This window comes from Monodelphis domestica, chromosome 2 (genome assembly GCF_027887165.1).
Source record: "Monodelphis domestica isolate mMonDom1 chromosome 2, mMonDom1.pri, whole genome shotgun sequence".
In the NCBI taxonomy this organism is placed as follows: domain Eukaryota; kingdom Metazoa; phylum Chordata; class Mammalia; order Didelphimorphia; family Didelphidae; genus Monodelphis; species Monodelphis domestica.
In genome coordinates, this window is record NC_077228.1 from 477,447,073 (window position 1) to 477,519,161 (window position 72,089).

At 36.7% G+C, this 72,089-nt stretch overlaps 1 protein-coding gene across 2 annotated transcripts; it reads right to left on the reverse strand.

Annotated features, from left to right (window-relative positions):
- Positions 1-6,741: 6,741 nt before the first annotated feature.
- LOC100033022 (mitochondrial adenyl nucleotide antiporter SLC25A24-like) lies at positions 6,742-55,537 on the reverse strand. 2 transcript variants are annotated; one of them, XR_008916756.1, is made up of 11 exons: positions 55,185-55,537; positions 48,563-48,689; positions 44,672-44,759; positions 37,891-38,002; positions 36,330-36,488; positions 30,064-30,216; positions 29,148-29,255; positions 17,211-17,378; positions 14,432-14,582; positions 8,062-11,664; positions 6,744-7,540 (listed from the first exon to the last, which is right to left on the reverse strand). XR_008916756.1 is itself a non-coding variant. In XM_007485055.2 (10 exons), exons 1-10 carry the CDS (start codon positions 55,395-55,397, stop codon positions 11,489-11,491), a joined length of 1,455 nt encoding a protein of 484 aa, XP_007485117.2. In that variant the 5' UTR covers positions 55,398-55,537; the 3' UTR covers positions 6,742-11,488. The 2 variants fall into 2 exon arrangements, 1 of the variants encoding a protein (XP_007485117.2); XM_007485055.2 differs by having other exon boundaries at positions 6,742-11,664.
- Positions 55,538-72,089: the final 16,552 nt, after the last annotated feature.

Sequence of the window (72,089 nt, forward strand, 5' to 3'; positions counted from 1 at the left end):
TATCACATTAGTCCTGTCCCTCATTATTCTTGCCCATAGTTTATGCATTTTAACTAATTGATCATAGCCAATTTAACCAAATAAAAAGTTTTCTTCAGTGCATTAAGTAGCTTCCCAATGGAAGATTTATGGAAGAACATGGAATAGAATCACAGAATGAAAAGGCAAAATGATGTTACTAAGTATGCCAGTGAAACAATACCTAACACCAAGGAAGTCTTGAATACATCAAAGTATCAAAGATGGAGACTCAGTTTATATTCTCATAGCACATGGGATTTGATGCTCAAAATTAAGTCCGTTCTTAGCAAGGACACTGCTTTCCTGATTTTTTTTCTTTTGCTGAAAATAAAGGCATTGCATGATATTTTGAGTTTTCTTCCTGAATAGTCTGAATGCTTTTAAAAAAGAAACTTTTTTTAAAAAATCTCAGTCTGCCAGCCAAAAAGGTCATGTTAAGAAGTGTCCCAAAGTAACAGAGCTGAGAGTATAAAAATCCACCTGAAGACAAAGAACAGGAGCTTGAGTTTCCTGAGCAAGCCAAGGAAATGACAATTCCCAGAGTTTTCTGCAGGCACTTACAGGGTAAGTCAAGAGATCTGCTGGTGGTCAGGAGAAGCCTACATATGAAGACAGTTAATGCTTGCTTGGAGATTCTGGGCAAATTATATATTGTGGGTGGCAGAAATAGATTTATTCTGTGAGAATTATAGATTCCGTTTCACAGGTGCACTTTTAAAAGACTGATTTTTAAAACTTGATTTAAGTCAATAATCAAGTTATTTGGGTAGAAACAGAAAGTGAACTAGATAGCCAATTATGGCTGTACCTCATACCTGCTGATCAGTGAGGAAACCAAATGAAGGAAATTAGTCAGAATCTTTTTATGCCATCATATGCCACCATAAACATGGTACACGCGTATACAGGTAGAAATCCCAAAAAGGTAAAAGTTTTATGAATTAACACTGGAGGATGTGAATCCTTAAATTGTTCAGCACTCTTCCCCTCATCTCCAAGTGGGATCATACCTTAGATACTGGGCTCCCCTCCTGCTACAGAGCCTAGCATCCCCGGAGCCATAGCAACAAGCACTCAACTTTGATTCTGTCTAACTAAATAGAGAGGAGAGGAAGCAGCTGCCTTCTACCTTCTACCTAGGTTAGGGAAAGGCTCTGAGCCTGAGCTTCCAACTCCAGCCCTATAAAAAGCAGCAGGAGCTGAGTCATCCCAATCAGAGAAGAACAAGGGCCAGCATGAGTAGCCACAGGCTACTGAAGAAAAGCAGATTGAAATCCAATTGGATCCAGTCCTGTAACTCCAGAAGCAACTTCAGAAAGGAGCTGAGACTAATGAAATGGAGGGAGGCCAAGGCAGCTTTGCAGTTCAGGCACTGGGGCAAATCCACCCTCTAAGAGGAGAGAAGTCAAAAAGGGAATAGCAGGATAAACAAAAAAGATAGAAATACCAAAAATGTCAAGAGAAATAAAAGTGAATTTTAAAAAACAAGAATTCAAATAGGAAAATGAAGAGAGGATACTAAATTAGAAAGAAAAAGTAGTTGAGGATTAAATCCTGAGAATACAAAATTTTCTTATATTACATTAGGATCTCACTTCATGGGAACTCAACACATGTGAATTCGGGTATATAATACAACTGGCAATAGAAAAAATAAAGGCAGAAAATATGTAAAATAAAAATGTTTAATTAGGCACTAAATCTACACCATTCTCCCAAGCAGTAAAAAAAAATCTCACAGCTGTCTACCCAATCACATGCTCTCTCTGGTAAACATTAGTTTTAGTCATTACAGTGTTTTGCACCAAACATTAGCTCTTGCATTAGTCTTTGTCTGGTGTTCTTGCTTGTAACAAGTCACAACAGTGCTTCTCTTTGATTCGTTAACACTATGTAGTTATTAATAAAGGCTCCAAAACACAAGAGTACTGATGCTGGTAGTACTGATAAACCTAAGAAGTCATAAAATGCCTAGGTATTTTTGTATTAGAAATACTTATTTAATAATGGGGTTTGCTAATATGCATGATTTTTAGCATGAAATGGGTCTTGGAACATATTGGTCATATAAAACGAGGTCCTACTGTAATTAGTACAAGACAAAAGAAATGAAGCTCAAATAATCCCAAAGGAGCATGGAACAACAGCAATAGTACAGGAGAAATTAAAACCATATGGAAGTAAAAGAGGACAAAGGGCAGAAGAACGTAGAACCTTCAACACAGAAATAATTAACAGATTAGAAAAACTGGAATCCAGGCTGTTGAGTTTCTCCAAAGAAGCAAAAGAGAGAAAATCAACTTCAAATGCAAAAATACTTAAACATTCTGGAAGAAGTGGAGCAAGAAGCACTAACTTTAAAAGAACCTTGATCTCTATATGAACAAAAACTATTGACTTTGAAGACAGGGTGTAGAGATGCACATTAGGCTCACAAGTCTTCCAGAATAACATGAAAAATTTTAAAAACACGAACCAAATAATTTTTGATCGAAAAAAAACAAAGCACTCATTGAAAAATATCAATAGTTTGTGCATCAGGAACAACAACAAAAAAAAATACTCTTCGAATTCCAAGATACATAGAAAACCAATGACAAACAACTTCAAATATAAAAGAAAGAAAAAATAAATAGCATTAGGTTTCTACATCCCCTGGAAACTACAGGAGGGAATAGAACAGTGATGGCAAACCTTTTAGTACCTTTTTGACACCATGTGCCAAGCCCTGCCCCCACCACTGGATGCCATGTCCCTCCTTCCCCAGAGACTTGAGTGTACTCCCACCTCACCTCGATGCCTTACCCCAGACAGGGGTGGGAGGAAGGGAGGAAGTGGTCGAGAGACACTCTGCTGGGGAGGGGGGGGGGAAGAGGTGTAGTGGAGAGGAGGAAGAGAGTAGCTCTACCTGAGTCCCTCTGCCTTTCTAGCAACTAACTCTGGCAGACAACAATGCACGTGCCCACAGAGAGGTCTCTGGGTGCCACCTTCAGCATGGATGTCATAGGTTTACCATCACAGGAATAAAATAATTTTTTTCTAAAAAGTAAAGAAACTCAAGATGCAACCTCCACTAAATGAAATATTCTGCAAATCAGAACCTAATCAACAATAACATTGGCAGACATCCAATAAAAGTAAGGTGTATGATACATTATCACTAAGTTACCAAAGACAATGAGCCAATGTCATTTTTAAACATATATATTCCAAATGGCATAACATTTAAATGAATGAAAGAAAAATAACTGAACTACAAAAAAGACCCAGTCATACAACATTCATGGGTTTTAATATTCCTCCATAGATTTGGGCAAATCTAACAGAAAAAGGGAAAATTAAGAATTGAATAAATGTTGGGAAAGTTATTGTTAAAAGAGTTATTATGTTGCCTTCTGAATGGAACAACTGAGGAATGGTTTGGCATTTATATAAAGATAAAACACGTATTAGGCATAGAAAAATAACACTAAAGAAAGAAAAGAAGAAAGAGAAAAAACACTGTATGCATCCTTTGTAGATTAGTATTCAATAAAAATAGTAATGAATTAAGGCAGCACAAAAGACACAGAACTAAAATGGAAACAATAATCAAATCCTAAATAAAAAGTGAGTCAAGTAACAAATTATAGAATCACATTGTAATTATGTAAAAGACAATGCTCATGACAGGACAAAACAGCAAAATTTCTGAGACATCACTAAAATTGTTCTCAGAAGAAAAGTTTTATCCTTAAAAATATACATTAAGATAAAAAAAAGATATATTCATTTTAAAACATCATTAAATAAACAAGCCACAAATGAGAAGAGGGAATCTGGACAATCAGAAGAGAAAAGGATACGTGGAAATCAAAAGGGCTTTAGAAGTGACCAACAAAAGTCATTGATACTCCTTGGAGAAAACTAACAAAATTGGTAAACATTTAGCCAATCTGATTAAAAATGTAAAAAATCAAATCCTCAAATGAACAAGATAAAACAACAACAAAGCCTGAACTAATAAAAATAATTCTAATTTCCTATTATAAAAATGTATGTGCCTGAAAACATGAGAATAGAGAAGAAATAGAATACCTTCAAAAATATAAAATATGCAAAGATAACAGTAAACAAATAAGGGTGGGCAGCTAGGTAACTCAGTAGATAAAGAGCCAAGCCTAGAGACTGGAGGCCCTGAGTTTAAATATGACCTCAGCCCCTTCCTAGATGTGTGACCACTTAACTCCAAATGTCTAGCCCTTACCACTCTTCTGCCTGAACTGGTACTTAGTATCAATTCTAATGCAAAAAGTATGGGTTAAAAAAATAAGGAAAAAGGCAACAAATTAGAAGTTTAAATAATTTGGTTTCAGAAAAGGAAATGGAACTATATATAAAGACTGACAAACATAACATCTCCTGGGTCAAGTCAGATCTCTAGGAGAATTATATCAAACTTTTAAAAGAACAATTAATACCTATAATACATAAAATAGTCTCAAAAAAGTCATAAGGCACTCTACAAAAATCATTTTAAAAATATATATTCCTAATACTTAAACTAGGGAAGTATAAATCAAGGGAATATTAATAGCTAGCATTTATAGAGCACTTTAAGGTTTAAAAATTATTTCACAAATCTTATCTGTTTGATCCTTACAACAATCCTCTGAGGCAAAATTATCCATTTTGCAGATGAAGAAATGAGGCACAGCATGGTAAAGTCAGTTGCCTCTAGTTCCATAGTTCAGAAATGTCTGAAGAAGGATTTGAACTTGTCTTCCCAGTTCCAAGTTCCATGATAACAAAACTCAGTAATCTCATATTCAATGAATGCCAAAACAAAAATTACATAGGAAAGCATTCTCTATTTGAACTGATGAGAACATTGGAAAGCAGTTTGGAAAAAAATAACATATTCTACCATACTCCATAATAATTCAAAAAGAATATATGACCTAAATAATAATAATCATGTCCTAAAAAATTAGAAGCAAAACAGATCATATTCCTTTAATAAGTTTAGGTAAGTGATGAATTCTCAACCACACAAGAGATGAAAAAAATTACAAAAGGATAAAATAGATCATGTTTATTACATCTGAAAAACAATGACACAAGCAAAATTAATACCTCAAGGATAATAAAAAATTGGGGGAAATCTTTGTATGAAACCTCTTGGATGAGAGTTTGATATTCAAAATATATAAACAACTAGCAAAAATATTTAAGATACATGCAACTGTGGAAAATATTCTTTGTTTTAAAATATTTTTATAAAGAAAATATAGAGTAAATGACATCAGCAAGACAATCTATGATAAACCCAAAGATCCCATCTTTTGGGTCAAAAATCCACTATTTGACAAAAACTGCTGGAAAAACTGGAAAACAGTATGGGAGAAATTAGGTTTAGATCAAAATATCATACCCTATACCAAGATAAACTCAGAATGGGTGAATGACTTGAATATAAAGAAGGAAACGATAAGTAAATTAGGTGAACACAGAATAGTATATTTGTCAGATCTTTGGAAAAGGAAAGATTTTAAGACCAAGCAAGAGTTAGAAAAAATTACAAAATGTAAAGTAAATAATTTTGATTACATTAAATTAAAAAAGGTTTTGTACAAACAAAACCAATGCAACCAAAATTAGAAGAGAAGCAACAAAATGGGGGAAAAAACTTTATAACAAAAACCACTGGCAAAGGTCTAATTACTCAAATTTATAAGGAGCTAAATCAATTGTACAAAAAAATCAAGCCATTCCCCAATTGATAAGTGGGCAAGGGAAATGAATAGACAATTTTCAGATAAAGAAATCAAAATTATTAATAAGCATATGACAAAGTATTCTAATCTCTTCTAATCAGAGAAAATGCAAATCAAAACAACTCTGAGGTACCACCTCATACCTAGCAGATTGGCTAACATGACAACAAAGGAAAGTAATACATGTTGGAGGGGATGTGGCAAAATTGGGACATTAATACATTGCTGGTGGAGTTTTGAATTGATCCAACCATTCTAGAAGGCAATTTGGAATTATTTCCAAAGAGCACTAAAAGGCTGCCAGGCCTTTGATCCAGCCATAGCACTACTGGGTTTGTACCCCGAAAAGATAATAGGGGAAAAGACTTGTACCAAAATATTCATATCTACACTCTTTGTGGTGGCAAAGAATTGGAAAATGAGGGGATGCCCTCCAATTGGGGAATGGCTAAACAATTGTGGTATATGCTGGTGATGGAATACTATTGTGATGAAAGGAATAATGAACTGGAGGAGAACATTATAAATAGAGACTGATACACTGTGGTACAATCAAATGGTAATGGACTTTTCTACTAGCAGCAATGCAATAATCTAGAACAATTCTGAGGGACTTATGAGAAAGAACACTATCCACATTCAGAGGAAGAACTGTGGGAGTAGAAACACAGAAGAAAAACAACTGCTTGATCACATGGGTTGAGGGGGATATGATTGGGGATATAGACTCTAAAAGATCACCCTAGTGCAAATATCAATAATATGAAAATAGGTCTTGATCAATGACACATGTAAAACCCAGTGGAATTGCATGTAGGCTACAGGAGGGGGTTGGAGGAAGGAGAGGGAAAGAACATCAATCATGTAATCATGTTAAAATATTCTAAATCAATTAATTAAATAAAAATTTTCAAAGAAAATATACTTGTTTAAGAAGAATTGTAAACAATTAACAATCATGAAAGAATATCCTAAATTACTAAGAATGTGAGAAATACAAATCAAAACATCACCAAGATTGTTGCAAATTGGCAAAAAAAAATTTAAAGGTGGCGATTCTTAATATTTGAAGGACTATGGGAAGATTGGCACACTAGTGTATTATTGGTGAAGCTATAAATTGATTAAAAAACATTTTGGAAAACAATTTAGTATTATGAAAATAAAGCTAATAAAACATTCATACACTTTGGCCAAGAGATTACACTTAATAAGCTTATACTTCATAAAGGTCATTGGTAAGAAAGTGACCATATACACCAATATATTTGTAGCAGACTTTTGCAGTAACAAATTAGAAACAAAGCTTCTAATAGATTCGTGAATAGCTAAATAAATTGTGGTACATGAATGTAATTGAATATAATTGGTATGTAAGAAATAACAAATATGGTAAAAACAGAGAAGCATGGAGAAATCCATATGATATAGTATAGAGTGAAGCAGAGCCAAGAAAGCAATATATATGATAACTACAATATGGTAAATAGAAAGAACAACCACAAAGCAATCAAAAGTAAATTTTGCAAAATTTCAAAAATAAGCATAGTTCCAAAGAAGAGAAATAAGAACACACCCCACCACATTACTTTGCAAAAGTGGGAGATTTACTTGTATGGTAAATTGTACACTGAAGCAGCTAGGTGATGCAGTAGGTAGAGTGCTGGTCTTGGATTCAGGAAGATCCGAGTTCAGATTCAGTCTCAGATACTTCCCAGATGTGGATAAAACACTTTAACCTCTGTTTGCCTCAGTTCCTTCATCTGTAAAATGGGGATAAGACTAGTAAATATCTCTATTGGTTGTGGGGGAAAAGGAAATACTATGTATAAAGCATTGTGCATGCAAGTCTTAAATACATATATAAAAACTTATTATCTTTGGACTTTTTTCAGTATACTGATTATTTTGACATTTTTTCCTCTTTTTTTCCTTTAAAAATACTATTTTTCATATGGGATGGCCTTCTGAGTAGAGGAAATAGAGGGATAAAGGGGAAAATTTTGGTGATATAAAAAACAAAATCAATAAAAATTTATAATAATAAACATGTTTCATGAGAGCCATGTTTTCTTCCCCAGGAGCTTTCTCCCAACTGGTACTTATAAAAGTATACCTATGCCCTCTCTTCCTATGCTCTTCTTATCCATGACTTCCTCTAAAAGCTCAAAATGTACCCAACACACTAGAAGTGTTTCTAGGTCTTTAAATATGTCATGGACACTCCTGCTTTATTCAGGTTACAAATCTGTTATCTCTTACCCTCACTAAGTAACCAACCCACCTCCTTTTTCAGACACATGTCTTTGATGATGTTTTTGATGCCACTTTTGCTCAGAATTCATCATTGATCAAATCTCACAGCATGCTCAGACAGTATGCATTTTTCCAATGCCTTTTGAGTCACCTACAAATTTGTTTGTTGTGAGGAATGTGGTGTTCCATGATTCACAGCAATGCAGCAACCCTGAATATTAAAAAAAGATGGGTTCGTGACAGCAAGCAGCTCAGAATCACTGAAAGTCCTGGGCTTTCTCCCAGCCCATCTTCTTCCTTTTAAGTTCTTGGCTTTCTTTACTAGCCATCTCTGCCTCAGTTTCTTCATCTATAAAATTGGGATCATAGTAACAACTATGAGATAATATGCAGGACCTCATTTTACATGGTCAATACATTTCAAGACCCTTTACATAAGCTGAAAATTATGCATAATAGCAAACCCCATTATTTAATAAGTTGTTTTATATGAACATGCCCAGGCCCATTATGACTTTTTCCAAGCTTATCAAAGCTGCCAACACCACTACTCTTGTACTTTGGAGCCATTATTAATAACTAAATAGTGTCAATGAAACAAAGAAAAGCACTGCTCTGACTTGGAAATGAATCCTTATAAGAGAACTCACAAAGACTGATGCAAAAGCTAATGTCTGGTGTTTCTTAGAGTAAGAATGACTGTGATTGAGCTAACTGCTGTAAGCCTTTATACTGCTTGGGAAAATGGCATAGATTTAACACATAATTACTTTTTTAGTTTATGTATTTTTCTTCCTTTATTTTTTTATTGCCAATTGAGCATATCCCTGAATTCACATATGTTGTGTTTGGGTAAAATGAGGTCCTATTGTATCTGTAAAGTGCTTTGCAAACTCTAAAGTGCTATGTATAAATTTTTACTATATAAATTTATTGATAAAAATTACAAATAAGAGATATCTGAAAAAAAAAGACTTAAAGCTTTCACTGTGTTATACCTAGGAAAATATTTTGTTTAAATATTTTCATAATCAAAAAATAATATACTTTACGAACATATATCCTCTACATCCCTCCATCAGTGATGTGACTATGAAGATTCAGTCAGCTACAGCAAATCACCTACAAAAAATTGCCTGTGCCCTTCTCACATTTTCTTATCAGCTACTCTTGAGGCATTAAGATTCAACTTCTCATAAAGATATCAAGCTGAGAAAGTAGGCGCATAGTAGTACATTGCTGGCCTCTTCTCAGTTATGCATCTATGATTTTTCCAGTCTTTTAGAATCTTCCACCTTTGAGACATCTTGAAAATCAATCTCTGAATGTCTTTAGAATTGCATCACATCTGGCAACATTTCTTCTAGGTTTTCTTGGATCTTCTTGGATGTCATTTAGTGATTTTTCATCATTTAATGCATTGGATTTTGAGGTAGTAGAGTCCATATGGTAAAATATTAACAAAAATTGCAAACACACAATTTAATTGCCAGAAGGAGGCTAATCTGAAATCCAGATATATCAGTTACATAGAAATCACTTTCATTCCTCACAAACTAAATTAAATATCTTTGAGGCATGGTGACAAATGAAGGTATAAATATTTTCATATTTCTGCAGACAAAAATTCGAACAGATAACTGAATTTTCTATTCCCATACATCTTTTAGTAAACAACCAAAACCTGAATTTTATGCAGCGTTATTTAGAAATTTTATTCCAAAGTACAGAGAAAGAATGGAAAATTGAAACTAGGTACCCTAAAAGTCCTCTGTTGAAAGTATTTATCAGGGACAACATCATGCAAACAAAAATGACATTTTAAAAAATGTTTCTTTGATTCAGAAAATTCAGGAAGTAGTTTAAATCAGTAAATATGATAACTGGACTTTGATATGTGTTCTAATACTTTACAAAAAACTTTCTCGGGGGTTATCAAGCTTATTGGCATGAGTTTTAGGACATGAATTATAAACCGATGAGACTTCTTCACCCAGTCAATTAATCCTATTCAAAAAATTCAGAGGCATCTCTCTAGAAAATTGGTCATGTAAACTGAAACTATGATTTTATCTGTCTGGAGGATTGTCCCTGGAAATCTCCACTAATGCAGACCAGTAAATCTACTGTAGGCAATTAGGTGGTGCCATAATCCATTGAGTACTGAGCCCGGAGTCAGGAAAGACTCATCTTCTGGAGTTCCAATATGGCTTCACATACTTATTAGCTGTGTGTCCCTGGGCAAATCAATTCACTCTGGTTGCCTCTGTTTTCTCATCTGTAAAATGAATTGGAGAAGGAAATCACAAAGCACTTCAGGAACTCAGTGAAGAAAGCCACCCCAAATGGGGGTCCACCAGTACATTTATCTTGGGCAGACACTGAAATGAATTCAGAATTAAGGGCTGAATTGCATTCAGAAAATTACACAAGAGTTTTAATGCCTCTAGAAACAAAAGGCTATCTTTAGAATAATAATATTCTTCTGATGGTGATGTTTCGCTATGAGTCATAGAATGCCAAAGTCTCTGCAGAACAAAAGTTTCAAATGGCCACAGAGTTGAACATATCAAGTGCAAATAGGCTGTGGCTCCCCAGCATTGGAGATTTATGGAGAAGCATAACAGAAATACAGAATTAGCAAAGGAAGCAGGTCAGTCAGGTAGTAAGTGAGAAGTATAACAATGGACAACCCACAATGGTAACCATGAAAAACCAAGACATCTAAAGGAAAGTCCCTACCCAGTGGAAGGAACTCCTATGGAGAAATTCTAGTGACTAGAGTCACATAGGGAAGGAAGCATAGATAGGAACACCCAAATGTGGCGATGCATTGAAAAAACAAGGCTTTTAAAGACATTTTAAAAGTATGAAGTATTTCAACAGCCTTTTAAGAATTAAGAGATATGGGCAGCTAGATAGTTTGGTAGGTAGAGAACCAAGCTTGTAGTCAGGAGGACCTGGGTTCAAATCTGATCTCATATACTTCCTAGGTGGGTGACCCTGGGAAAGTTAACCCCAACTCCCAGCCCTTACCACTGTGCTACCTTGGAGCCCATATTTAGTGTCAATTCCAAAACAGAGAATACATTTAATATAAACTGGTATGGCAGGCCAAAACCGTTATAATTTACTCACCCCTATAAATTTCATCCTAAAATATGTTTCACTTCAAATATGCAAGATTCATGTTAGGATTCTGGGGATTACAATAGGGAAGGCAAATAGAATTCTAAGCATATTGAGGATTTAATTTATAAACAACATCAAAACTATGATTTAATTTTAAAATTCCAGCGTATGCAGAATTAAAGCAAGATGTTCTTCCTTCCTCTTGGATAAAGACACCACATCTCTTCACATGAACCTGTTGCAGTTTTAAAGAAAAAATCAATCCAAAACTGTCATGTTTTTAAGCCATTCTGCTCAGTGCCAATAGTTCATATATTTCATTTCTAAACTCCCAAGATTTGTTTTGTTTTTTCAAAAACCACACAACTGATTAAAACTGCTGGAAACACCTTCAAAAAATTTGGGGTGACACCCCTGAAGAAGCCTGCTGGCCCATCTTTGGTAATTATTTCATTAATGAAATCTGATACGCGCTGCTGTGGAATTCCTTTTATAAATGCTAAAAAACAATGAAAAGAAAAAATAGACTATATTAATACTAATTTTCAAGTTCGTTTTTAATATTATTTTAACATACTACATTAATATAATATAGAAACTATACTATAAAATACTATGGTTTAGCTTTATTGTTGCTTTTCAGCCATGTACAACTCTATAATCCCATTTGTGGCTTTCTAGGCAAAAATGCTGGAATGGCTTACCATTTGCTTCTCTAACTCATTTTACAGATGAGGAAACTGAGGTAAGCAGGGTCAAGTGACCTGCTCAGGGTCACATAGCTAGTAAGAGTCTGAGGCCAAATCTGACTCAGATCTTCCTGACTCCGGGTCTGGTGTTCTATCTATTTAGTAAAATACCAAAATTTTAAAAGCTTGAAATGCAAACATCAGCTGAAAATGAGCAACTCCCCTCAAGAGCATTATGAAAAGCAATAATTTTAGCTAATATTAGATGGGTATTTTAATGACACTCAGATTCCTGGTTTCTGTGTTATTTTGCTTTTTTTTTTCTTTGTTATGCCAGGGAGGTAGACTTGGACCTTAGTACCTCTACAGAAAAGTTCTTAAGACATTTTTGAATAAACCCATTCATTGTAGTAAATGTCAGGGACATTTTCTAATTCTCTTTAAAACCTATTCCATTCACAAGATCTTCACAATGGCAAATTCCATTAGGCACTCCTGATATTTTCTTATAATAGATGTTTGTTATGGCATTCCAAGAGTCAAGGCAGGTAGATGGCCAGCCCCAAAGATTGAAGTCTCACTTCTGACACACACTGAGGGAAATCACAGATAAAAACCATTAATTTTTTTCTAGTTATATACAATGGTATTGTATATAATGGGAATTACATGTAAAATTCTGACCTAGCCAACCTAATCCTATCACCACCCTCAATAAAGTTAAATAGAGGGATTTACAGCAGTGCCCCTGCAACACATTTGAAACTAGCACTTCCTCTGCTAAAATTATGAAGGAAATAAAGTCATTACTATCATTTAAAGTTCCTATACTGGATATCAACAACAAGCAAGCAATAAGCAGATATTCTAGATGATGGGAAAAACTAGCTAGTCCGTAAAGCCCAGACCTCAGGATCACACTATATCCAAGAGTATTTGTCAGAGACTCTGGCAGCAGTTGTGATGGTAAAGTATTGCTTCTTTTCTCTTGACTATGGAAAATTCCCATTATAATTCATTTTTTCTCCTCATTTTCCTACTCCTCAGAATCTAGCCTACTACACAGGATTAAGTTTTGTCAGAAATAGGGATATAAAGGATTTTTCTCAAACAAGATGGAGTAATTAGCATCAACAGTACTTAGTCTACATCATCTGCTCTAACAAGTACAACAAGCTAGTTAGCAGAGCCAAAATGTCCCTAAAGTCTGGATGGAGTCCCAAATGCTTTTCCTACACTGTGAAGTAGGCTGCCTTTATCAGACACACCAGAGAGCTAACCCAGCTTCCTTACAGCAGTCATTGGTCCTTCATATCTCACCCTAACAAATATCAGTTCATTCTAACAAGAGCTTTAGGGGTAGAATTCTCCCCAGATATTTTGTTTGTTTTTTTCATTTTAAAACCCTTACCTTCCATCTTAGAATCAATACTAAGAACTGGCTCCAAGGAAGAATAGTAATTAAGGGCTAGTAAACTAGGGTTAAATGACATCCTGGGTCATACAGCTAGGAAATATCAAAGATCAAATTTGAACCCAGGACCTCCTATCCAAAGGCTGCCCAGCTATTCTTTTTTAAACTTCAAATCAGCTCCCTCATTACCTTCCCATTCTCCTCTATCCACAAGTTGCTAGCTTCCTTATATCTTCCTCTAGATTGCCTATTTTTTTTATTTCTTTATGGATCACCCTAGAACCTTATGGTACAATCAAGTACTTAGTAAATGCTTTTTCATTCATTCATCCATTGCCAACTTCTTTTAGTTCAGCTGCCATTGTATGAGTTCCTTAGATTCTGATTTCAATTCTTACACCACACTAAGAAAACAATCCAGCAAACTAGCACCTCCTTATACATACAACTCCTGGCGCTCCTCTGCCTATAACCATATGGGCAACTAGGTTGCACAGTAGACAGAGCCCTGGGTCTGGCATCAAGAAGACTTGAGTTTAATTCCTATCTCAGACACAGCCTTGTCACCCTGAGCAAATCATGTAACCTCTGCCTCAGTTTCCTCAACTGTAAAAATGAGGTTGATAATAGTTTCTACCTCCTAGGATTGTTGTGAGGATAACATAAAATAATTCTTCTAAAGCATTTAGCACAGTGTCTGGCACATGATATAAAAACAGCTAACAGGGCACATATACTACATTATTCCCTTCCTCCCTACCCAAAACACCCCAAACAGTTAGATCCATAACTTAACTTCTAGTTTTCATCCTTGAATTCTGAATTTATTGCTTTTTTGTGCCCCCAATATGGTCATAAGAAAAATATATTTAATTGGTAACCCAAAAACTGGACTTTAAATCCTGGCACTGCTACTTAACTATTCGTGTGATCTTGGACAAAAACTCACCTTGGTGGGGCAGCTGGATGGTTCAGTGGATTGAGAGCCAAGCCTAGAGACGAGAGGTCTTAGGTTCAAATTTGGCCTCAGACACCTACTAGCTGTGTCACCCTGGGGAAGTCACTTGACCCCCATTGCCTAGCCCTTACCACTCTTCTGCCTTGGAACCAATACACAGTATTGATTCTAAGGTGAAAGGTTAGGGTTTAAAAAATAAACTCACCTTGGGCTTGCATTTGAGTTCTCACTAAGTTCATAGGGTAGCTGACTAATTGACCACAAAAGTTAGATAAGGCACTACATCCCATCAGCAACAATAACCCAGGATTTACAGAGTCTTCGGCATAATTATCAAGCCAATGATTCTTCAAAATCTGTTAAAGAACAAAGAAGCAACTACATGCAAATTTAACCAGAATAGCAATGAAAAACCAACTACTAAAACTTTTTCTCTCTTATGAAATCCTTGTCATCTGCAGTGATGACTCAGAGAAAGAGACAGACAGACAGACAGATAGACAGGCAGAGATGGAAGTAGGTAGATTTTTCCTCATGTTGCAGCTAGCGTGGGATGTAGTAATTCAATGAGAAAGTGTGAGAAACTCTAAGTGTACTCACAGTGCAATATTATGATTTTTCACTAGCTCCCTCCTGCTTTTAAAGTAAAATTTAAGGTGAATAAAGCCAATGATCAATTTCCTTACTCTCTATGTACCATTCTAGCAATTATAGTTGGCCATGTTTTAGAGTAAAGCTAGTTTGAAGCACTGGAACATTTTCAAAAGCATTTCTGGTAAACACTTTCTGCAGGACAAGCCAGTCTAGGAAGCTGATTTTGTCATTCCAGGGTAGATAATCTCTTCTATCTAAAATGCTCTGTGACTTGTAGTCATCCTGGGTTATAGACAGAATTTACAATTATAATGTCTAAAACATGCTTTGACCATTAAAAGTTATTTTAGATTTTCTGTTTTTCATGAAGCATTTTAAACTTGATAATTGTGTCCTGAGGTCATTATTGAAAATAGCATAACTTTATAAAATTGAGAGAATAAATCATTAAATTCAAATGTGTCTTTAATCAGTGTGAGTTGTTTTAAATATAGTCATCAGAGTGGGTCAACTCTATCTGGAGCGGAAGTAGTTATTCTTTCACACTACAGTCCAAAGCAGTCCAAAGAAGGCAAAAAGAAAAAAATGCATTCAGAAACTTTAGGCTAGGAACTGGGCTTGTCATTTTGTTGGGATAAGGAATTTCCAATGAGAATATAATGCAGGTCAGCACCTTCTCTGCAGTTTAGTCCTAGAGTTGTCCAGAGCACCGAAAGATTCAATGATTTGCCTGAGGTCCCAGCTAATATGTCTCAGAAGTGGAACTCAAATCCAGGTGTTCCTCATTTCAAAGGTAAATCCTTATCCATTCAACCACACTGACTCTCTTAAAAGTTAACATTTTAAAATCTTATAAAACTAATGCCATAAGAAATGAGAAACAGGATGAATTCAGAAAAACCTGTAAAGATTTCTATGAACTGATGCAAAGTGAAGTAAGCAGAACCAGGAGAGCAATATATACAGTAACAGAAATAATGTAAAATGATCAACTATGAAGTATTAAACTATTATTCAAAAAACAAAGATAACTCCAAAGAATTCATGACAAAAAAATGCTATCCACAAAAAAAGGAATTGCAGACCAAAGCATGCCATCTTTCACTTTATTTCTTAAATGAGTTTTTTATTGTATATATGATATATGTCTTCTCTCAGGGCATGGAGAACATGTTAATATATATTGCATGAAAGTGCTGATATAACCTATAACAGTCCATTTACTGCCTCAGGGATAGGGAAAAAGGGAGGGACAGAGAGAATATTAAATGCCAAATGTCAAAAAAAAATTATAATTGAAATTGAAATTGAATTTGTAATTGAAAAAAAAGTATGAGACTATGAACACATTGCATTTAGACCAAAAAAAAAACAAACAAACAATAGCAGAGAGAGGTTTAAAGAATAGAAATCTAGCTTTAGAATCAAGTCCCCCACCCAACCCCTTAACCTTGGATAAGTCGCCTCAGTCATAAGTTCCCCCAGGCAATTTTCTTAAAACTAGAAAATACAAAACCCAAACTAATCTGTATAGTTGGAGAGTATCTCCTTCCAGGAAGTTCTCTCTACAAATGAAACCATAGCTTTGGACAAACAAGCACAATAATATACTGTTCTTCACAAAGAACATGGCAGAACCCACCAGAGAGCCTGTGCTTTGGATTGGTTTTCTAATATCTCCAATGGATTTGTACTACTCTAATTACCCAACTCTTACCTGATTATTTTGACCATTAATATGTACTTTTGGAATGACCTATATTATTCAGGAAATAAGCTATAGCCATCAAACAACTTAAAATCAAATAGCCTAGGAGACTCAGTGGATTGAGAGCCAGTCTCAGAGAAGGGAGGTCCTGGGTTCAAATATGACCCCAGATATTTCATAGCTGTGTGAGCCTGGGCAAGTCACTTTTAGCCCCTGCTATCTGGCCTTTACCACTCTTCTGCCTCAAAACCAATACTTACTATTTATTCTAAGATGGAAGGTAAGAGTTTGGGTTTTTTTTTTTAATCAAATAGATAATGCAGGAATTAAAATCAGAGATCTTGGCCATGATGTTTGGTCAACCTTATCTTTTATAACCAGCTATAACAGCCAATATCCCACTACCTTCTTTTCTTCCTCATCTTTAAACTTGAGCACTTATATCTAAATTTGGGATCAATCATCATTAAACTCAAAAATAGGTCCCCAGGATAACCAGAAAATTAGTTGAGGAAAAAGAGACTCCTAACACATCAAAGAGATAGAAAAATAGATATTGTTTTGTCTAAAGTGGTTTGTTCTCAAAAGCCAAAGTGGCCTAGTAATTTAAAGTTTAAATATAAGTGATGATTAGATTTCCTCTTAACTCAACTGCTATCACTAATTTTGAGAGTAAACTCACCTCATAGACTGCTAAATCTATGCCAGCATAAGGAATGATACTCAGAGAATTAATGAAGTAGCCTTTGTAAAAGGTTCCAAGGGGTTCATGCTTAAGGATCTTCATGGCACAATGAAATATCCCTCTATATTCTCCAGTTCTACCTAGAGACATCCTGATCTTCAGAACCTGAATGCAAAAGAATGTAGTCAAATTTCATTGATCAAATTTATTTTTTTAAGTACTCTAATGAATTATGTCACTGAAGTCAATCAGTCAATAAACATTTATTAAGCATCTACTATGTGCCAGGCACTTTACTAAACACTGGAGATACAAAAAGAGGCAAAAGACCATCTCTGCCATCAAGCAGCTTACAATCTAATAGATCATTTCATCAATATCATTTACCCAGAATTCCAGAAAGAAAGAAAGAAATATTAAAGTGAATCATTTTTTCAGCTGCATATATTTTCAACTGTCTACAAGGCTTTTGAAACTGAGTTCAGAGAAATCTTGTGATGGTTACATGGATTACTGGAGAATGACTCCACCAGACTGTCACATGTGAATTGAGCCTTAAAGGAAGCCAGGGTTTTTTAAGAGCCAGAGCATCATAGACATGGGAAATAGCCAGTACAAAGACCCAGACCCACAAGATGGAACATCATGAATGAGAAGCAGGAAATAAGTCAATATGCCTGAATCTCAACATATATAATAGGAAAGATGACTAGAAAGATAGGAAGGGGCCAGTTATGAAGTTCTTCAAAAGCCAAACAAAAGAGTTTATTTACTATTCTAGAAGTAATAGGAAGACACTAGAATTTATTAAGTAGGGAAAAGCCATGGTCAGAATTATGCTTTCCTCTTTATCCTACAGTGAAACCTTTGTTCTCAAGTATAATCAAAGAGGAGTATTCTAATTTTTTTTAACTCTTACTTTCTGTCTTAGAATCAATCCTTAAAAAAAAAAAAAGAATCAACCCTAAGTATCAGTTCCAAAGCAGAAGAGCAGTAACGTAAAGTAGGCAACTGGGGTTAAGTTGACTTGCCCATAGTCACACAGTTAGGAAATGTCTGAGGTCAGATTTGAATCCAAGATCTCCCCATCTCCAGGTATGGCTCTCTGTCCACTGAGCCACATAACTATCCCTATTATAATTTCTATGACCTCAATCCATAAATAACCTTGCTATTCTAACATTTAATTATACTGTTTTCAATCCTTTCCTCTCTGATCCCTTGGTATCTAATAGTATAAATTTGGCTTTATTATTTGCCTCAGATATAATCAAAACTACCACCATAAATTCACATTTAACATGCTATGTGAAAAGGTTACTTGACAATAGATAAGAGCACTGAACTTAGGTCACAAAGACCTAAATTTAAATCTCACCTCATACACTCATGAGCTCAAATAGATTTAGGAATTAAAATCAGAGATCTTGGCCAAGAGGAGGAAGAAGCCTTCTTGTTCCATACTGCTACTCTACCCATCCTCTGCCACTCAGCAATTCCATTCCATCCATCTATTGTGCATGCCTAAATCCTTGTTGCTATTATCTCAACTCCAGACCATTCTGGGTTTTTTTCCCCCTCAATGGCTTAACTAGTTGATTCAGTCTTCTTTTCTATCCTATCATCTGTCTTCATTCTTGGAGATGCCAATATTCATGCTGATGCCCTTTGGAACACACTGTTCTCCTACTTTGCTGATGTCCTCAACTTTCCCAAACCCAGCTCCACTCTACTTCATTCACCTACCAGGGTGATCACATCTTGGACCTCACCATCAGCCAGAATGACTCAGTTTCCACAATCTAGAACTCTGAAATACCCTTCTCTAATGTCCTTCAACCTCTCCTTCTGCCTCAGTTCTTTAAAAACTGCTCTTCTCCTTTTCTCTGATCTTATGTTTCTCCATGCCCCAATGCTCTATCAACCCCGTTCTAACATCATTTTCTTCCCTTCATAGTCTTGACTTATAAGACTAATCTTATAGGTAATCAAGTCATGAAAACACCGCCTGGTCTTCTTGAATCACTATTCTCCTTCCACTGCCACTATTCATCCAATCCTTAATCTGGGATCACCACCAACATCTCTAATTTCAATCCTACTCTCAAACTGGTCAATGGTGTAAAAAGAAGTCAGGAAAGCATGATAACTAAATCTACCACAAATTCACATTATTTAGAGCTATAATTAAGAATTCCAGATCCTGGGACAAATGCAGGAAGTCAGGGAAGAGTTGAGGTTCCTGTAGACAACTAAAGTAAACTAGAGGCAGAAATCATGAGTGTCAACAAGATTGATGGGAGACCCGGATATTTAAAGAAGGAAGGAATTTCAGTAAAGACTATAGATCTTTTTTCTTTTTTAACAAAACATCAATTAAGTTTATTTCAGATGTAACAGCAATGTCATGTTAAAATTGACAGGTTTTAATCCTTAACTGCACCAAGTAAACTCAGCCACTTAAGTATTTTTAAAAAGTTATTCCCTCCCCAAAAACGAGGGAGCTTTTTCTTTCCCACTGCCCTGCAGCACAGTTTCCTGGTATTTCTGTTTATGGACAACATATTCTTCAATGTATCAACTGGTGACCAAGTTGCTGGGAAATTTTTGAGAACAACTTTCCCCACAGACAACCTCTATCTGGATAAATGTTATTTGCATAGATTTTCTTTGCATGCTCTTTCCCCCTGGAAACTTTGTTGATTAGGGTCCTATCTAAATTTTCAACTGGTATAGTAGCACTAATGGCTGTTTTCTCTTGTGGTTTTCCAAAATTAATGAGATTCCTCATTTCCTAAAACAAATGCATTGAACTTATAAGGGAATAAGGAGAGGGAGTTGGAAGTACATATAACATGTTCTAAATCATTAGTAATAAGAGAAATGAACATTAAAAAAACTCTTAGGTTCTATTTCACACCCATCATACTAACAAAGATGACAAAAATGGAAAACAATCATTGCTGAAGGTGCTATGGAAATGCAGGCACACTGATGCACTTTTGAGTAGACCTGTGATATAGTCTAATGATTCTAGAAGGAACATGAATCATGTAACCATGAAATAATATTCTAAATAAATTAATCTTTTTTTAAAAAAAGAAAGAAAAAGGAAGGAAGGAAGGAAGGAAGGAAGGAAGGAAGGAAGGAAGGAAGGAAGGAAGGAAGGAAGGAAGGAAGGAAGGAAGGAAGGAAGGAAGGAAGGAAGGAAGGAAGACAAGAATTCTAATCGATGTAGTGACCAATCCACAAGTCCAGAAGACTGATGATGGAGCAGAGCATGCTTCCCATCTCTTGGCAGAGAGGTGATGAAAAGAGAGATACAGGATAGGATGTGTATTTTCAGGCATAACCAATACCACTTTTTTGTTTGTGTGTGTTTAACTATACCTATTTGTACAACAGAGTGTTTCTATTGAGGAAGGAGAATGTTGTTACCAGGAAAGGAGGGAGTGATTGTGATGCATAAAAGAAATAAAAGGATATAAATGAAACACAATAACAATATGCAGAATAGAGCAGAGAAAAGTTCCTAAGGTGACATGGACAGGAAAGGCAATCGATGTATATTTTAAACTAACAATGTCCATGATATATCCAGTTTCATTTGTGTTCCTCTTTTTTGGTCCTTTGTATCTGGAGCATGTTAATGTTTATGACTATCAAATTCACGATGAAAAATTACTTTAAAACCAAAAAGTATATATGCTGGCAATAAAGTTTTAGGAAGAGTGAACTTTATTATTTTTTATTTAGAATATTTTCCATGGTTATGATTCATGATTTTTACTCCTCTCTTCCTTCCCCACTCCTGGAGCTGATAAGCAATTCCACTGGGTTATACATGTATCGCTGTTCAAAACCTATTTTCATGTCATTCATATTTGCAATAATCTTTTAACATCAAAACTTTAATCATATCCCTATCGAACTATGTGATCAATCATATGTTTTTCTTCTGCGTTTCTGCTTCCACAATTCTTTCTCTGGGTGTTGATAGTGTTCTTTCTTAAAAGTCCCTCAGGATTATCCTGGATCATTACATTGCTGCTAGTAGAGAAGTCCACTACATTCAATTGTGCCACAGTGTATCAGTCTCTGTATACAATGTTCTCTGGATTCTGCTCCTTTCACTCTGCATCAATTCCTGGAGGTTGTTCCAGTTCACATGGAATTCTTCCAGTTCATTATTCCTTTTAGCATAATAGTATTCCCTCACCATCAGATATAACAATTTGTTCAGCCATTCCCCAATTGATGGACATCCCCTCATTTTCCAATTTTTTGCTACCACAAAGAGCGTGGCTATAAATATTTTTGTACAAGTCTTTTCCCTTATTATTATCTCTTTGGGGTACAAATGGAAGAGTGAACTTTAAAGGAGGAAAAGTGGTTGCTATTGGTGACAGAGGGAGATTGTAAAAATGGAAGTGAGGAACAGGAGTATGCCAACTCCTTGATTCTAGCCTTGTGTGTCAGAGGATTTAAAAGAAAGAGCAGTCAGCCTGGGAGAGGATGCCAAAGGATGTGGAATGTTCAGGAGAAAGGCTTCAATGAGCATCAGAAGATGGGAAGAGTGTGAGATAAAGGGACATAGAATGAAAGAGAGTGTACCAATGCCAGAGGGTGATTCTGAAGAGGACAGCATTCCTATTGCCTTACAGAAGGGCTGTCCCATAAGGAGGGCTGAGGACAATACATCCTTGAAGAGATAGTGTTGAACTGGATACAGATGAAAGTATGGGGAAAGGTAGCAGGAGGAAAGAATTTCAAAGGCAGATTTCAGGAGAGACTGCCTAACTGTATATGCTGTTGTCAGAGGCACGATCCTTTCCTATCAGTAGAACAGCAATCATTTTATTTATCTCTGATTGGTATTCTATTTGACTTCCTCAGTCCCACAATGTCATCTACCCTGTTCTATTTTGTTCCATACTACCCAAAACCTATAAAAAGGGAATTGCCCTTTTGCTAGAGGTCTTTGGTATAAATGAAAGCAGACCATTGACCCTTTATTGACAGGCAGCATGTCCCTGTTAATAAATGTTATCTTACTCAGAGACTTACCTCATTTTATATTTTGTTAAATTTCTTTTTTTTAACCCTAACTTTCTGTCTTAGAATCAGGTCTAAGACAAAAGAGTGGCAAGGGCTAGGTAATTGGGGTTAAGTGACTTGCCCCAGGTCACACAGATAGGAAGTGTCTGAGGCCAAATTTGAACCCAGGTCCTCCCAACTCTAAACTTGGCACTCTATCCACTGTGCTACCTACATGCTCCCCACTTTTGTTAAATTTAAATTTTGATACTCAATGATGTTTGAGTGGCTTAAGATCACATGGGACTTTTCTATTTTGTAATATCTTCTCTGCTTTGAGATGTCCTAACAACAGTCCCTTAACACCTGAAAAATGTATTACCTCCAACATTGCTTCTGAGCTGACTTTGTAAGGGTAAAAAATTAAGGCTGAACTAGATATAAGAGAATGTAGTCACCAAAAGTAATATATGTCAAGTCAAAATGACTTTTTATCAGTTTTATTTACAAAATAGAGGGAAAGAGTAAAGTAAAGAAATGTGAAAGAGAGCAGAGTAAGCAGTCTAGCTTATCACCCTAAATGTTTCTCCAGTGCCTGGCTCAACTCAGGCTGGGCTAATTAGTCCTGAGGGCCCTCAGTTGGAGGACCATTTAGCTAGAGGACCTGTTGGGGAATAACCACGAGGCCTCCCCAAGAGGAAGAGTCCTCCCTAAGGGGAGGAAGTGGCCTCTCCAGAAACTAGTCTCTCCAGAAGTCAAGAAAGGAAGGTCAGCTTTTTCCACTCACTAATCCAAAGTCCAAGGGGAGAAGATCCCAGAGCAGTCTTACCAAATGCTAGGGTCCCAGGTCCACAATGAGGAAGGTCCTCCACCAGCCTCTAGAGCTTTGAAAAAACTTCAAAAACTCCCTCACAGGAAGTTGCAGCCACTTTAAAGACCCTTCTTTTTGTCACTTCCTGTGCCCTCCTCTACTTTATGGGGACCAATTACATTCTTTAACTTTGTTTAGGACTGCCCAGGAGGCAGTCAGTCATTTTTGAGTTATCACCCACTTTAGCACATGGGTTGTGGACCTCCCCCACTTAGGAGTTAAGTGAGGTTTATATGCTTCTGGTGTTTAAATTTAAAAGTAGGGTGGGAAAAATTAATCCCATCTTCACAATTTGATTCAGGTACCATTGAGTTACCCATCCCAATTTAATTTCCTTAAGTGTAATTTCCACTGCAAATCATGGAACATCTTGTTCTTTCTCTACAGAATCAAGGCAACAGGTAACCCAAAGGACAACAAATTGATGGCATCTATGCAGCAGTTTCAGAGGACTACCAATGGAGTTAAGTGCATACACTAATAGAAAGGCTATTAAAAAATGAAAATATAGGTAAAACATGTTCTGCTTGAGAACTATGTCCTCCATAGACCTGCATGAAGTGGAAGGCAATGCAGGTTGATGGAAAAAGTTTGAGTTCTTCAGACAGAGGACCTGACTTCAAATCCTATCTCTAATGCTATAAATCTTGAAATTTCTCAGACTTGTGAATGTTAAAAATTTCCACATTGAGGAATCCTCCATTGGAACAAATTCCCTACTGGGAAACATTCCCCATTTTGATGTGAGAACTCACCAGGATCAGAAATGGGAGGACCTCTACTCCACCCATACTTAAGACTGCTTTAGGGGAGAAAAATCCTTGCTATGGGAGGACCTCTACTCCACCCGTACTTAAGACTGCTTTAGGGGAGAAAATTCCTTGCTAAACAATGAAAGTACTTGGACCCATGCTTATAATAAGACAAGGAGTTCTTTGAGCCATGCCTGTTTTTTTAGAATTGATACAATGAGATGCTAAGTACCTAAAAGGGTTGGGCAAGTTTTATCTTAATGATATTAGTTGACTCAGCTGTGTTTTCACTGGTTCAGACTTACTGAGGAGATTAGTCGACACAGCATCATTTTTTCTGGTTCAGACATACTGAGGAGATTAGTCAACTTAGCAGGAATTCAGATGGGCAGTCCTTTGGAAAACGTCTACAGTGATTGGTAGATGTAAGGACTTAGGGGAGGTGACATAGGAGAAAAACCCCTAAATAAGAAAAAGCAAAATCTCTTGAGAAAAAAATCCTTTTGGAGGATCTCTGATGAGGATCGCTTGAGAAGAATCTCTTGAGAGAGGCTCTGGAGAAGGGAAGCTCTTGGAGGACAATCTCTAAGGAGGTCTCGCAGGAGCTCCTCTGAGGGGACTCTGTCCCTCTGGAGGCTCTGGAGAGAGGCCCTTTGGAACAGTCTCTGGCTGGAAGGCTCTTTAAGGAGGACTCTGGCTGGAACTCTCTCTGGTGAAGTCAGCTGAGATGGAGCTGGCCTGGTGTCACTAGAATCCTTGCTTAGACAGACCTTGTGTGAATGTTAAAAGACTGACTGACTGATCTCTCTCTCTTAAAACTCAGGTCTAGGCCATGTTGGCTTAAGGCCCTTCATACTTATTTCTTTTTTCTCTCTTTTCTTTAATTCCACATTTGTATTAATTAAAATCTCTATAAAACCCAGTTGACTTGGGTATTTGAATAATTGGGAATATTTCCCTGGCGACCACCTTATATTTGATTTAAAAACCAAGACACTGTAGTGAAACATATTTTCTGCGGTCAAATTTACTCACCCTCTTTTATATCTATCACAATTTATATCTTCCACCATTTTAACTCACTACAGTTTACAACATCACTCTTTTAATTGTTACAGTTTAAGGCCTTCAACCATTTTAAATCTAACAGTGCTTACAACTTATATCATTTAACTTCCCTTCCTTCATCTCTAAAAATAAGGGGTAGTTGGACCATATGACCTCCAAAGTCCCTTCAGGTTCTAGCTCTAAGACTCCAAATGCAACAGAGGATATTAGATACCACTCCTAGGCTGATTCTGGTTGGATAAAAGATTTTGCTGCATAGCTGGTAGAAGTCCAAATTCAAACTCTCAGAAGAGACAGAATTTGGGAAGATTTAGGGCAGTATCCTGAAAAAGACAGAGGAGGAAAATGGATAGGGAGATAGCTACCCATAACTAGTTCTAACTCCTGCCATCACTAATGGAAGACTTTCCTTTTCCACATCCAGAAACAATAGCTCCATTCATATTCCTAAATGGACAACTTGTTCTAAGAAGCCAAATTTGCAAGACTTCATGACATCCCCGATCTGACATTGAGAAGCAAGACCTTTCAGAATCACAGGTTTCAGTATTCAAATCCCAGGCAAGCTGCAAACATCTTTTGCCTTTTTTCAAGTTACTATATCTCACTGATAGAACAGTTTGAAGGATACACAAAGAGTAGCTTCACAAACCTGTCTTCCACTTTTCTTGTTCTCTAAACTAGCTTAAAGTACAAAGCCAATAAGTCAATGTAGGAAGAAAAGCTGAAAGGACTCATGACACATTCCCTGGAAGTTTGGAAGGTTGTTGTGCCTTGGGATATGAGTAGTGAGAATGTTTGCTGCTTGACTCATTTCTTGTTTTACTTCTTGGACTCTATTTTAAGTGGATGCCATGTTACATTGCTATAATGTCACATGATTCAATCTAATTGTTTAGAAAAGAGAATCAGAAGAACAAGTAGGGGCTTATGAACAGTGGTTGAATAAATGGAGAATCTGATTAGTAACATGAGAAGAAGGCATGGCCAATAAAAGGGCCATCTCTTTGTCAGGATCTGGAGCAAAGAAGGAAACTGTAGCATACCAGGTATATTAGCATCTTGAAAGTATGATTGGTGTATTGATATTGTATTTTATGTGTTCATATAGCAGACTCATGGTCAAGTTGCTTATTGCTTATTGTATTTCCAAATCTTCAATCCAAAGGACAGAGGAATTCCTGGGCAGGACAATATTTGCCAGAAGGTCCTAGCTCACACCTTGTTAGACCACATTCCTTGCCAAGTCACATGTTTGTTTAACCTCCTCCTCTTTGGTTATGTGATTGTCAATTGAGCCAGTGTTAAAGCCTATGCCATGTCACATGTTCATTGGCTACCTCCCGTTCCACATTCCTAAACTCTTCAATAAAAGTTTGAAGGCACATGTAGTGCCCTCTCTCAATACCATCAGAGGGGCATGGCAAGATGTTGCCTATATTTTTTAACTTCTTGTCTCTGAGTCTTTATTCCTTTGTCTCTCTCTCTTCTCTATCTATTTTCCCTCAGAGTCCAATATCCTTCTCAAGTGTCTACCCATGAGGATTTTAAGATGTAACTACAGGAAGTTACAGAAACTATGGAGGATGATATGGATCTATAGAGTAGGGGGAAATAGGGTGGTTAGGACAGATGGACTCTATTTTTTCAAGAGTTAAGAGGAAAAGTTTTCTGCTGAGAGAGAGAGAGGATAAGATGGCTTAAAGACATAGTTTTGAGAAGCTATTATGGGAAATGCATGAAAACACAGCACCATGGATTTAAAACCAGACATAACCTTTGAGGTCATTCAGTTCAACTGCCTCATTTTAAAGATAAAAAAAACTCAAGACTTAAACTAGTTTAATGGCTTACCCAAAGTCATACAGGTAGCAAGTCAAGTTTCAAATTGACATACTTGGGTTTGAATTTAGTATGGGAATGCATGTAACAGTGTGGGACCATTTGAAAGTAGGAAGCATAAACTTGTGGTGGATTTAGTTGGCATGGTTTGCAACTAAATTATCAAATATTTTGGGGAGATATATGATTTTCTTAAAATATGAAATTAAACTATATCTATTAAGGTGGCTTTCTATTCTTTTTTTGCATTTTTACGGTTTTTTTCTATGATTACATGATTCTTGCTATGCCCCTCCCCCCTTTCCTCCCCCTCTCCCAGAATTGACAAGCAAATTCACTGGATTATATGTGTGTGTATATATATATATCTATATATGTAAACATATATATATAAATATAAATATATGTAAATATAATCACTCAAATCCTATTTTTATATTATTCATTTTTGTAAAAGCATAATCTTTTAAAACCAAAACCCCCAATTCTATGCCCATATAAACAAGTGATAAATCATATTTTTCTTCTGCATTTCTACTCCCACAGTTCCTTCTCTAGATGTGGATAGCATTCTTTCTCATAAATCCCTCAGGGTTTTCCTGGATCATTGCATTGCTTTTAGTAGCAAAGTCAATTACATTTGATCACCCCCACAATGTTTCAGTTACTGTATACAATGTTTTCCTGGTTCTGCTTATTTTACTCTGAATTAGTTCATGGAAGTCTTTACAGTTCTTATAGAAATCAAGCAGTACATCATTCCTTATAGTACAAAAGAATTCCATCACCATCATATACTACAATTTGTTCAGCCATTCCCCAATTGAAGGACACCCTCTCATTTTCCATTTTTTTTGCCACCACAAAAAGTGTAGCTATAAATATTTTTGTACAAACAGAACCTTTACCATTTTTTAAAATCTCTTTGGGATACAAACTCAGTAGTGGTATTGGATCAAAGGACATGCATTCTTTTAAAAGCCCTTTGGGCATAATTCTAAATTGTCTTCTAGAATGGTTGGATCAATTCAGCACTCCACCAGAAATGCATTAGTGTCCCAATTTGTGGCTTGCTATTCATGCTCAAGTGGAGTTTTCTCTGTTCTTAAATAGCACAATTTATGTAAAATCATTTGAATCAAAGCAAAATTGGGAAAACATTACAGTCTGAATTTTCAAGACAGTAATTTTACAAACTACTTTTTGAGGCATTGAAAGGAAGTAACATGCATTTTACTAGTTCCTATATTTAATTTTTTATAATTATCAGATTAGACCATCCTAGAAAAACTGAAAAACAAATACTTGTTTAAATTTAAGATACTATAATCACAGATATGTGAATAACTCAAAATGGCAGGAAATATATTTGGGAATAGAATTCTAGAAAGTATTTTGTATTAAAATACTTAAGAGTAAAAACTGGCCATAAAAATACGTGGCAGTCTTTACGTTTATCCATGCTATCAGCAGCATGTGAATAGGTAGTTTAGTAAGGCATGGGAAGCAAAACGGAAAGAAGCAAAGGATTTCAGAATAGAAGATAGGTTAATTCTAAGGTCAGTCCTGAAAAGAGAGGAAAGTAATGAATGGGCTGGGAGAAAAGAAAAGGGATAGAATAATGAGACTATAATGAGGGCAATGAATAGATTAAAGAGTGAGGTGGAGGAATGTATGCAAGGACATGAGATTTTGATAAAAAAAAGGAATTTCATAATTCTGGAACATGGAACAAAATAGTCATGGATGATCAGCATTGCTATATGTCATTGAGGTGGTAAAAAGGTACAAAGCATTTAAATTAAGGAAGCTAATGGATTAGGAAACTGGAGTGTTGGGGACCATCCACATATATATTAATTGTACAACCCCAGGGATTGGGGCTGAAAAGAAAAATATAAGCTAGGGATTGAAATCCTGCTCTCCACAGCAAAAGGACAAGAAATGGAAAGTAAGGGAATATACATCGACAAAGAAATGGAAAATATACAGGGATAGGGACGATAATGAACTCTGGGGTATTTTGATTTTGAGATGCCTTTGGAACATCCAGTTTGAAAGGTATAATAGCCAATGGGTGATGTAGGTCCAAATTATAAGAAAAGCCTAGAATTAAATAAACACATCGAGGAGTTATCTGAATACAGATAATAAAGAATGCATAGAGAGAAATAATATGAGGCAGGAAGTGACCCCGGTCTGTGGAAGAACTTGCTTAAATATTAATTCAGGGCCTTGACGGCATAAACTTCAGATCCTGCTGTTCCTCTGTTTAAAGTTCAAAAACCCAATCTTGGCTACACATTTCACAATTTACATTAATAAGATCAACTTCAGCAATCAATTTCCCACAATAGTCCTTACCTCCAGGGGGTTGATGAAGGTCTGTGTAATTACTCCAGCCAAAGAACCAGAAACAAATTTCTCAATATTTCTTATTTCAACAACGTCTTGGTGAAGGAACAACTTAAACTGTGTGTGTAAATAAAAGTTTTTGCATGTATATTAATGCAGAAATTAGAGAAATTAGTTACCAAAAAGAATGCTTACATAATCTAAGCTATTGACCAAATGAAAATGCATATGTACAGTGCTTAACTAAGATAGAAATTTGCAAAGTATATAAATGCTAGCTATAATTATTGTTGTTACTATTATCCTATGAGCCCACACCTAGCAAAATGTTTATAGTTTTAATGCTTGTGCATTAATTCACTAGAATATTAAGTAAATCACCTCTCTTGGGCTTCATTTTTTCTTAGTATCAGATCACTTTTGATGTGTATGCACAATTTTTAGTAAGATATAAAAGAATACATTTGAAATAAAAGTACAGAACCTCAAAAGAGGCAGACTGCATCTTACACACACACATTTTGATATCAAGGAGGATTCAGAAGTAATACTAGAAATGCAATGTATGGCAATGTATTTTTTACATAAGAATATTTCATCTGAATGGATTTTTCCTGGATATTAGGCAATGATAATCTAATAAAACTCATCTAAGTTATTATATGAAGCTTCAATTTCTAAACCAAAGTCTTTTTTTCTAAAATTTAGAATGCTGAACATTACAGAATTAATTAGGCAAGGACCTTTTTTAACTTTTTTACAAATAGGACAACTAATAGGGCTATAAAAATAAGGTTAAGAAAAATAAAGCAATCAACTCATCTCATATATTAAAAACTGCATTCATCTTTCTGCTAAAATAATTTTGAGGGTTTTTAGAAACTCAAAAATTGCTTCTTCTTAATAAATTTTGGTAATATCTTGCCTTGTCATATGCTAGGACCATAATAGCTGACTCGGGTACAATTTTAAGAACATTTACACCATTTCCCCTCCAAAGAGATCGAAAGCCTCCTTCTTTCAACATAAGCTTAAATCCATTAAAAAGATGAATTTTCTGTGGCTTGAATTGCTGAACCTATGAAAAAAAAGAAAAAAGAAATGACCTCAGTGATGTTATTCTTTACAAAGCACTTGCATAGGGCACCTTGTTTTTAAATGGGTTTTAGCAACGATTTTCAGCTAAGGATAATAACAATAACAATGATAGTAACTAAATTTATATAGTATATACTATGTGCCAGGCACTGTGCAAAGAACGTTACAATTATCTCGTTTGATCTTATCTCATTATTATCTATTTTTATATCATTGTATCATCATTATATCATTTTAAGCTCATATGAAATTCATACTCTTGAACAGCAGTTATTGAAATGCACAGTAAATCCTCTTTCAAGGATCAGTTAACTTTAGCAGTCATCAGCGTGGCTATAACTCATGAAAATGACTGTTTTAGTAGAGATTGTTTCTCATTTCCATTGCATGCATTTTTTTCTTCTGCTGTGTAAAAGCTTAGCAGCAGTTCAATTAATAAAGTAGTCATGGTCCAAAGAAGCACTTTGTTGCTGGAAACATAGTTAATAAGTGTGTTTCTTCTTGTTGAACTAAGAGTTCACTATGTGCAAAGCCACTGAGTCAGGTGGGGAGGAAAGAAGAGAGGATCAACCAGAGAGTTTATAGTCTAGTAAAGGAAATTATAAGATATATAAAGAAACATAAAATGGAACATAAATGCATCAGAAAAGTACAAACAAATGTTATGAGAGGAGTAGCTGAGTGGCTCAGTAGATAGGGAATCAGGTCTGGAGAAAGGAGGTTCTGGGTTCAAACCTGGTCTCAGATACATCCTAGCCATGTGATCCTGGGCAAGTCATTTTAAATCTAACCCTTATTGCTCTTCAGCCTTGGTATCAATTCTAAGACCAAAAGTAAGGCCATTAAAAAATGTCATGAGAGACTAATAATATAGGAGACATAGAATACACTCTAAAATTCCTTTGGAGAATTAAACACCAGATAGAAGTGAGAAAATAATTTCTTTCATTCATTCAGCATACAACTATTGGATTCTTCTCTCCCTCTTTTCCCCATCCTTGTCTTTCCATTCCATTCATTTCGACTCTATTCCTATCCTCTTCTCTTTACCTATACCAGTTCCTTCATTTCTTCTCCCTCACACCTCTCTCCTTTTCTCTCTCCATTCTAGGACCTCTCATTTTCGTTCATATTTTTCCCCCCGAGTGTTCCCATATTCCCATTGGTCCTTGATCTCCGATGTCTCATCTCTGACAGATTCTAATGCCACTCACTCTGTTTTTCATTAAGTGTAGATCCCCTTTTGGGAAACATTTTTGCCCACTGCCAAGTACATATAAACCTCATAAAAGGTCACTGCCACCTTTTAGTGCCTTTTTCCCTGAGATTACTTTCCATCTCTTTTATATATCTCCTCTATATACACAGTTATTCACATGTCTCCTCCATTTGAATATAAGCTCCTTGAGGACAATGGCTGTTTTTATCTGTCTTTGATTGCCCAGCATATAGTGAAGTTTCTGGGACAAAGGGAGAATTTAATATATGCTTATAAATTTACTAGCTGACCCTTACACATGAGGTTGAGTCACTAGTTTCCAACTAGTTTCCAAGTAAAATTTGCATGTTTTATCTAGGGATAGCTACATGTACTAGTTATATCTATCAGAACATCTCTTTGGTGTAGAAATAGACCGAATTCAATAGAAAAATAAAGCTAGGAATAAGGATAAGGTAGTGACGAGGGAGAATATTATTGGGGAAGGGCTGGTCATAAGCAAAACAAACTTCCTGATTCTGAAGGAGGAGGATGAAAGGTAAATGAAAGAAATAAAAAAAGGTATTATATACCTTTAAAGGACTATAATTAGCAACTGGTTGGCTTTTTTTAAAAGGGAGTTTGCTCCTAGAAGATTCATTAATTGAAGTATCTCTGTATATCTAAATAAGGAATATTAGTAGTGACATCAAATATAAGAATTACATTTCAGTTATTAAATCTCTTTTCCTAAAGTAAAACTAATTTTCCTACATATGTATTTCTTAACGTAGTAATACTAGAATTCCTTAATTTTTTTTTTTATAATTTATAATGTAAGATGAGAGGGATGGTAGCAGTGTTCCCCAATTAATTTCTTTTTATAAAAATCCTTACCGTCCATCTTAGAATGAATTCTGTGTAGTGGTTTCAAGGCAGGATAGTGGTTTCAAGGCAGGATAGTGGTAAGGGCTAGACAATGGGAGTTAAGTAACTTTCCCAGGGTCATATAACCAAGAAGTATCTTAAGTCAGATTTGAACCTCTGAGACTCCCATTTCTAGACCTAGCTTTAAGCCACCTAGCTGTACCCCAACCCATTAATTTGGAATGGTAGGTATGTCCACTGATGGAGAGGATATAGACAACTTCTGATTAGTTGTCAGTGACCAAGATTGTCCCAAGATGAATAGTTTTCTAGAACTCAAAAGGATAGATTCTGGTTGGAAGAATTACCTCTTTGCTAATCTATGAAAAGAAGCAACATACTATTCATAGTCCTTTTTTGCTTTTGTTGCTCTTTTATCTTTCCCCTGGAAAGTGTCTTTTGTAACAGGGAGGAATGGAATGGAATAAGAGAGTGAATTTCTTTCTATCCTCTCCATTAGAACAGGCAAATGACAGAAACAAACATGTATTTACCTCAAAGGGAAGTTCATGAACATTATTCCTGAACCCAAACTTCATGTGTGGAGGAGAAAGGGTTTAATTTCCTAGTTGATATAACTCCAGAATCTAGCCTTCTTATCAGAAAAGGGAGATTGCTTATTCAGCACTATCCTTAGGGGTTGCCTCAAATAAAATCTTTGAAGGCAAGAATTGGAAAGAGAATAAGCAGCTTAAAAGAGAAAATGGTAAGTCTAAGATAATGGACTCCCTGAAAGTAGGACAAACAGAAATCAGTAATTCCATGAGTCAAGAAATATTAAAACAAAATCAAAAGATAGAAAAAATAGAAGAAAATATAAGGAACCTGCTACCTTAAACACATATCTTGGAAAACAGATCATGGAGTAATTATTTGAGAATCATCAAACTCTCAGAAAACCATGAATTTAAAGAATCTAAAACAATCTAAAGGGCACTATATTCCAAAAATTCATGAAGGAAAACTATGCCAATCTATTATAACCAGAAAACAAAGTGAAAATAAAAAGAATAAACTAATCATCACCTGAAAAGAAAAGTCCCTGGAATGTCATAGCCAAAATTCAGAGCTTCAGCATAAAAAAAAAAAATTTAAACAAGTAACAAAAAGTAAGTAGTACTAAGGAAACAGATTCAAGACTACCCACAATTTGTTTTTGTTTTTATTTTTTTAATCCTTAACTTCCATCTTAGAATCAATTATTGTGGATTAGTTCCAAGGCAGAAGAGATAAATATAAAGGCTAGACAATGGGGATTAAGTGACTTTCCCAGTCATATAACTAAGAAGTGTCTGAGGCTACATTTGAGCCCAGGATCTTTTATCTCTAGACCTAACTTTCTATCCACTGAACCACCTTTCTGCCCCTGACTATACACAATTTGGCAGCTACTGTTATACAAGAGCAGAGAACTTGAAACATGGTATTCCAAAATGCAAAAAACATAAGACTTACAGCTAAGAATACCTTTCCCTGCAAAGCTGAGTATAATCATACAGGGACCAAAGTGAATCCTTAATGGAATAAAGGACCTTTAAGCATTTCTGATTAAAAGACCAAATGTAAGTAGACACTTTGGAACGTAAGCATAAAAGTCAAGTTGTAGGCAAAACAAACTTCTTGATTCTAAAGCGAGAACATAAATGCGAAAAAGAAAGAAATAAAAAGAAATGGAAACTAAAGGCTATGTTAATTGGGGAAAAAACTGAACAAATTATCATATAGCAATATAAAGAATTACTTCTTTATAATAAATAGAGATGATTTCAAAGAAACCTTAGAACACAAAATTATTCAGAATGATGTGAAAAGATATGAAAGGACAATTTATTCAATAATAACGTAAATTTCAAAAACATGAAACACTTAAGAACTCTGCTCAATACAATGATAAAACAGACGTCTTCACAGAAAAATGATAGACTCAAGGTGAAGAGACACTAAAAAAATCCCCTGACTCGAGTTGTTTTTCTTGACAATGCTCATTTATTACAAGGAGATTTTATTTTTGGGAAATGTTTTTAAATTCACAAAAGAGAATAAAAGGAAATTCAGAAGAAAACACATATAGCAGCCAACTTTAAAAGTAACATAATTAATTTGTTGTATATTTAAAAATAAGTGCTATGTAATTAACATCCATGGCTTCATAAAGAATCCCTTTTTTACAGTCCACTTTGCATATGGAAATGCTAATTTTTGGTTTTTGTTAAGTTCAGAATAATTTTTTTAATTTTTATTTTTAAATTATTTTTCCATATTTACATGATTCATTTTCTTTCCCTCCCCCCTCCCAGAGCTAACAAGCTGACAATTCCACTGGGTTATACAAATGTTATCACTTGATACCTATTTCCATATTATTCATTTTTGCAATAAAGCAAAACCAAAACCCCCAATCATATACTCATATAAAAAAGTGATAAATAATATGTTTTTCTTCTGTGTTTCTACTCCCACAGTTCCTTCTCTTGATGTGAATAGCATCCTTTCTCATAAGTCCCTCAGGATTGTCCTGGATCATTATATTGCTACTAGTAGTAAAGTCCATTACACTGGATTGTTCCACAACATTTCACTTTCTGTGTATAATGTTCTCTTAGTTCTGTTCATTCCACTCTGCATCAGTTCATAGAGATTCTTCCAGTTCATGTAGAAATCCTCCAGTTCATCATTCTTTACAGCACAATAATTTTCCATCACCATCATATACCACAATTTGTTCAGTCATTCCTCAATCAAGGGACGCCTTCTCATTTTCCATTTTTTTTTTGCCACTGATGTTATGTATATGAGTGATGAGGAGAAAGTTCTCCAGAACATTCAGAATAAAATTTACAACTAACCCAAAGGCAACTGAAAGATTTATGATGGTTATAATCATGTTATCATAGAAGGAGACCTGAAAGGGTCCTCATAAACCTACTTTATAATTCAACCCCTCTAATTTTCCTGATTGATTGATTTCTGTGAAAGAAGTGTTATAAAGGCTATCAAGAAAAAAAGTGGGTTTGTCATAAATTCTGACTGAAATGCTGGAAACATGCAAATCTCCCACAAGATACAAGGGAACAAATTTGCTAAATTAACTATGGAAGTTTTGTGGGGAAACAAGTACAAGAATCAAAGTATCCAAGATGATGAGGCATGGAGAAGCTGTGATCTGCATGAATGAAGGAAAGGATACCTGCATTAATAATGTAACAGATTTACTACATGAAATAATATGAAATTATTATTCAAGGAATTCCAGTATTTCAACCTTCAAACAATAAAAGGCCTTTATTCTTATAGATCCAGCCATTATTTCTAGTAAAATGCATAATTTGTATAAGCCTAGTATCATGCATTATGAGCCATGTTGTCATTGTTCAGTAATTTCAGTCATGTCCAGTTCTCTGTAATCCCATTTGAGTTTTCCTTGGCAGAGATATTGGAGTGACCTGCCATTTCCTTCTACAGCTCATTTAACAGATGAGGAAACTGAGTCAAATAAGGTTAAGTGACTTGTCTAGTCACACAACTAATTAATGTCTGAGTCTGGATTCGTCCTGATTTCAGGGCTGCACTCAATCCACTGTGCCACCTAGCTACCATTAAGAGTCATAGAGAAGGGGCAGCTAGATGACCCAGTGGATAGAGCACCAGACTTGGAATCAGGAAGACCTGGATTCAGATTTGACCTCAAGACACTTCTTAGGTGTGTGTCCCTGAGCAAGTCACCTTATCCATTTGCCTAGCCCTTGCCCTTCTGTCTTAGAGTTGCTACTAAAACAAAAAAATATGGATTTAAAAATATTAAAAAGAGCCATAGAAAAATCTAAATCAAAATTCAATTCTATTTCTCTAATAAAGTTAAATTCACATGTCAAAAGTGTTGCTGAGATCTGAAATACTTCTTTTAAACAGTAGCAATTCCTTATTGCATTACCTTGTAACACAGATGGGTGAACCATATGCCCACCTACCTGCATGATGATTTTCAGACGTTCAAGGGGTGCTGTGCAGGTTCTAGAGACTGCACCAGCTATCCCACCTGACAGTAGGAATCTCCACCACCGGCCAGAATCTCTTTCTTCTTCTGTGAATTCATCAGGAATAGTTATACCTTCTCCTATGTCGACTCTCTAAATAAAAAGGATATTTCCATAATATTTAAATTAAAAATGTACCATCATAAGAAGGCAGAAGAAAGAAGTAGGGAGTAAGCATTGCCTTTGCAATAAGAGAACCTGAGTTCAGATTCTAGCTCAGTCCTAGCATAAATCATGTAAACTCTGTGGGACACAGTTTCATCCTCTGTGAAATGAAGGGACTGAATGATTCTCCAAATTAAATGATTTCTAAAAATCCTTCCCGGCTCTAAATCCTCTTTATTACTGTAATGATTTGCTTTATACAGCTAATCTCCACCATACATTCACATCAGTATTTTTCCTAAATCATAATTTTTATTGTTGATTAGGCATGTCCAATTCTTTGTAACCTCATTTGAGGTTTTCTTGGCCACATAATGCTTTGGCATTTCCTTCTCCAGCTCATTTAAACAGGGTTAAGTGACTTGTTCAGGATCACACAGCTAGGAAGTGCCTTTTAGAACTCTGGTGTCCCTGGCTCCAAGCCAAGAGCACTATCCACTGTGCCACCTAGCTGCCCTTATTGCCCATTTATATTAGGTACTTTTAAGCCTACTATTCTGAGTGGTGGTGGGGAGAAACCAGAACAAGAGACAATTTTAATACAGGGTTCTCTAAAGGAATAGCAACCAAGTGCAGGTTCTTACCTTGGGATTCCTGACTCTTTTTTAAAATAGTTCTATATCTGTATTTCAATTTAATTGGTTTTCTTTTCTTTTTTTTTATTTTACTTTGTGCATCTAAAAACATTCTGATGACTCATGTATAGCCCAGTGGAATTGCCTGTCAGCACTGGGAGTGAGGAGGGGAAGGGGGTGGGAGAGAACATGAATCATGTAACCATGGAAAATATTTTTAAAATAAATAAATAAAATCATTTTTTTAAAAACACAGATTGCAAAATATGAGAAAACAAATGTTAAGAAATTGTATTGACATGTAATATGGAAAAAAAGAAAATTCATTAAATAAATAAATAAAAACATTCTGAGAAAAAGATCATAGGCTTCACCAGACTGCCAAATGTAGTCTGTGACCAAAAAAAAAAAAAGATGTTTTTTAAAAACCTCTGCCTAGGGGCAATTAGGCAACACAGTTGAAAGGGTTCTTGGCCTCGAGTTGAGTGAACATGGGTTCAAACACAGCCTCAAACACTTCCTAGCTGTGTAACGTTGGCCAAGTCAAAACTCCATTACCCTAACCTACCCTTTTGTCTTAGAGTTGTTACTGAGAAAGAAGAGGTTAAAAATATACTCTGGCTAAAGAAACAGGAGGAAGAATTGGAAACCACACTTGGTCCCTAGCCTCATCGGTCTTAATCAAAACTTGCTAGGTAAGGAGTTGCTATACCACGCTTCCTAGGGGTACAAGGTAAAATACAAAGTACACTTACAGTAGAACGTTTCCAAAACTGTACAATTTCCTCAATGTTTTCTGCTGGGTTAAGTAAAAAGTAATCTCTCCATTCATTCCAGTCCACAGTCATTGTCCCAGTATTATCAATGCTGAAATAATAATCATCATAAACTCATATTTTAAACCATGCTGTAAATTCATGAATAAAATTAACATTAGTAACCCATCTAGATGGAAAAGAGTTCCATAATATGTATTTATGGCAACAACTAGAGCTCATTACTCTCGAACCATTTTTATTTCCTAGTATTTTCTCACCCTCTTCTCCCCTTGGAATACTTTGATCCCTTTAGGACTTAGTTGCTACCACAGGCTTTCCCCAATTTTTCTAATTGTTAGGACTTCCCATCCTGAAATTACTTTGAATTGACTTTGTATATATCAAGCATTTACTTGTCTGTGTGGAAATGAAAAATGTGAACTGCTTGAAAGTAGAAACTTTGTTCTTTGGTTTTTTGTGTTCCTAGGTGATAGCACAGGTCTTGGCACATATAAATTAATTAATTAATTAATACTTAATAAATACTTGTTGAGGAGCAACTTGGTGGCTCTGTGGATTGAAAGGCAGGCTTGAAGATGGGAGGTCCTGGATTCAAATCTGACCCTGACACTTCCTAGGTGTATGACTCTAGGCAAGTCATTTAACCCCCATTGCCTAGCCCTTATTGTTCTTCTGCCTTGGAAGCAATACACAGTATTAATTTTAAGACAGCAAGTAACATAAAAATAAAAAATTTTTCAACAAATTGAACTCAACTCTTTCTCTTACCCATCTGCCTATAGCTGTTATTTCCCTAGCCTTAGAAAGATTTCATGATGTGCTTTCCCTTTCTGAGCTACACTTATGAAAAGAAGACTTTCACTATGTAACCAAACCAGGACTTAAATATCAAAGAACCATTTGGAAACGAGCTAAAAACCACTTGAAGCAATTATAGACAACTCTGACATCAGGGTTTAATGAAGAGAGGAGAGAAATGCAAGCAAACATGGTGTTTTCTCCATTGGAATTGTCAAGCCTTAGTGAAATGGAGGAAAAGAGAGCTCAATTATTTTGGTGAAACATTGCTCTAGAAGTTCTGCACTGCTGGTATTAGTAATACAGTAATAATTACTAATTAATTGGTAATTCAACTATGCAGCAGCATTTTTGGTGCAATCATATCCTTTACCAACAGATTCTAGCAATTCTTGCCAAAAATTCAAATAACTACTCAAATGCTTTAATGAGAGTGATCTCATCAAATCAGGAACTCCTTGAACACAACTCATTCGTGCCTGTTCATCCTGTGTGACTTCCATCTAGGACCTCCCAAAAGTTCATCACTAGGAGGTCCACTCAATATGCTTGAAGCCCATCTTCACTTTCTTCCAGAGTTCCTACTGTCCTGGCTGTCCACTTGTTATCCCTTGCTTTTTCCATGTAACCAACCCATCGTCTCTTCATTAGTGGCAAATACTTTTGGCAAACATACATCTCCCTCTTTTATGATCCCGTTGATATCTGTTATCAGAGAATGGTTGAACAGGATTGTTTCTGCTACAAAATCTTCCAAGGAATATTAAATGATCTTGATGTGTGCATAGGAGATACCTTGCTGCAAAAAGTTTATAAAATAGCATTTGGTGGAATCGAATTTTTTTGTCCATTTGCTTATTACTTTTTTAGTAATAAACAGACAACAAGCACAATGATGTCTTCTCTACATCTATCGGGTATAAGATCACAAAGATGCAATCCATTCTTGACTATCATTTGTGAAAGCCTGCTTGTTCCCTACTGCCCTCATGAAGGATACTTACAATTGAGGTATAGATGACCCTTATAAGCAGAGAAATAGATATATAGAACATATAGGTCGGTAGTTACAGATATTTTCCTTGAAAGCTTTTATGGAATCAGCAAGCAATGAGATTTTTTTCTATACCTTTACCTCCCACACCATCGACACCTTATGAATCAGTCCCTCAATGCCCTCTCAACTGTATCACTCATGCTCCCTAACCCTTACCCGTATAAATCTTCTTTCTACATACTTGACTGGCTATCTCACTTATTTTTATTCTCCTTAGTGCTACTATATACCTTCTCTGCAAGAAACTGATGGACTGTAGTATGATGTGTAATGTTTACCAATTTTTCCAGCAAATATTTTCCTTTTTTTCTCTTCATAGTCCTCTTTTCATTTTCATTCTTGAAGTTCCTTGGGTGACTTTGCTTAGATGGATATTTTTGTCAGACCTTATTGACTGGGACTGGTTTTACTCTCCAACTGCTTTTCTCTACTCTATAAGATAATACTGCTCATAATCATCAATTATTCTTCTTTTTAAGATTTTGCAAATGAGTTTGTATTCTAATCACAGATTAAATGCTCACCGACTAAAACACTTTCTGGATTCTTCTGATTTCCTTGTTGTAGCAATTAATTTGTACTGTTTTAACTTCTAAATGAAATAATTATAGTTGGTTTTAACATCATATCTGTTATCTATTTCCCATTAGTAGTTTAGTTAGGGGGAAGCTAAGTGGCTCAGGGAATTGAGAGCCAGGCCTGGAGATGAGAGATCCCGGGTTCAAATCTAGTGTGTGACCCTGAGCAAGTCACTTAACCCCCATTAAGTTAGCCCTTCTCACTCTTCTGCCTTAGAACCAATATTGAGTATTGCTCCCAGATGGAAGGGGTATTATTTTTTTATTTAAATAATTCAAGGTTAAATCTTAATTGCATGGTATATCTTTGTCTCATTATTCCCAGCATGGTAAAACCTGCCAGAGCTTGAGTTCCACTGGCATTACTTTCAAGAACTGGGAGTCACCTTCAAACCTCAATTAGGTACTGGAATTGGCTATTTGTAAAGCCAATAATGGCCTTTAAAATATTTCACATGCTGCCAAAGAAAAGCCTTAAATTTCTGGTAAATTTTACCCTAAGGTAAACCTCCACCCACTTAGTTAAAAATACCTTTTTTACCTTATAACTATTGTTAGTAGTTTATATGTTTATGTAAAGGAAGAAAGGTGGCACTAAGTTAAAAATTTCCCTGCTGCCCAAAATTTAAACATCTTCAACTCATATCCCACCAAGCCATCTAGCCAGCCACCCAAGCCATCTCAGCTTCTACATATCACCACAGATGTGCTCTTCCTACCACTATATCTAACACCCCCATACACAGCAAACCTAAGACCAGGACCTCCATATACAGACCTTCCAGGACCAATGCCACAGTCCCTAGAAAAATCAATTTGCTCATGTCTGGAATTCCTGCCCCTAAGGTCCAACTGAGCTGATTTGTGACTGAATGTGTGCAAACTAGCCCACTTAGGCAACTATACCTGCTAGACATCAAGTCCTGCTTTAGCTTCATATTCTAACTAGCCATCCCGTCATCCAGACAAGCCCTCTACTTGATTAAATCATGAACTGAAAATAACAACAAACTCTATATAGATTAGCATACTTCCATTGATTCATGATGTCACTGATATGAGTTTCCATAAAGATGGTACCCATCCATACCTTCCCATCCTGCATGATGCTTGTCCAATCTTCCCATTAATCTTTAGAGATCTTCTAGGACTTCTGATATTAAGTGAATACTACTGCAACATCTGGGCTGCCTATCCATTAGTCCTCTCTCTCTCTCTCCACACACACACACACACACACACACACACACACACACACACACACACATATATATATATATAAATGTCCCAGCATTCCCAGTTATGTATCAACATAAGTATGAACATAGGGAAGATATAAGTTTTGTGTATCTCCACCTTCTCTCCCTGCTCCCAGGAAGAGGCAGGAGAATTTTACTCACTGGGCTTTACTCAGGTTTTTACTTTTGTTCTTGTATTTCTTCTACTTCAAGTGATTATTAATAAATCTTACAAATAGGTTCACTGCCTCTTCTAATCATAGATCTCCCAGATGATATGTCTTGGGCCATCTCTTCTGCATAATTTTTATGAGTAATGTTTGCTACCTATTTCCATGAACAATATATTTGTTGCTCTTTTATCCTTTGAAAATGTGTTGTTTCATGACCTATAGATTGGGGGAAATAATGCTTTAAAAAGATGAGGTTTTGTTTCAAGGAGAAGCTTGGGACTGTTGATAGTTCTGTGAAGTTTCCCAAAAGCAATTTATCCCATTCTCTTCCTGTTCAGTCCTGAGCCTCGCCACCTAAAACATCTACCCAAGATACAGCATATCAATTGATGGACAAACTAATAAGATCCTCAACTGAAGTGCATATCAAAATCCAGAAACAAGGAGTTCTTTATCCATCTGCTCTTCTCTTTGTTGATTGTTGGGCTGAACTTTGAGAGTCTATGAGCTCATTTGAAAATTTCTGTAGTATTCCAGGTATTGAGAGAAACAGCACAATATCATCCACTAGAAGCTTCTAGAGGACCTTAAGCTGGATGTCCTCCAAGAAAGTGGCAAATACCTTTGACTCTCATATGTCTTCCTTTTTTATGCCTTACTGAAAACTGATAATCAAATGGTCACCAAGCTCTACTGTTGCATTTATCAGTCTTGTTTGATCTGAACCTAACCTTAGGGGACACTTTGCTGAAGGAGAAACCTTCAGGATATATTCATCTCTACTGGGTTATATGCTTTTTAAAAGCAATCCACAAATAAGCACAGTGTCAGTTTATATTCTCTGTGCCTTTCAGTTAATTAGGAAATTGAAAATGTGACCCTTTTTTAACCCAGAGCAGTAATTTCATCCCTACACACACACACTCTCTCTCTCTCTCTCTCTCTCTCTCTCTCTCTCTCTCTCTCTCTCTTAAAGAACTGCCTGGAACAGCGGGAGATTGAATGGCTTACTCCTGTTTATCCAACTAACATGTAAGAAATAAGACTTGAATGCAGCAGCTACAAAGCCAGCACCCTATTCTCTATGCCATGTAGCCTAACCACAGTCACACAGGTGCCATATATTATTCTGCCATATTATTTGTGAAAGCCTATTTGCTCCCTTATCATCTTTTAAGTTAGGATACTTTTACTATATTTGCAGAATATCTTCATAAAGGTTTTATAGAGAAAAGTATGCAAGTGAATCAGTAGTAATTAGTGTCTCCTTTCTTTGATGATTTGTTTGCTGTTATTTGGGACCCTACCCTACTTCATATATTTTGATTACCCTTCATTCAACACCCTCAAAATGTGTTGCCTACAGTACAAATTTTCTCTGTGTATACTTGGTCTAGAATATTCGTGCCATGCCATCTTACACTTTTACTTTTCTCATAAAGCAGAGGCTAGTATGTTAGCCATACATACACAGAGCTACCACACACAAAGTAAAAATACAGAAGACAAAGGCAGGATGTTGTTTTGGCTGATATAAAGAATAAAAACATAATGAGATCGCCAGTCCACTAAAAGATAAAAAACAAAAACTCAAAAGCATTATTCACTTTACCAACTACAACAAAATTCCTATAGATCAAAGACAAAATAAAGCTAAACATAAGAAATGAGTGCTTTAATTTCCCCCACTCTCAGGCTACTCAAAGCTGGTTTTTAAATAATTGTGGTCCATTGATCATTCTAAGTTAAAATTGTTTTTCCATGCACCATTTTGTTATGTGCCACAAAGCTGAGAGTATTCTTGCGTCCATATCTTCATTGAAGTTCCAGAACCACAACTACAGACTTAAGTCACCTGCCTTCTGACACAAACATTTTCTTTCAGAGCAAAACCTTCTTCCTGTGGTTCTTATTCCGACTAAAGAAAGCCCTTATCCTCTGAGCTTGTTTGGAAGATTGGAAGATCTACTAGGATCATAATTTGGAGTTTTCATTTTTTTCTTCCTGAGCTCATGTACTAGGACCTTTGGGTTGATATCTCTTCATTTTGGCTCATTCTAATCCAACTCTTCAGGCTGGAACCTAGTTAGTTGCATTTTCTAAAAGCATGGGTCTGATAACTTTACCTCTGTACTCCATAAACTCCTGTGGCTCTCTGTAACTTCCAGTTTAACTAGAAAATCCTCTGTTTGACACTAAAAGTATTCACATTAACAAAATCTTTTTTTAATTAAAATTTTAAAAATTTTTAAAAAATGTAAAACTCTTCACAATTTAGCCCTTCTGGAGCTTTTTGCACTTAAACTCCTTTCCAGGCCCTCTACAATCCAGTTATACTGACCTACTGTTGCTGGCAAACTATACTCCATTTTCCATTTCCCTGCCATGGCTGGCTTCCATGCCCGGAAATATCCCCCTCCTCTCTTCTGCCTCTTAAGTTTCCCTGACAGCTCACATTGCATTCCCTGCAGAGGACCCTTCCCAATCATCTCCATGCTAGTGTCTTCCCTGTTGAGATTACCTTCCCATTTACTCTGTATATATTTTGTACATATCTAATCATTTATAAGTTGTCTCTCCCATTAGACTATTTGAGGCAGGGACTGTTTTTGCCCTTTTTTGCTTAATACAGGACCTGGCACATATTAAGGGCATAACAAATATTTATTGACTCATTGATTGAGTTTGCACAAATTTTTTTTAAAGTCTAGATATATGTAAGTATATATGAATGTACAGACATTATATACATATATTGCTCATACAGAGTCACCCCAATAAATAATATACATAAATCAAATAGGTTTTTCATAAGATTAGGGGAGAGAGAAAATTTCTGGTCATCAACTTCTATTATGGAACACTGAAATGAAAGCTTTAAAAATATTATCAAAAATAAAAATAATGGCTAACCTTTGAAGAATCTGCTCTGCCTTTCGTTCAGAAATAGATACACCTAGCATCTTGAGAGCCTGGACAATTTCTGAGACTTCAATTACTCCTTTAAAAGAATGAAAAGAAACGTATGCCTATTGAAAGCCTTTGAAAAGCAGCTGTTACCACCAACACTTTAAGGGCATTGTTATAATAGTCTATAAAATTCCAAGTTATATGGGATCTGCCATTTTTATGCCTATATTAAATAAAACTTCAAGAGAGAAGACCTCATTTGAACTTGTAAGGAAATGCCAAAGAAAACAATGAGCTTTATTATGTTTTTTACTTTTCTGTTGATATCGTTTGTTTTCCCATCCTTCATTTCCTCTTCCAAGAGTGCCATTTCATATAACAGTTCAGCAAAATTAATCAACACATTAATGAAGTCTGATATTACATGCAGTGTTTCATATATCCAGGGTCCCCAACAGCTGTAAAGAAGGACCTGGGATGAACTTGCAAAGCTCTTCATCAGGACCAAACTCAGTTATTATAATTATAGCTGAATCAAAAATGATTCTGTTGTTGCACTTCTTTCTATTTAAGTGGTGTAGCCATTGTGTGTACAGTGATTTCTTGCTTCTGCTTACTTTGCTTTTTATCAATTTGAATAAATTTTCCTACATCTCTCTTTATTCTTCATATTCACAGGATTTTAGCTTTAGAGCTACTAGGGATCTTAGAATCCATGAGTCTAACTCCTTTTTTTACACATGAGGAAGATGAAACTAAGATCAATAAAGTGACTTGCTTAGGGTGACAACTAGTTGAGGCAGAATATGAGAATTCAGGTCTTCCTAATTCAACCATTAAGCCACCTAGCTACTTCCAACCATTTCTTATAACAAAATAATATTCTATTACATTCAGAATCACAAGTCATTCTCCAATTAAGAGACATCTGCTTTTGCTTCTTTCTACTACTGAAAATGCCACTACAATTTTTTTTGTTTATGTGAACATTTTTTTCGAATATTGACCTCCTAGCAACAGGCTTTCTGGGTCAGAATTTAAGTATATCTTAGTCAATTCTTTAGTATATGTCAAAACTGATTTCTAGAATAGACTAATTCAAAGTTTTACCAACAATCCATTAGTGAGTCTATCTTTCTACATTCTTTCTAATACTAACTAGTCCCACTTTTATCAACTTTGTAATTTCCTAAATGTGAGGTAGAACTTAAGGATTACTTTGACTTACCCTTATTTTATTAGTGGTTTTTTGGAATAATTTTTAATATGGCTGTTAATAGTTTGCAATTCTTTTGACAACTACTTTTCCTCACCCTATCATCACTTATCTATTGAAAAATAGCTCTTGAAAAAAAAAAAAAGAAAAATGTCTCTTGATCTTACACATTTTTTAGATCCTTATATATCTTGGATGTCAGACTTTTATGAAAGTTTTGATTTTATATAATTTAAGTTATCAAAAAATTATATTCATCTCGGTCCCTTATTTGATTAAAAATTCTTTTGCTGCTTTAAGTATAAAAGGTATCTGATATTTTTCCATAAAATTTTTCAATGTAATCACATAATATCTTCAAGAGTCAAAGAGAGAGTAAATAGGACAGATCTGGAGGGCAATTTGAGCATATTTTTAAAATATTAAGAAAAATAGAAAAGGGAATATCTAGGGGGGAAATGGAGGAAGATGGTACCATTTATCATTTCATATCATCAAGATACACAAGGTTATAAAACTATCAAAGAAAAAGTAGGGAGAAAAGACTACTGAAAATCATATAAAACCTCATTTTCATCTGAACCAGACAAAAAAAGGTAAAATACATATATCCAGCATTTGGTCTAGAAAAACATTAAATTCAATAGGGAATAGAGTGAGAACAGGCAGAGGAGCAGAAGAAATGAAGAGTGAGGGTAAATTCAAAAAGGAATTAATGATAAAACAATTATTCAACTCTAGAGAGTAGGTAGAGTGAAGAGGGATTAAAAAGAAAATAAAACACAATTTGTGACTGGAGTCTAGACAAAAACAAGAGAAGAAGTATAGGGAATGGAAGCAGATTACATAAAATATAAATAGAGCTAAGCATATTCCTCTCTCATTACCCTCTTCTTTGTAGAGAGAGAGAGGTAGGGTGAGTAAAGAAAGAAGCCCAGCAATATATTATTTAAAAGAAAATATTTGAAACACGAAGATTCCCACCATTAAAAATAATGAACTGGTGTGAAATCTTTTATGCTTGACATGAATTCAGAAAATCAAGGATAGAAATCATTATCTCAGACAAAGCAACTGTTAAGACAGACCTGATTGAATGAAATAGAAAAGGAAATTACCTATACTTGGATAATTAGTACCAATATTTTCTATGCATTCTACATGTTTGTTTGTACATGTACATGTATAAAATACACATATAGATGATATATAAAGGTAAAAGAGACACATATAGAATAATACTGAAGAAAATAACTTCTTAAAACCAAAATTGGCCAAATGAAAAAAAGAGATACAAAACCTTACTGAAGAAAATAATCCCTAAAAAAATTAGAATTGGTTAAGTGGAAGCTAATGATTCAATGAGATATTAAGAAATAATCAATAAAGTCAAAAGAATGATGAAATAGAAAAAAAATGTGAAACATTTCTCTAGAAAAACCGATGTGGAAAACAGATTAAGAAGAGATAATTTAAGAATTATTAGGTGACCTGAAAGCCATGATTTTTTTAATAGAGCCTAGGATCTCATTTCAAGAAATTACAAAGGAAAAACTACGTGGATATCATGGAATCAGAGGGCAAAACAGAAACTGAAAGAATCCACTAATCACCTCCTAAAAGAAATCCCAAAATGAAAACTCCCAGGAATATTAGAGCCAGTACTCCCAGGAAAGGAGAAAATACTTCAAGTAGCCAGAAATAAATTATTCAAATACCACAAGGCACAGTTAGAAACACACACAATTTAGCAACTACCATAATAAAGGATCAAATAGGACTTAGGTATTGTTTTCCAGGAGGCAAAGGAACTAGGAATACAATAAAGAATAATCTACAAAACTGAGTACAATCCTACAATGGGGAAAATGTACATTTATCAACTCACATAGAAGACTTCCAGGTATTCCTAAAGTAAAGGCCAGAGATGGATAGAAAATTTCACATTCAAACATAATACTCAAGAGAGACATAAAAAGGTAAAAATGGGTCAGAAATCATGAGGAAGTTAACTAAGCTAAACTGTTTATATTCCCAAATAGGAAAATGATACATGTAACCCTGTAAAAGAAAAATAGAAAAAAAAGAAAAAAGGAAAAGAAAAATCTTTTAGCAAATCTTACTTTATTGTGAATGTGCAAATCACACAGTAATGGTCTACAGACACCTCCAAGTTACTCCCCAGCCAGTAAGTGTCTGAAGACAGATTTAAACTCAGGAAGATGAGTCTTCCTGTCTTCAGACTCAGACTTGGCACTCTATCTACTGCATCACCTAGGTGCCCCAGTTGAGTCAGGAAGACTCGTTTTCCAGAATTCAAATCTGCCTTCAGATATTTACTAGCTGTGTGACCTGGACAAGTCACTTAACTCTATTTGCCCCAGTTTCCTCATCTATAAAATGAGCTGGAGAAGGAAATGGAAAACTACTCCAACATCTTTGCCAAGAAAACCTCAAATGGGATCAGAAAGAATTGAACAAGACTGAAACAACTGAACAACAAAGTAAAAATCTTTCCTATGAAACACTTAATGAAACATTCTTGAGTACTGGTAGCAAAAACATATATATGTATGTGTGTGTCCACATATATGCATATATGTACACATGTGTATATATTGTGTGTTTTTCGTGTGTATATATTTTAAGCAATTGTGAATGGAAAAAATGAGCCTTACCATCTTGATTTTTGTCTAGCCGATTAAATACCAATCTCATTTTTTTCTCATGGTCTCTGAGGTACTGTGAAAATTTCTCAAAGCTCAGTGGGCTCTCCTTGTTAATAGAATCAAAACGATAAGTACCCTATAAGAAAAAAAAAACCATTAGGCGCAAATTGTTCAACACTGTTATATAGCTGGATTGATCCTATTGAGTAAATGAGGTTTCTTTTAATCCATGATTAAGCCAACCGAAGACATGAAAATTACAGACTTCCAGAACTGTGGTGTCAAACTCAGTAGAAACACAAGCCACTAACACATACTTAAATATCTACTTGGGTCACATAATGACCTAGAAATCCACATATTAACATTATCTACATTTTTTTGATTAAATATTTCCCAATTACATTTTATTCTGGTTTGGGCCACACCTGGGATTATTGCAGGTCACATGCTCCATATTTGACATTTCTGCTCTAGAATGAAAATGGACTTTATTTTTAAACCCTTACCTTTTTCTGAAAATTGATACTAAGTATTAGTTCCAAGGTAGAAGAGTAGTGTGTGTTTTACAAATTTGTACCCTGGGGACTTCATTTCCCAGCATTCTTTACTCTTCCGTGGGTTCCCTTTTCTTGCATCCCTGTGTTGAGTCCTGGCATGGGTTTGTTTATAAAATTGCTGAAACCCACGCTCTGGGGGCTTTTCTTTGGCTCTAGTGAGGCAGGCTTCTGGGGCTCTGGCTCTTTCCTCTGCTCTGTCAGCTGAAGGAACCCCTTTTCTCTCTCACTTTGTTGTAATTAAATCCTATAAATTTAAATACTTGGAGTATTTTGGGTATTCATGTTTAGTCTTACAATAATAAGGGCTAGGCAAGTGAAGTCAAGGAACCTGCTCACTCACATAGCTAGGAAGTATTGGAGACCATATTTTGACCCAGGACCTAGAGTATCCATGCCTGGTGCTCTATCCACGGAACCACCTAACTGTCCCAAAAATGGACTTTAAAAGTCACCTAGACCCAGCTCTCAGTTGATATTCCACAATTTCCAAATTTTATAAAACACTGGAGAAATGGCCATTATACACTTGCAAAGGAAGCTGGATTTCTGGATGAATTCCTTACTGACACAATGAAGCAATGACCTCTAATAAGAGATGCTCACTGAAAGTCCTGAAACTTGTGAGATTTCTCACTGATGCCCAGAGTATCAGTCTTCATCCTGCTACTTAGATCCTCCTTTGCAAAATGTAGGTCCCATCCTAAAACCATCTTATTTATTTTACAGAATTGAGAGAAGACAAGATGGTTTAGTGGGGGGGGAACCAACACTGACCCTAAAGTATTTACACATTTATTTACATATCTAATTATCCACGACACATGTAGAATGAAAGTTCCTTGATGAAAGGTCTAAATTTGATTTTTCGTTCTTGTAACATCAGAAACTAACACAGTGACCTCCACATAGCAGTCATAATAATTCCTTGATGAATTTAAGACATACCAGTTAAGAAAAGAACGAAAAAGAAACTTGTTAGGGTTGTTGTGAATTGTATCCATTTATTTTCTTTTTCATCCTATATATAGATTGGCTGCATGCACTTGGAATACACTTAGCACAAACAGGAAATGAGAAAACACCCAAAATATGACTATCCCAGGTTACTATGGGCTGTCTTCATGGCACATTAATTAGCAAAAGCAGAACACTAAAGCAAGGTCACAAATTAACTTTTGCCAAGAGAAAGGGTAGAAGCTATTGATGCATATTAAAGACTGACTAAGGATAAACTACTCAGGCAGCACTTTTCCATTATCTCTTAGCAGCTTTTTTTTTTTAACACTTACTTTCCATCTTAGAATCCATACCATGTATTGGTTCCTAGGCAGAAGAGCAGTAAGGGCTAGGCAATGGGGGTTAAGTGACTTGCCCAGGGTCATACAGCTAGGAAGTATTTGAGGTCAAATTTGAACTCAATGCCTCCCATCTCAGGCCTGGCTTTCTAGCTATCAAGCCACCTAGCTGCCCCTGTCTTAAGAGCTTTTTATATTCCCAACCACCCTCATTTTCCTGGGCAATCACTTCCCTTGTCTTCTATGGCCTGTTCTTAGTGGGTACCTCCATAAAATCCAGCACTTGACACATAGTAAATACCTAATAAATGCTTATAGATTGACAGAATGATTTGTTCTCTTCCTGTTCTCTTTTTTTTTAAGCTTTTACCTTCTGTCTGTTGGCTCTAACAGTGAAGGTAAAAATTTAAATTAAAAAAAAAAGAATGATTTGCACAGGTAGTCAGTGTCACACAGGTAGTAAATGGAACAGAACTAAGGTCCTCTGATTCTAAATCCTGCTACACTACATTTTACTGGATACTATTATGCTCCCACCCACCAAATGTGGATATTCCCTCAAGGATTTGTCTTAAGTCTTCTCTCTCTCTCTCTCTCTCTCTCTCTCTCTCTCTCTCTCTCTCTCTCTCTCTCCTTGATGATCTCAACAATTGTCATAAGTTTAGTTTTCATGTTTATGCACATGATTCTCAAATCTACATGTTGTCATTCAGTTGTATCCAATTCTTCTTGATTCCCTTTAGAGTTTTCTTGGCAAATATACTGGAATAGTTCTCCATTTCTTTCTCCAGCTCGTTTTATGGATGAGAAAAACTGAGACAAACAGGGTTAAGTGACTTGTCCAGGGTCACACAACTAGTAAGTATCTGAGGACAGATTTGAACTCAGGAAGATGAGTCTTCCTGACTCCAGGCATGGTACTCTATCCATTGTACCACCTAGCTATCCCTAAATCTACATATCTAACCCTCTTTCCTAAGTAAGGTTTATACTGCCACCTTACTGATGGATTTCTCCATCCAGAGTTACAGTAGGCATCTCAAATTTAATTTATCCAAAGCATAACTCCTTTAAACTGCCATTTTTCTGTTGCTACTAATACTTCCTTCCAGTCTATCAGATTCACAACATCACCCTTGACTCCTCACTCTCCATCACTTCCCATATACAATCAGTTGCCAAGTCATCAATTCTACCTCCACAACATTTCTCTCATTCATCTCCTCTCTATTCATAGCCTCTGCACTAATTTAGCCCCACCTAAACTATTGCAGTAGCATCCTAATTATTTCCCTGCTTCCACTCTCTCTCTTCTTCATCTATCACCAAACAGCTGCCAAATTGTTATTCCTAAAACATAGATCTGATCATGTCATTTCCCTCAAAATATTTTATAGCCCCCTTTTTCTTGTGGGATAAAACACAAAATCTTCAGCCTGATATTTAAAACGGTCTACAATCTGACTCCCATTTCCATTGCCATTTACTTCATATTATTGTCTTTGATGAAGCACAGGGTTGTGATTTGAGTTCTGAGTACAAATACCATCTCAGTTACTTACTAGCTATTTACCAGAGCAAATAACTTAACCTCTCAGCTTCAATTTCCTCACTTAACTTGGGATAATAACAGCAGTGACTTCTAGAGGATTAAATGAGATAATGTATGCATATGACTTTGCAAATCTTCACATGATTATATAAATATCATGCATTATTGGATATGTTAATAATTTGCATTCATAATATAGCCCTCTAAGTTTGCAAAGCACTTTACAAGAATAATCTCATTTAATCCTTAGCCACTTGATAAGGTAGGTGCTATTATAATCCCCATTTTACAGATGGGGAAACTGAGGTTAAGAGGTTAAAATAACTTGCCTGGGACCACATAGCTTGTTGGAGAAGGAAATGATAAACTACTCCAGGATCTTTGTCAAGAAAATCCAATGGACACAATCCAGGAGGTCACAAAGAATGAGACAGGACCAAATGACCACTTAATAAGTGCTTACACTTAACAAATTATTCATTTTTATTAATGCACTCTCTGATTCATATGTATTGGTCTAGTAGCTATTTCCCATCTCTAACCTCCATGCCTTTGTGAATAGATGGTCTTCTATTTGTGTCTAGAACACTCACTTTCCTTACCTCTACTTCACAGAATCTCTAACTCCCTACAACACAGTGATTGCTTCTTATATGAGAAGCCTTTCCTGATCCCTCCAATGAACAGCCTTCTCTCTCTCTTGAAATGACTTTGTACTTCCCTCCATTTTTCCTTCTACCCTCCCCTCAGGAAAATGGAAACTGGAGGTCAGGGGCTCTTTTAAAAAATCAGATTGGTTCGGTGTCTTTTTTTTTAAATGATCCTATTTACATTTCATTGACTTTTTTCCCCTGTAAATACCTAAAACATGGTTCTTGTCTCTGAACTTAGCACAGAAATTCAGCTATGTTCTGAGTTAAGGCTAGAAATTGAATTCTCCTATTAATCATTGTTCTCTTCTTGTGTCAAGGAAATATACTGCCCTTGAAGGAAGCAGGTGAATACCAGGGAATCTGGTCTAGTATCTTCATACCACCATGCTATCCTTCAGGGATATCTGGTTTGTTATCTGAAGAAGACTAGTTTGCTACCTCTGACCTGGCAGATACAGCTGAACTCAAACAATATGCATTTCTTAATATCAGGAAGGAAGGAGGAGATTGTTGCCACTCCTTAGCCTTAATTTCCACACAATCATATTTTCTTCCATCTGTGATGTTAGCTTTTCTATTTTCTGTACTCCCCAAAACTTTAAAAGATTACTCATTTGAGGTCTAAGTTTTGCTAGGGAAGCTGAAATCCTTTTTGTTGGTAAATTCACATTTAACTAATAAATTGATTGGGCTCAGAACTTTGTGCTTCAGTCTACCTTAATTTTAACTGTTAGTTTTGATCTCTGTATCCCTACCACCTAGTATAGTACTTGCTCATAGTAGGCACTTAAGAAATGATGCTTGAATTCAATTAAATAAATGCCAAGTGGCATTTGAAGAAGAAAAGGGAAAGTGCCAGTGTTATGAGGATACAAGAAAAGTAGAATGTCATAAATATAATGCCCTTGGTTCTGATGTCAGAGGGGGGCAAGGTACATAATTATTTGCCATCCCTTTTTTTTAATTTTTAAAATATTTTTCTATGGTTACATGATTCATGTTGTCTCCCACCCTCACCCCTCCCAGAGCTGACAAGCAATTGCACTGGGTTATACATATGTTATCACTTGATATCTATTTCCATATTATTCATTTTTATAATAGAGTAATCTTTTAAAACCAAAAGCCCAAATCACATACCCATATAAACGAGTGATAAGTCATATGCTTTTTTCCCTGTGTTTCTACTCCCATAGTTCTTTCCCTCAATGTGGATAGTATTCTTGCTCATAATTCCCTCAGGGTCATCCTGGATCATTGTATTGCTATTGGTAGCAGAGTCTACATTTGATCACAACACATTGTTTCAGTTACTGTATACATAATATTCTCCTGGATCTCCTCATTTTGCTCTGCAACGGTTTATGGGCATATTTCTAGTTCAGATAGAAATCCTCCATTTCATCATTCCTTATAGCACAATAGCATTCCATCACCATCAGATACCACAATTTGTTCAGCCATTCCCCAATAGAGGGACACCCCCTCATTTTCCAATTTTCTGCCACCACAAAGAGCACATTTGCCATCTCTTTTAGCTGGTGCTATATATGCTCCATTAAGAAGTTTCCTCTAAGCCATCCGCCAGCCCCACACTCTCTCAAATGTCACCTACTCATATATATATTTTTTTATATACCTATACCTCTCAGGATACCATTGCACCCAAATACCTCATATATAACTTTGCTGGCGCATCTATGTGCTTACCATACATCAGTTTGGATTATAGTTACTTGTCCTATGTGTCAACTCCCAATTGTAAGTTCCATAAGGGGAGGAACCAGGTTATCAAAACCACTCAGCATTGAGCAATAGTTGCTTAACAAATGTTAGCTGAATTTTGCACAAAATTTTGCTGGAATTTATACACCAGAGCCTTAAAAGCTTGATTATTTTCCAATATTAAATCACAGGCTCATAATTTTAAATTTGGTAAGAACCTTAGAAGTCATCTAGTCTAATCCTTTCATTTACAAAAAAAAAAGAAGGAAAAAGAAGCCTAGAGAGAATTTGTGACTTATCCAATAACTCCCAGATAATACAAGGATTCAAATTCAGGTCCTATAACTCCAAAGCCACCACTTTCTCCATTAGGAAGTGATTTTATCAAGAGCCCCAGTTCTACACCTATGAGTTCCCCTATATACTCCCAACAAGCAGCAGCCATGAACTCACCTTTAGACCTCTCAAGAGGTTTCCTAAAAGCAGGGTTCAGTACTTTGAAGACCCTCTCCATGGCCTCACAACTCTGGAACCACACTCAGAGATGGCTCCAGGGTGTCATCACCTTCAACCAGGGACTGCCACTTTAGACTTCAGGAAGTCTTTTGCTCACTCAATCATAGGATCATGGGTTAAGTTGGAAAGGAGGTCAAGGAAAGTCAGATTTCCTTATTTTTCACTCATCAAATTAATATAAGAATGAGGATGGAGAAAAGTGTTTTTCTTAATAAAGAAATTCATTCTTAACTATGGATCTTTCACTAGTTCTTGGGGGGGAAGGGGGAGGGTTTGGTTTTGCCCAACTCGGTTCCATCGCTGCCTTTTTTCCTGCTTGTCCCTACCCACCTTCTGGGTCTCTTTGCCTAAGGGGAGGCCCAAGTTCTTGAGACCCTCTTGCAGCTCTGTGATGTCCACCTTCCCGTCCCTGTTATGGTCCAGCTTCAAGAAGAGACTTTCATAGCGGCGGTTGGCCTCTGCGACTGCTTCGTCGTAGTCGACGTAGTAGTCGACCTCATCGCACTTGGGAGGCCAAAGATAGCTACGCACCCAGTCGAGCATCTCGCCCTGATGCGGTGGAGGGAGGCAGTGGGAAAAGTGGGAAAAACCTCCTTCAGCCACCAACTGGGCTCCCAGCCAGCCCTCTTCCGCCCTGCCCCAGCTCGGCCCAGCCCAGGACAGCAGCGGTGGCTCGGGAGGCGGGTCCGAGCCGTCAGTCCTCGCGGAGGCGGGGCGGGGCGACTTCACCCGTGCTAAGGCGTCGGACTTCGGGCAGCGCCACTCAGATACTGAGTACGAAGGCGAAAGTCCCGGACTGAAGGTCCTGCGGGTCGGGCTGTTGGTCCCAAAGAAGTACATCTTTGGGGAGTCAGGTCGCAGGGAAGAAAAAGCGCCTCAAGTCCTGAGTCTGCTTTCTGGGGAGGGTAACTCCTGCTGGCCAACTCCCTAGGGTGGGGCATTACGGACTGGATCACTAGTGCTGGTATTGTGCTGGGGCACAGGACTCTAGATCCACAGGGAGCTGCAATCCCGAGTGCAAATCTCAGTCTAATGCTTAACTGTGCTTCTTTCTGTATCCCTATGTCTATAAAACAAAACACATCTCGGCGATTCGCTCAGTGCTCCGCACACAGTAGGCGCTTCAGAAATGTAAACTATTCTGGAAAGCAGCTGAGGCTACATCCAGAGTTCAAGTTTCACTTTGACTTTCAGGTAGAGTCAGTCTTTCAGTAGGAAAGGAGACACCTGGAGAAGGGCCGAGAAGAGGAAATGAAATACAGGAGAGTAGTTTACCTTAGTTTCTTCTCTGTTTTAATGGGTCCTTGTGATATTTTTGGGATTAGGACTGTGTGAGATGAGACTAAGTGTGTAATTCTTTTTTTTTTTAAACCCTTACCTTCCGTCTTGGAGTCAATACTGTGTATTGGCTCCAAGGCAGAAGAGTGGTAAGGGCTAGGCAATGGGGGTCAAGTGACTTGCCCAGGGTCACACAGCTGGGAAGTGTCTGAGGCCAAATTTGAACCTAGGACCTCCCATCTCTAGGCCTGGCTCTCAATCCACTGAGCTACCCAGCTGCCCCCTAAGTGTGTAATTCTTAAGAGTAATATTTAGTTTGTGGCCCCAGTATTCGGGTGGGGAGGGGGTAACATGAAGAACCACAGTTTAAAGTGCAGTTTTCCTCCTGACTAGGGAAAGAAATGTGGGAACTAGTTTTGTTGCTTTTGTTAATTTTTATCTAAAAAGTTCCCCAGGGACTGTCCGGGAGAAGCCAGGGGGACAGAACAAGATATAACTAGATCAGGAGATCCCCTACATTCCCTTGCAAACGTATCTACTTGAGCCACTGTTTCTACAGCCTGGAAAATCACCCCTTTGAGAAAAGAAAGAGGAGGGAAGTGTATTGGAAGAGAGTAACTCTTTTGTTCTATATATTTCACTTGTACCCTGAAATTAAGGCTCAAGATTGAAAGCTTCACAGCCCCACCACCACCTCTTAGGGGTTGGAGGAAAGGGCTGAGGATCTTGCATCAATATTATTATAAAAACGTCTGTTCTTGCGAGTAGAGGAGGACATTTTGTCTAAGCACTCAACTTGAGGGTGGTGTCCCTTTCCCTTCTTCCCTGTTCCCCACTGCCTCGCTAATAAAGCTGTCCTTGTATTCTATCAGCCTCTGTTGATTTAAGTGATTAAAGGGGGTGATTTTGATATTAAGACCCTTCAAATTTTAGAAAAAGCAGAAAGATTGAATGGAAACCTGTCTACCCTTACCCTCTAGCTGTATCTATCCAGTTCCTGGTTAAGTTAAAGTTGGATGCCACTACAACTACTGGAATAAGAATTCTGATTTTAGAGCATTAGTAGTAGTCTCACGGTAACATTAACTGAAACATAAATAACATGGAAGAAAAAAAAACTGGTTCAACTGAGGCCAGAAACAGTAAGAAAGGAGAAGAAAAAATTGACCATAAATAACCATTCCCCCCTCCCATCCACCATTTCCATCAGACTCATGGAGAACCTGTGCATTTTCCCATTGGGATTTTTTTTTTGAAAGAAAGATAAACAGAAATTGTCATCCAAGATCACCTTGGCACTGATTTAAAAAAAAAAAAAAGCTGTGAGATGCATTTAAAACCTCAAAAGACCTAGAATATCTGCCAGGCTTCTCTTTTTAACTTGACTTGTCTAAACACTTAGTTGTGTCATCCTCTGGGTACCCTGAGAGTAAAAAAAAAAATTTTTTTTTTAAACCCTTACCTTCCATCTTGAAGTCAATACTGTGTATTGGCTCCAAGGCAGAAGAGTGGTAAGGGCTAGACAATGGGGGTCAAGTGACTTGCCCAGGGTCACACAGCTGGGAAGTGGCTGAGGTCACATTTGAACCTTGGACCTCCCATCCCTAGGACTGGCTCTCAATTCACTGAGCTACCCAGCTGCCCCCTAAAAAAAATTTTTTTAAAGATTCTTCTAGAACAAAGGAGCTGTGATCAGGGTCAGAGTTTTATTTTTCTCCTGTTGGGTTATTGTTTTATTTATTTTGGGAAATTAACACTATCAATCCCACCTCTCTCATTACCAGTGTGACCTTGGCAAAATTATATAACCTTTCTTTGCCTCAGATTTCTTATCTGTAAAATGAGGGGTTTGCAACATGGCCTCCTGAGATCCCTTCCAGCTGTAAATTCATGATTGTATCTATATTAAAGCTGTGCATATGTTTATTGCTTTGCTGTTTTGTGCTCATTCTTATCTGTTTCTATAAGCCTAATTAAGAATAATATACCTTATATCACACCTATCAGATTGGCCAATATGACAGCAAGGGAAAGTGATAAATATTGGCGAGAATGTAGCAAAATGGCACACTAATGCATTGCTGGTAGACTTGTGACCTGATCTAATCATTCTGGAGGGCAATTTAGAACTGCCCAAAGAACTGTAAAACAATGTATACCTTTGATGTAGTAATACCACTACTAAGTCTGTGTTGGGGAGGGGGTGTAAATCTTGAATTTTCTCAGACTTATGAATGTTAAAATTTTCCACATTGAGGAATCCTCCATTGGAACAAATTCCCTACTGGAAAACATTCCCCATTTTGATGTGAGAACTCACCAGGATCAGAAATGGGAGGACCTCTACTCCACCCATACTTAAGACTGCTTTAGGGGAGAAAACTCCTTGCTAAACAATGAAAGTACTTGGACCCATGCTTATAATAAGGCAAGGAGTTCTTTGAGCCATGCCTATTTTTTAGAATTGATACAATGAGATGCTAGGTACCTAAAAGGGTCCGGCAAGTTTTCTCTTAATGAGATTAGTTGACTCAGTTGTGTTTTCACTGGTTCAGACTTACTGAGGAGATTAGTCGACTTAGCAGGAATTCAGATGGGCAGTCCTTTGAAAAATGTCTACAATGATTGGTAGATGTAAGGACTTAGGGGAGGTGACATAGGAGAAAAATCCCATATAAGAAAAGGAATCTCTTGAGCAAGGGATCCTTGGAGGCTTGGCGAGGCTGGGAGATCCTTGGAGATAGATCCTTGGAAAAAAATCCTTTTGGAGGATCTCTGATGAGGATCGCTTGGGAAGAATCTCTTGAGAGAGGCTCTGGAGAAGGGAAGCTCTTGGAGGACAATCTCTAAGGAGGTCTCGCTGGAGCTCCTCTGAGGGAACTCTGTCCCTCTGGAGGCTCTGGAGAGAGGCCCTTTGGAACAGTCTCTGGCTGGAAGGCTCTTTAACGAGGACTCTGGCTGGAACTCTCTCTGGTGAAGTCAGCTGAGATGGAGCTGGCCTGGTGTCACTAGAATCCTTGCTTAGACAGACCTTGTGGTGAATGTTAAAAGACTGACTGACTGATCTCTCTCTCTTAAGACTCAGGTCTAGGCCATGTTAGCTTAAGGCCCTTCATACTTATTTCCTTTTTCTCTCTTTCTCTCTTTTCTTTAATTCCACATTTGTATTAATTAAAATCTCTATAAAATCCAGTTGACTTGGGTATTTGAATAATTGGGAATATTTCCCTGGCGACCACCTTATATTTGATTTAAAAACCAAGACACTGTAGTGAAACATATTTTCTGCAGTCAAATTTACTCACCCTCTTTTATATCTATCACAATTTATATCTTCCACCATTTTAACTCACTACAGTTTACAACATCACTCTTTTAACTGTTACAGTTTAAGGCCTTCAACTTATTTTAAATCTTACAGGGGGAACCTACTTATATAATAGTAGTCTCTCAGAAGCTGAGAATGACGATTGTCTTTGTGCATGTGCACAAAGATACTTGTGCGTGAAAGAGATTTAAGTGGAAAAGTCGATGCACAGAGACAGTCCCACTCTCTCGGCGTTGGAAGCCTGGGTCCAGTGGCACGAAAAGTCATTACACCTGGAGACTTCCTCAGCTGCATTGGATGGCCGTGTTGTCCTTTGTGCTCCAACACGCCCTAAGCACTCCACAGTGCTTTGCTGCGTCGCCCTCTCAGCCATTGAACCTTCTTGTTTCTTCTGCCTGTTCTGCCAAAACAGTTTTCACATGCTGGGTGAGCAAAGCCCTAGTTCACCAGGGGTCTATGACCTGATGGCTACCCTCACAAGGTTTGGCTAGCTGTTGCCCGGGGTGTGGCCGCTGCCACATGCTAACAGCTACTGGGAGCCACAAGTGAGAGCTGGGTGTCAGGTAGGGGTTGGAGGTTGGAGAGCTGCCCTAGAAGGGCAGGACAAGCCCTCCATACCAAGGTGCTACCCCTCCCTGAGCACCCCATACATCCCACCTACTTATACAAAAGCATTTATAACTGCTTTTTTTTGTGGTGGCAAAGAATTGGAAATTGAAGGGATGTCTACCAATTGGAGAATCCCAAATAAATTGTGACATATGATAGTGACAGAATACTATTGTGCTGTAAGAAATGATGAACAATAGGATTTCAGAAAGAGGTGGAAAGATCTGTAGGAAATGACAGTGAAATAAGCAGAACATTATACACAGTAACAGCAATATTATGGAATGATCAACTGTAATAGACTTAGCTACTCTCAGCAATACAAGTATCCAGAACAGTTCAGAAGGATTTATAACAAAGAATGCTATTTATAGCCAGAGAAAGAACTGTTGGAGCCAGAATGCAGATCCAAAAATGAGATTTTTTACTTTAGTTTATTTGGATTTTTATTTGGGGAGTTAGGGTTTATGTAATTATTCTCTCACAAAATAAGCAATATGGAAATATATTTTTCATGATTATATATATATATATATATATATATATATATATATAAAACCCAGATTAAATTGTTTGCCAGCTCTGGAAAGAGAGAGGGAAGGGACAGAAGGAAACAATTTGGATCATATAATTTCAGAAACTCTAAGTGGAAATCTATTAATACATGTAATTAGCAAAATAAAATATCCTTATAATAAAAAAAAGAACAAGAAACTATGAAAAGAGTGATTTACCTTATTTTCTAAGGAATTCTAAAGTCTCTCTGACATGTTGCAAAGAGGTACCATATGTAAACAGCTGTAATGTAGAGTCTGGGCAGCAGTAACTGAATATCATGGTCATATCAGAATTTATGCAAACCAGACACATAAGACAAAAAAAAAATCAGTCAGAATGCTTAATAATTTCACAACTAAAGCTAGGTCATATGCTTATAAATTAATATTTAGTAAAAATTAACAAAAGTAATGAATGTATAAAAGCCATGAAAACAAAACCAAAAGAATATTACAAATGACTATCTAATACATGGGTTAGATTCTACTGATTGAGCTGTCAGTCTCCCTCCTGAATGCTTCAACAGCTTGTGGCCAACTCTAGAACCTCAATTATGTTCTCTGTTACTATTTTTCCTCAAAGTTAGTCAAAGTGTTCGATTAATGATCTTTCTTTCAGTGATGATCAGCTTCCACTCCAGGGTTATCAACACCCTATTTGATGACTGAGTTATAATTTCTTCCCAGTCCCCTATCAAATTGCCATCTCTTTGAAGAGTCTGGGTCAGAACACCACCTGTCACCCTCTAAACCACAAAATGTAAACTGTATTCTAAACTGCCAGAATTTCCAAAGGATCTATTAATACTATATAACTTTCAAGCACAGTATAACCTGTCACGAATACTTCAGCTAATCGGTTTTCAAGTAAAACAAAATCCACACAAAACTGGTATTTTATCTCAGACATAATAAAATTTGGGTTAAAAGAAGGAGTTGTAGTACATTACCAACTAAAGACTGAAGAAAAATTACATAAAGGATAGAATCTACTATAAAGTATGCTATTCTAGTATAACCAGAAGAGGAGGCAAATTCCATCATCTAATTAATGAAAGAGTGACAACTAATGGACGATCCTCATGTTCTATCCTTTCCTCTTTTCCTCTTATCTATAGGGACTCTTGAAATCCAACTTTGGTTTAACTTCCAAGCTAGAGTGGGGAAGAGGAGGGTTTAAAGAAAGGAGAAGACTTCTGCTCAAGGCAAATAAGGTGATATAACAGACAAAAGAGAGAAAGCAGAATGCATTATTTTCTTCATCAAAAAAAAATGTTAAGCAGTTTGGAAAGTACTGGATTTGATATTGATGACCTGAGTTCAAATCTCTATTCATCACTTTTTAAAAAAAAAATCCTATCTTCTGTCTTAGAATACACACCAAGTATTAATACAAAGGTATAAGAGAGGTAAGGGCTAGGCAACTGGGATTAAAGGAATTGTCCAGGATTACACCGCTAGGAAATGTCTTAGGTCAAATTTGAATCCAAAATCTCCTATCTTCAGGCCTAGCTCTCTATCTACTGTCCCACCTTAATGTGCCTTCTGCCACTTATTACCTGTATGACTTAGGGCAAGTTACTTAACCTCTCTCCCATAGATTCCTCATCCCTCAAGTCAATCAACAAGCAGTTCTAGTCACTGTGCCTTAGTTTCCTCACCTGTCATTCAATAAATTTTTATTAAGCACTTATAGTACCAGGCACTGTTCTAAGCACTACACATACAAAGAAAGGGAAAAATACAACCCCTGACTTCAAGGAGCTCATATTATAATGAGGGAGACATGCAAAAAAAATACATAGAAAACAATAGTGTAAAGATTAAAATTAATATTTAATACTCCAAGTATTATTTTAATGCTATTTATTAAAATCAACTTAAATCAAAGGGAAAGTAACACCACAGAAAAGCCAAGACACTCTCTCCTCCACATCAGTCAAAAAACCCAGAGAGCAACTTCTGGAAGCAAGGATACATGGATAGGGGAAACGGAACTAAAACTCAATCAATGTAAATGATGCACAAACAGGAAAAGGAAAAAGAGAATAGTGGGAAATGTAGTCTCTAGGGTCCAAGATTCCAAATCAATATATTCTCCCTATGATCCTTTGGGAGACCAGGCTCCCCAATGGATCATAAAAACGTCACTAACTTATAACTTGAACTAGAGGTATATACGAATATTACAGTTTTTAAAGGGAAATTACAATTATTTGGGGATAAGAGGAAAATAAAAAGGGAAAAGAACAAAACCAATAATAGTGCATTGACAAAAAAGCCAATTAGGGGGCAGTCCCCTTTGGTATAAGAGTGTACATTCAAAACAAAAGCATTCAATCCTCCCAAAGTTCAAATTCACCATATCTCAAAATTCAATCTGGATCTTCTGGTGTAGTGTGTGGTCTGTGCAGGCATGTTCTAGATTCTGGGAGGTAGTCATTTATTCTAAATTAGGTTCAAATTCAAGTCAAAGTTCACAACAATAACATAGTCCCCCCTGAGGAAAATAATAATACACCGCCCCCCCCCAGGAGGATACAGGGATACACATTGGAAATACACAGGGATACATGGTTGAGTCATAAGGCATATGAATCAAGTATCAAAAACATCAAAGAAGTTAAAGAAATTTTTTTTTAAAATAGCCTCTGAGTGAAATATAGAATATAAAAATAAAACTTGAAAAAAATTCTGGGAAGAGGAAAAAAGGGAAAAAATTCACAAATCACAACAGGATCTTGTAGCAATCTATGTTCCATAAGCATGCAACAGCAATCACTCACTAATCCAGTTTAGCAGTCTGGTCTGCAGTAAATTGCCACATCATGACAGAAAATAGAAAAAGAGACTAGATCTCAAGACAAGTGGGAAATAAAATTCCCTGGTTCAACCCTTTCCTTTGTTTTTTCAGGATAATGAAGCCAGAGCAATTAATGTTACATGCTTAATATAGAGTGTGGTACAAGAAAGTCCTGCATTTAACACACGTTAAACAGCCACAACCTCGAGGCTCATACATGATCAAATCATTGTGCTTTGTTGTACATAATGTCATCAATCCCCATAGGATTGGCTTGGTTTCTTTTACCTTTTTGTGGTTGTTTGGCACTTTGCAAATCAAGTACTATGCTCCTTTGTGGTCTGTTTCTCCTATCATCATCAAGCAAAAGTCTCATAATATTTAAATAACTAGTGGCAGGTTGCCAAAGTCCAAAGCCTTTTTGGGTATGCTTTTATATGCTAGGCAAATGGACATCTTGGGTTATTCTATTGCAAAAAGTAAAAATAGTTTAAAAAAGACTTTTCAATGCTAGTGACATGTGTCTCAAAGGCAAAAAATTAGAAAAGAAAAAAGCCAAATATTATATGACATGTAGAAAGACAACAAAATGTAAAATGTGTATATTTCATAATTACAGAAGTATAGAATCTAGTTTTCAAAAAATAAGATTCATTTCCTCTTAAACTTAACATGATCCATGGCACGAATGCAAATAAGGTAAACAAAACAATGTGAGTATAAATGAGGTAGATAAAGCAATAATATTTTCAAGAAAATACAAAAAAAAAATCAGAAAAGGCACAAAATGTTACAAAAGGCACATGAGGTCAATAAAGGTCACTAATACAGATTTTCTCCTATAAGGTAGTATATGTGTTGCCCTACAAGGCAATTTGTGCAAATACAAGGATCAATCAAATAAAGTGAAACAAAATTGTAGAAATCCAACAATAAAGAAGTCTAATCACAATCAATAGTCAAATACAATCAGTACAAGCAATTATACATCATCAACAGAAGGTACTCGTTTTACATGGCTACAATGAATCCATGAGTCCCCCTCTCCAATATTTATGGCTATTGGTATAGTTAGTGGGATCTGGAATGGTCCATCATAAGCAGATTCAGTCAACCCAGCACATTTGAAATTCTTTATGTACATACTATCACCTGGGTTTAAATCATGAAGTAAAAAAAATCTATGGGGCCTGCTTGAACAGCAGCTCCAGAGTTGTGGAGTCCTCGCAATTTTGTTAATAATTGTCTGATATATGTAGCAGTAGTTGTATCCCCTCCTAACAATGAGGTATAGGCAGGGGTAAATGGTTGTGCCTGAATAGGTGGATGTCCAAATAGCATCTTGTAAAGATAATTTTAGGGTTGTGACTTAAAATCTAAATTTATTGGTCACCAGGGGAAAATCCCAAATAAAATACCCAAGTCAGTCTGGAAATTTATGGTAATTTTAATTAATATAGAGGAAAGGATTTTAAGGAGAAAGAAGGAAGAGGGTATAGGATTTCTCCCGCCTGGCCTGTGCCAGGGGGAGTTCAAGATCTACAGCATTAGGTCTCTGAAAAATATTAGAGGCTACTAAGAGGATAAAGTTAGAAAGTAAAGGAGGAAAACAGCCAGAAACTCACCACCAAACCAGAAAATAGCTGTAGCCATGCCAAGATGCCGAAAGGCCCAGCATGTTGCCACCAGCTACCTCTCCTCTGCCAAAGGGACCAGAGAGAGGAAGTGACATGAAATATATAGATGTTTTAGTCTTGTGTCTCCTCTAAATTTTCACGTCTACCAATCACATCAGAGGCTTTTCTCCAGGACTGCCCATTCTTTAGTTCTCATCTTTTTTTGATTAGATTGTATCTTTTGAGTTACATAATACTTCTTTGTTAAGTTAACCTTTTGCTAGTTACTTAACCTTTTTGTGATTAATTTACCCTTTATAGTTACTTAACACCTTTTTGTAGTAAGATCTAAAAATAGACTTAGCTTAAAGTTCTAGTTTCACTATAAAGTAAGAACTAAGTACCTTCATTGTTCAATCAAGAGATTACAATTTTATCTTCACCATAAAGTAAGATCTAAGTAGGGTGGAGTAATCTAAATTTCACCATCTCAAATGGCGAGATATATAAGTCACCTCTGGGTCTGCTTCTGAGATAAAATAGGGCCAGAGCTAGAATTTCAGGCCACTTTAAATAAATCTCCATGCATAATTTGCCAATTAAGGTCTTAAGTTCTTTCATTCATTCATTCAACTTGGCTGGAGCACTGGGAATGATATGGTATATGAAATTTAGGAGTTATGCCCAAACTTGAATAAATTTGAGATAAGACCAAATCAGTAAAATGAGTTCCTTTATCTGAATCAATACGTGCTGGCAGGCCAAAACAAGGAATAATTTCTTTCAAAAGGACTTTGGCAACAAAAGCCGCTGTGGCATGATCAGTAGGAAAAGCTTCAAGCCACCTGGTCAGTTGATCGACTATGACCAGACAAAATTTATACTGTCCAGCTTTTGGTATAAAGTCAATTTGTAGGTGTTCAAATGGTGTGTAAGCAAATGGATGTTCACCAAAGGCTTTTTCCTTGAAAGGTGTGTTGATTAAAGCCCTGGCAGGTAGGACAAGCTGTACACACTTTGGAGGCAATTGTAGTTATTTCAGGTGCTATCCATACTCTTTTAACAGAGTCTACAATGCCTTGGATGCCAAAATGACCATGTTTATGAATGGAATGACAAATCTGGTTATAGAAAGCTTTAGGGAGTAGGGGTTTGCTATCTGATGATACCCATACTCCATTTGTTTATTTTGCTTTAAATTTCTGCTTCCATTTTTCCACTTCCTTGTCATTATAAGAAAGGGATAGATCCAAATTATCAGTAATTGTTAAGTGCATAATTGATTCAGGACCTTCTAAGGCTGCTAGTTTTGCTTCCATATCTGCTTGGCTGTTTCCCCTTGAGACAGGGTCAGTGCCACCTGTGTGTGCAGAGCAGTGAACAATAGCTATAGCTTTGGGGAGCTGGATGGCAGAAAGAAGTTCAGTAATAAGGTTTGCATTGGCAATACATTTTCTAGCTGATGTTAGGAATCCCTTCTGAAGCCATAGCACGCCAACAGTGTGACATATGCCAAAGGCATAGTGGGAGTTTGTGTAAATTTGACTCTTTTATTCTTTGCAATGATACAAGCATGTTTGAAAGCTGTGAGTTCTACACCCTGTGCACTTACATTTGACAGTAAGGAAGCTGACCACAGAGTATCAAATTTGGTAACTACCGCAGCTTCTGTATAGCACACACCATCCCTCATAAATGAAAAACCATCTGTAAATAATACTAAACCCTAATTATCCAAAGGGGTGTCCAGTAAATCATTATGAGGTTTATCAACAGTGGACACTAAAGATGTACAATTATATAAAGGTTATCCAGAAATTGGTAAATCAGGGAGAAAGTTTGCAGAATTAAGAATTCTACAGTGTTTTAGTGTGATATGTTCATTCTTTAAGAGGATTATCTCATACCTAGTAATCCTTTGGTCAGTAAATGCATGTTTCCTATGTCTTAATAACAATGCCTTGACCTTGTGTGGACACCTTATGGTCAGAGGGCATCCCAATACCAGATTGGCAGATTTGGTTACCAATAAAGCTGTGGCAGCCACTTCTCTAAGGCATGATGGTGCTCTGGTCAAGATGGCCTGAATAATAGGCCACCAGGCATTGATCAGGTCCCAAAAGTTGAGTTAGAGCACCTGAAGCTACCCCTTTCTGTTCATGGACATATAAGGTAAATGGTTTATCATAATTTGGGATGCCTAGAGCAGAGGCAGACAGGATAACTTGTTTTAAATTTGAAACAGCTGTTAGGTGTTCTGTAGGTTAAATGGTCTAGGGACCAGGTTTTTTGTGAGTGTTACAAGGAGCTTAGTGATTTCCCCATAGCAAGGGATCCACTGCTGACAAAAATCCTATTGCTCCAAGAATTGCCCTCAATTGCTTTTTTAGTGGTAGGAGTGCTTAACTTTTGGATATTTTCAATACACTTAGGACAAATTAAAAGGGACCCAGGAGGTAAAATGAAGCCTAAACATGGTACCTTGGGGAGATACCACTGAACTTTGTCTTTGGAGACTTTGTGGCCTCTCTTATATAGCTCTAAAAGAAAGTGTTTGCTATCCTCTTGGCATGCTTCAGCATTTGATGAGGCCAAAAGCAAATCATCCATATATTCAATTAAATAACTGTATTTAAGTTTTATGACATCTGTATCAGCAGTTAAGAATTGTGTGAACAGGGTGGGTCTGTCCAAGAACCCTTGGGGCAAATGAGCCCAGGTCCACTAGGAGCCTTTACAGGTGAAAGCAAAGATATGCCTGGAGTTCTCATGTATAGGTATAGAAAAGAAAGCTGAGCACAAATCTACTACTGTAAAGTTTGTAACTGTGCTAGGAATAGAAGAAATAACAGCACTTATGTTAGAAACTACAGGGTGTCTCTTTATAACGTGATGGTTCACAGCTCTCAGATCCTGGACAAATTGATAGAGATGCTTGCCATCAGGCCCCAGTTTTGGCTTTTTAACAGGAAGGATGGGCATATTGTATTCAGATTTATAGGGAATGACGATGCCTTGGACAATTAGGAAATTTATTATAGGTATAATGCCATCAATTGCCTCCTTAGAAAAAGGGTCCTGAGGAATGGAAGGAGGTGGGCTAGATTTTGTTTGAATTTGGACAGGGACAGCTGATTTAAGTAGGCCAACATCAGAAGATGATGTGGCCCAGAGAGACTCAGGTATATCAGTTGGGATCTCAAAACTAGAAGTCTCCTTCATTTCATAAGCATCTGAAAGAAGTACAGGGAGAAAAGTTAAGGATTCCTCAGGCAATTCCAGTGTCAGAGAGCCATCTGAAGGACAAGTTATTGTGGCCCTAACCTTGCATAAAATGTCTCTTCCCCAGCAAATTTAGGGGAGCCATGAATTAAGAGGAAAGAGTGTTCCACACAAAGGGGTCCTATGAACACTATTCTAGGGGAAAGTTTGGGAACCTTTAGGGGTATCTCTGATACCCCCACAACATTCATTGAGCCAATGGAACTGCAATATGAATCAGGCGTACTCTTCAATACAGACCGGAAAGTTCCAGTGTCCAAAAGACAATCATAATAGGTGTTACCAACCTTTAATGTTACATGGAGATCATCAGTATGGGGGCAGGGGGGATGGGGGGGGGGAATTGTAGTGGATAGGTACAACAGGCAATAAGACCTCAGGGTTTGGAAAATCAAAGACTGTATTCTCTGATTCCTGTGCCCCAACTCCCCCCTCCCCCTGTACATCTTCATAATCTTTGGGTAGTATCTTGGGCTCCCCTCTGAGGGACAATAGCACCCTGGGTGGTTAAAGAGTGATCTCCACTCAAAATATACTACTGTGTGGTCATTTGGTATGAGTTGTCAGGTGCCTGATTTATGTTCCTAGAATTATTATTATTAGTCCTAAAGTTATGATTTCTGAAATCACCATTACAATTATTATTTCTATAATTGTTTCTTTGATAATTTTTCCAGTAGATATTGCTTTTTACTGCCTGGAACAAAGTCCTACATTCCATAATTATGTGGCCCATCCTCTGACAGAAGCAGCAGGTAGGGAACTGATAGTAAGATTCTTGGAGATGGGCTAGTGCCATTGTTTGAGCATCATGCCCTTTGTCTTGTTTATCAAACCTATCCTTTAAAAATTTGATTTCATTTTTCAAGGTTTCTATGACATTATCAGCCTCTTCCTGTTTTTCTTTTTGGCCTTTAAAGACATAACTAGCAGTTTTCCTCAACTCTTCAAGGTCCATCTGAGGCCACCATAGGCAATGCATCTTAAAATAATCGTGGACCACCATGCAAGAGTTTTTGACAAAATGATTCTTTATTTGCTTAATATCTGTCTTTAGAAATATCAAGGTCTAGGGGGCAACTGGGTGACTCAGTGCATTGAGAGTGCACTAGAGACAGGAGGTCCTAAGTTCAAATCTGGCCTCAGACACTTCCCAGCTATGTGACCCCGGGCAAGTCACTCAACCCCCATTGCCTAGCCCTTACCACTCTTCTGCCTTAGAGCCAATACACAATATTGACTCCAAGATGGAAGGTAAGGTTTTATAAAAAAAAAAAAAAAGAAAAGAAATAAATATCAAGGTCTAGGTACTGACCCCCAAGCTTAATGAGCTTATTCATGAATTGTGAGGGTGTCTCATCATTGGATTGTCTAAGGCTTTCAAATTTGGTCCATGCTTCTGTATCTTCAGAGCTTTCTTACATTGCTGTTATAATGGCCTCCCTATAATGATTTAATTGCAACTGGTTCTTAGGACTATTATAATCCCATTCAGGATCCTGAGACAGCCAGTGTGCTGCACCATGCCCCTAGACCTTGTTAAAATGAGAGATGATCTTATTTTTCTCACATTCCATTAGAAAAGAGTTGAGCAAATTCTCAACATCCTTATAGGACGGGTCATATTGATAAAAAATATCAGCCAACTTCTTGGTCACCACAATAGGTTCTCATTCAAACTGAGTAAATTATATTTCAATTCTCTAATTTCTTGAGAAGGTATATGGTGTCTTTGGGTTACCACATCCCCATTATTGTGTCCTATTTTGGGCACTTCTCTTAAGGGAAAAAGAAATTCATAGGAATCATTCAATGGCTATGATTCCTTAGAAGTTGACTGTGAGGATACTGAGGCAACATAGGTAGGAACAGGTACAGTAGCAGGACGAGATTTCTTCAGGGATGAAACTGGTTGTGGGATAAGAGAAGGGACAGGAAAGGATGGGAGATTAGAAGAAGGATCAGGGAAGGTAAGATCAGTCAGGAGTTGCAGAGCATAAGAGAGATGTTGCAGAATATGAGAGAGAAGGGTCTGTTCCCTGATGGATACAAGAGGGGTGTCTCATCTCCATTTTAGAAGAAATAGGATCGTTCTCTATTTGTGCTTCAGGAACAGGCTCACAAAATTCAGACTTGTTTGGGATGGGATCAGTATTTTTCATTAGATCACATAAGTAGTGTTTAAAAATTTCTGATTGAATTTGCCTATCGGCCTGCATTTCTGCTTTAATCTCTTCTATAGTAGCATTTTTTTTGCCTTAATATTGATGATCAGAAAAATAAAATTTCCTAGGATTATAAGGAGAAGGAGGTAATTTGGAATCTTAAGTGTCTCTAATTGGGTAAAAAGCAAAGACTTTCATGCAAAGTAGCATTCATGTTGCTTAGCATTTTTATTTTAAAAGTATATATTTTATTTATATATTTTTATTATTATTATTATAAGGGTGGGTAGAGTAAGGTAAGGGTATTTAGCTTTTTATTTTATTTTTATGATTTCATTGGATTTTTATTCATTAAAAAATTATTTATTTGTTGCTGCACTCTGGAGGCAACAAATAGCTACAGTAGCTAAGCAGGGAAAGGGAAACCAAGGAAGGAAAAGAAAAGAAAAAATAGGAAAAAACAGGGCTCAACATGCTGGAGGCAGCAGTTCCTGGCAGTGAAGAAGGGAATGAGCCACAGATGGGGCAGCTCCAGCAGTAGCCGGGGTTTGAAAATTCCTGGCAGAGGAGTCCTTAAAAAATTCTCAGTTCACATCCCTTCATAAGTCGCCAAATGTAAAAATTAAAATTAATATTTGATACTCCAAGTATTATTTTAATATTATTTATTAAAATCAACTTAGAGCAAAGGGAAAGTAATGTCACAGGAAAACCAAGACACTCCCTCCTCCATCATGGTAGTCAAAAAACCCAGAGAGAGTTTCCAGGAGTGAGGGCATATGAGCATGGCTGGCAGAAATGGAACTAAAATTCAATCAACGTAAATGTCACACAAACAGGAAAAGGAAAAAGGGAATTGTGGGATATATAGTCTCTAGGGTTCAAGATTCTAAGTCAATACTAGTATACGTGGAAGGTAATCTCAAAGGGAAGACTTGTATATCCCTCATTTTTTTTTAAACCCTTACCTTCCATCTTGGAGTCAATATTGTGTATTGGCTCCAAGGCAGAAAGAGTGGTAAGGGCTAAGCAATGGGGGTCAAGTGACTTGCCCAGGGTCACACAGTTAGGAAGTGTCTGAGGCCAGATTTGAACCTAGGACCTCCCGTCTCTCAATCCACTGAGCTACCCAACTGCCCCCTATATCCCTCATTTTAAAGAGAATCAATGAGATCATGGATGTCATGACTTGCTCCTGAACTGTATTTAAGTGAGACAGCATTACCCAAAGTCATCGACTTCTTCTAGAGTATTCCAGAGTCATAGAAACTCAATGGCAAGACAAAAATGAAGACTGGCAATGGGTCAGGATTCAGTAGATGACCTTGGCCTTTTTGATGTCTACCCAAGCTCTAAGTACTCCACTGTGCCCACTTCCACCACCTTCATGGCCATTGGAACAAATTGTTCTCATCTGACCCTTTTGCTTGGAATAGATACCCTCCTAACTTAAAACAGATTTGAGGCCTACAGGGAACTTCAGCCTAGTTTAGCCTATCTTCCCAAGTGGTTTACCAGGTGTGGCCACTGTGCATGGTACAACTTCCTGGAGACACAGGTGACAGCTGGGTGGTAGGTAGACATCATAAGTGGAGAG

Coding starts and splice junctions, on each gene's coding strand:
- LOC100033022 (XM_007485055.2), bottom strand. CDS start 55,397: ATGCTCGACTGGGTGCGTAGCTATCTTTGGCCTCCCAAGTGCGATGAG. Junction 48,690..55,184: donor TAGGCAAAGAGACCCAGAAG/GTGGGTAGGGAC, acceptor TTTTTCTTATAG/GGTACTTATCGTTTTGATTC. Junction 14,583..17,210: donor TAGATTTAGCAGTCTATGAG/GTGAGTTTACTC, acceptor GTTCTTTAACAG/ATTTTGAAGAATCATTGGCT.